Source organism: Gymnoscopelus microlampas (assembly GCF_963454915.1).
Source record: "Gymnoscopelus microlampas genome assembly, chromosome: 5".
NCBI classification, from domain to species: Eukaryota; Metazoa; Chordata; class Actinopteri; order Myctophiformes; family Myctophidae; genus Gymnoscopelus; species Gymnoscopelus microlampas.
In genome coordinates, this window is record NC_139942.1 from 27,512,985 (window position 1) to 27,585,073 (window position 72,089).

Genomic DNA, 72,089 nt, shown 5'->3' on the forward strand with positions numbered 1-72,089 from the left:
ATGTACCATTATGGCAAAATGTAAAGTTCTCATGTTGTACAATTGATTTATGGACTGTCTCAGTTGTCAACTGCTCTGCTGTAGCTGTCTTGTTGCAAGACAACCTTCCCAGTAGCCCTCTTCTCTCCCTGGACATCTTGGTTGTCTACCTGTATATGTCAAACCTAGGTTATATACTGTATATGTATTTGAAATGCATTCACTTGCTTCTCATGCACAGATAAATCCTCAGTATTAACCACCTAAACCTGATTTAAACAGTGAGAGTGTAAAAATGCACCCAAATAGACCCATTTTATGCACTCAGAGTTAAATTAACAGTAATGGTTTTACTGTGTGGGACTGACTGATTCGTGCCAGGGAATGGGACTATTTTGGTGGCCAGGAAAGTGCCAACTCAACAGCCATTTTGCAATGTTAAGCAGAGAAACAAAACAAGTCAGTAAGTAATTGAAGGGATTTGAATGACTAATTGACCCATGTCCTCTGTGTATTGCTGTCCGGGATCTGTTTGAGTTACATTGTTCTGTTGTAGATGTGATTGTAATGACCCCCCCCCCCTCTCCCTCAATGTCTCCAGTGGTAGATAGATTAATAATGGTGGAAAACAGAGTGCTCCAGACAACCATCAACAATGTTACTACTTTTACTCCTGCTTAATGGTGTAGATTTCATCTAGCGTTGTTGTACTGTAAATAATCACTAAATAAAAAACATTGCTTGGAGATCTTTATAATCCAGCTTTCAGTCTCTGTGTTAGCTATAATAATATTATATTATGTCTCTGTATTGAATCAAGAATTAATTGGGTATATGTTCTTCTAATTGGTGTACTGGGACATAATCAACACAATATGCCTCTGCTGAAGTCATGCTGTGTTTGTGACCCTATCATAAACACCTCAACAGTTGCTCAGCAATGCTCAGGGGGGTTGAGTGTTTGCTTGCACTGCTGAAAATTAGAGGGAACATTGATCTCAATACCTGCTTTTTGGGTTGCAGCTCAAAGTGTCCTTGATCAAGACACTGAACCCCTAACTCCTCTTGAGCAGGTTTGTGTCTTGCATGGCTGCCTCTGCCTCTCCCGTGTGTAAATGGGTAAATATAAGATAAATTAAACCTTTATTGAGCCCAGAAGGGAAACTCAGGAAATGTAATGTACATTGTAAAGTGCTTTGGCTAGTAGGTTGAGTGGCTTATTGTCGATATTGGCGGAGAACGAGGGTATCTATCTCTGTTTCAAAGCGCTGGACCCCTGGGAGATGGATTGTTGAGGTGGAGCGTAAAACCTACCATCAGCTCCCGTACTTACTCAAGCCGTGCTACTGTGACCGGGATCGAACCCAGAACCGTGTTTCTCGAAACAAAGGCGAGTGCTCCACCAACTGAGATCCCCGGATAAAAATTAAGCCCAATTAACTCAGGAGAGCAATCTTTTTGCCCTGGAAGTTCAACAATCGTAACAGGCCCTGTGATTAAACATGAATTATTTAGAAACATTACAAATGGACATTGTCATAATTATACTTGTAATAGGCAAAATTGTTATCTGTTCTTCATAGAGGTAAAATATAAAAATAAAAATAAAATATTGCAGGTCCAGTTAGTGGTATTTCTTTTAAATATATTTCTGTAAACTAGCACCAACTTGGCCATAGGGACGTTTTTTGCGCAAGAACAAAATAATGTTTTAAATGTTACGGGTAATATAAGATCAGCATCACTCAAACTACACTATGAAAAAGATAGAAAGAAGGGAATTGGGTTCATCACAAGGTAAAGACAAATCTAAGCACATCGCGGTTGCGGATAGGAGACGACCCTCGACAAGGATATCCAGGACAAGGACAAATACAATATGTTTAAAAAAACATGTTTAAGAGAGCTGGCAGTGCGAGAGAAAGTGTGTGTGAGCAAAAGAGACAAAAATAAAGAACCAGGTAATCTGGAAAAATCAAAAAGGCGCGTGGAGGCATAAGCCATCCCCAATGAATAAGCAGGCCATTATCCTGAAGAATGACGGCCCGGGGCAGTGATTATGCTGCTATTATATCTTTAACAGCGTGGTTTGTCAAAATGCATAAGACCCCTCCAGACTCTGCAACTCTCCTCCTCCTACACACATACATGCACGCACACATACGCACACACACACACACACACACACAAACACACACACACACAAACAGCAACACACGTGTGCGCACACACATGCAGAGGGTTGTCGCATATCAGTCTCTTTCAGTGCGTTCTGTTATTCTTTCCAAACTATAAGCGTATCAACCTAGCTATGTGACATTGCTCCGCTGTTAATTGAATCGGCCTTGAAAATAAAGACACCCCCCCCATCCCGCCCACTCAGCCCTACAGTGTGTAAATACTGAGTGCACCTGAGGTTTCTCAATGAGCAATTTCTCCACTTGTTATGGATGAGCGCTTCCCGAAAGGCGGGCTAATAGGGGGTAATGCTATCCCCAGATTAGCAGTGTTAATGTGCATGTTAACACCTCACCCTCACCTTGTTGTGTTTTATTACACCGGACGTGTGTGTGTGTGTGTGTGTAACATGTCCTCTGCCAAGGGCATCCTTGTTGTATCATTGATAGGATTCTGGCAGGGATATGCAGCGGAGTCGAATGTCCTTGTTATCCAGGGTGGTCGTCTATAGAGGAACATAGCCACATTTCCTCCCCAGGGACATGGAACCACAGAACACAATGCTCCTGTTCCAAATGCTCTCTCTTTTACACCCATCCCCCGAAAATGATTCTTATTACACACTTACACACACACACACACACACACACAACTGATTCTTATCACACACACACACACACACACACACACACACACACACACACACACACACACACACACACACACACACACACACACACACACACACACACACACACACACACACACACACACACACACACACACACACACACACACACACACGCGCACACACACACACACACACACACACACAGAGGCATGCCTGAGGGCACAGCAGGGAATGCTAGATTGTAATGCCGTGGGGTCAAGTGTGTTGAGACCTTGATGCAGGATCATGTGATTCCATCTCTAACACTAAAAGCTGTATATTTACCTCTGTCCTCTTCCAACAAACTACTTATCTATATACACATCTTCCCATCTACTTCCGTTTAATTGAGTATTGGCATGTGAAAGTGTACATATAGTATGAAAGTGATCATATACTGTCTGCAAAGACATGGTTGATGTACTTGATGTTTTCAAAGTTTATTGTCCAACTTTAAACACATTCAGTTATGAAATCACACACACACAGCCTAGTCCACGACACATTTTACCAGTACAATCTATTCAGGTTCAACCCGGCAAAAGAAAATAACTTAACAGATTTCAAAACAAGATTATATCCCAGTCCGTTTTCTCTCTCTCTTCCTCTCATCCCTCTCTCTCACACACACACGCACACATGCACGCACACACACACAAACCCAGACACACACACAATGTGCATTTACATAAATGCACATACAGTACAAGCACCACTCAAACATACACCCACTTGGAGCAAGTAACACTAAAAATCACAGTATATCGTTCAATCTGTGTTTTCTCTCTGCTAACTGTGGTTCTCCTAAAGGTCTTTACTGCAGCAGGAGTGAAAAGTGCCAGCGTTAGAAACCACCAAACCCATTGAGGAGGTGTCAAGGTCTGCCACAAAATGGTCCTAATCCTGTTTCCGGCATTCTTTTAGCCCGCTGGCACCGCCATTTCGCTGCATATTCTCTAAGCTGTCAGGCCCTGGGAAATCCCTCTAAAGTGCATTGTCCAGATACACATCAAAGTCCTAAATGCGGACTTTTCATTCAACACCTAAAAGTGTAAAAGAAATTAACTCTGCACTGTGTAGCATAGCTTAGAGAGGCAAGGGAAAAAACAACACACACACAAACACACACACACACACACACACACACACACACACGCCTGGGTATAGTGCCTAAAACCCGGGGAAACGATTTAGCATTTTTGCACTTCTGGTTTCCTCGTCTCAAGATCTATTGGTTTTTGATTAGATGCTTGAAATAAGGCCTGTGTTTCACACAAGCTTAAGAGATGTTCATGTTTTGTTCTTTGACATAAAATACGTCGGTAAATACCCCACTCGTGGTCTTTTTAGTTTTGACCTCTCTTAAAGGACCTACAGGTAACTAGTGGCTAAATGAGACTTCAGATGCTGTCGGGGACAGAGGTTATCATGCCAAACACAGAGCGGTGTAGCTTGTTTATAGATTAATGTTAGCTTTTTTTACTTCTGCATTCATGCGCAAAATCATACACGTGGTGTTCATTTGTTAAGATTATCTGGCTAAAGTGTATCACAAGCTTTTATTTGACAGAGCTTATTTTGCGCAACAATAAGAAAATCCAATGCAAAAACCCCATAGGCCTTTAGTCGAAGGATACTACTCCACCTACAAAAACATATATAATCCCTGGAACACTGTTGTCACTTATGGGCAGCAATAATATGATTTATTTTCCTGTGCCTAATTATTTACTAATTGGACCAAAGAGACCAGGAAGGTGTCAACACATCAATATAGAGGTTTGTTTTTACGGCATGGTTCTGTAGTCTAGCCGTCTAGAGGGGGTCGGTCTGTCTGTGTGTGTGTGTGTGCCGCTGGAGCTAATCTTGCAGCTGGAGGGATAAGCACCGGATGTCTGGTACACACTTCCGGTCGGCTACAGAAGTACCTCCACTATCTTATTTCCACACATGATTTATACTTTTTGTATGTAAGTATATAACATTTCACAATGGAAGTCAATGGGGATCTGTTCAGGCTGAAACCTTATCCAACTTTAGAGTCATAATGTCATAGATAGACAACAGAGTTGTGACGTCATAGCTGATGTCGCCACAGGCTGGCCACTTAAAGTCTGAGAGACACACAACTGATTTATTTGCGTTAGTTATTGTTTTGAGATAAACAAACAACATTATTAACATCATTTGTTGCGAAATTACCTTTTGCCTTTCAGGCATTCAGTAAAGCAAATCAGAAATAATCCTAAAGTCTTGAAGCATAATTAATGTGTTCTCTTGGAGCTATAATCAAAATTCAACCTTAAGACAAGTTCAGAACAGGACTCTGGTAAGATGGCTGTCACTACAGTACCATTATGGGATTGGGAAGACTTGTCGCCGAGGGGTTTATGAACACACTCACAGTAAAAACAAAACAATAGAAGGACATTTCAGTCCATAGTTACATTTTGTCCAAGTGGAGCATGGTATCATTCAGGGTAAATATTCATTAACACACTGATGTACTGTATGTAGCCTAGGGATAACCTCCACCCCTGAACACTTTGTGATCCTGGGCATTGTACTACAATGTTGCTTATTAAAGAAATTAAAAAGGGGATGTAAACAATCATCCACCATTTCCACAAGTAGAAGGATATACAAATGTTTATTTATTTGATCAGAGATAACAATCTCTTTCTACCTCACATGTTTTCGGGAGCGCTTATCAAACATGCGAGAGCGAGAAACAGAGAGAGACAACAGGTGGTTGAACTGTGCACATCTCTCCTTTAGTTCCACTTCATCTTTCATTTTCTTATTCTCCTCTTTTCTTAAACACTGCCTGCCATCTCACCCCTCCCTGGCTAATCTTCTTAGAGGGAAGAAAACTCCCATTCTCTCTCAGTTTAATCCAGGTCCAGCCTAAACCAATGCTTGCATTTCCAATGTGGGGCCCTGCCTAAACCAGTGGGTAGGCTCCTTGCCAGTTCAAGGAGTTATGGTGTCAAGCCAGTATAACGACACATCACACAAAGTCATGCATGAAATCATTTGGAGCACGATCCGTTCTCATAAAGGCCAACAGAAAAAAAAGGAAATATAAATCTACATGACTGCTGTAGTGAAACCTCCATACAATAATTGGACTACTTAATGAATACAGCGAGAATGTAAGAATAGAAGTAAGAATTAAGTGTAGGCTAAAAAGGCAACATTTGTATTACTAAAAAATGATGCACTCTACGTACTTTAGATGTTACTTCAAAATGAAGGATTCATTTCAGAACTGCATGCTTTTTTTCATCCTGCTAAATTCTGATCCCCCAATTGTCTTGCCTCCAAAACAAGTAATAAATATCTTAAGGCAACAAAAAAGAAAATGGGGGATGTTTGACTGGAAAAGGCCTTAAGTTGTAGGCTACAAGTGTTGTGAGAGAGAAGTCTGGCATAATGCGTCAGTGTGACTGTGACCCACTAATGTGGTGGACTGCTCGTGCAATTACCTGGGAAATTAACCATTTGTTGCCTTTTGGTCCAGCTGCTTCACTTTCACACTTCTCCCACTCCATTTTCAATTTGATGGAAAGACCCAGCTAGGTCAAGGAATGTGATCGGTCGATCAGGAAATCATCAAATAATAATGAAACCGGGTTTGACCTGTGAACACAGTTCATTAACCACTTTCATCCTGGCATCCCTGTTTTAGGCATGTCACTTTAAAGATCTTTGTGAAAAAAGGTCCTTTTGCACACCTAAGCACACCTATGGTCCTTTTGCACACCTATTACATCTTCAAAAAATGTCAAGTTTCAAAATAGAAATAGCAAAAACAGACGATCTAAAAAAATAAATCACTATTCGTCCTACGATGAAGTATAGGGCTTAAGTGGTTAAAAATGAACGAGAAAGCTGAAATACAGAGAAAAGGAATGTTACTAATGTACAATATTATAGTGTATATTATGCTGAGTTTGCTGTAGTGGTATGGGGACAGAGGAGAGAGTGAGTCCTGCTGGGACCACTCTTCACAGGGTGTCTGGGACAAAGACCACCACTGGTGAGATAATCTCTCTCTCCCACAGTCTATACGCATGTCTGATCCATGCCCCTGGGCTTAAAAAAACATGCACTACTAAACACACACACCAACAATGAATTTAGCTCATAATAGAGCCATTTAAAACACATAAGAGGAGACGGACAAGAACTAACCTTGCAATGCAACCATACAATAGTTTATGGCCACTTCTGATCTGAAGGGGACTATGGTCCAATACAAACACTTAGTAAATGGATTTACTGTTTTTGGAGCCATGGAAGAACTATTAAAAGTCAGCACTTAGCTTCAATCGGAAATGTTAAAAACCACAACATCTTCATGTACCTGTACTCTGACCTGAATTTTAACAGCCACAATAACACAATTACAAAGTCAGCCTACTATCACCTTAATGATATATTAAGAATTGAAGGATTTAGAAAAAACTTGCCTATGCATTCATCTTGATTTCTGTAATGGTGTTTTTATAGGGCTCCATAAAAATAGATCAGATTACTGCAGTTGATTCAGAACTCTGCTGCTTGAATCCTTACCAATACCACCAAGAAAGTGGATCGTATCACTCCATTTGTTAGATCTTTACACTGACTCCCTGTGTCAAATAAATGATTTCAAAATACAACTTTTAGTTAATAAAGCATTGAATGGTTTATGGCCAAAATGCATTTTTGATCTTCTATCATATCATGAACGAACCAGACATGTCAGGTTGTCTGGGACAGGTCTGCTTTCTGTCAACCAGAATCAAAACTAAACATGGAGAAGTAGCATTCAGTTTTTAAGGCGCTGCATGTCTGGAACAAACTCCCAGTAGAATGCAGTTCTGCTACAACTCTTAGTTATTTTAAATCAAAGCTAAAAAACGTTCTGTTCGCCTCTGCCTATCATTGAGATTTTTTAAATCACTCTCCTGCACTGCTCTTATTTGCTTTATTTCTTGATTTTATATTCAAATGTCCATTCATAATGTGTTTATTTTGACGTCTTGATGTCTTATTGCTAATGTCTTGTTGAAAAGTGAAATAAAAATAAACTTGCCTTGAAATATTTGAGAAATTGGCTGATCAAAATTGTTTTCACGTGACAAATAAAAAATTCAAATAAGAATCCACTCACCCGACGTGAAACCATCATTTTATAAAACATCATCCCAATTAACTTAAATAGAAATAGCTGGGAAATAAAGTTCAGGGACTTTTGGTACAAGTACTTTGACACCATAGCATGCACCAATATATAGATTTGCTATAGGTACTATAGACTATACAGACTCCTTAACATAAGTTTCAGGGCTATAAGATTTCAGGCCTTTCCTCTACCAACACTGCAATAAACTAAGGTGCTCTCCGTTGCACTTTCATTATTTAATTTTAATAGGTACAAGGCGCGAGAACATTACTGTTTTTTTTCCTTTCGTTGTTGGGGGGAGGAGGGGCATGTTTATTAACAAATATTTACACAATATTTGCATACATAGCAGAAGAACACAGTAGCAATAGTGTGGAGTTAAATCCACAATATTCATCTTTCTGATATACAGTGTTTCTTTGACGCAAGCTTACAGAGATGCAAAAATACAGCGCATCATTGGCTAATTCAATAATAAAGCAGCCAGCCAGTCAGTCCAGAGATACTAGAGACTAGAGAGTAACTCATCTCTAATAGTCTGCCATCTCCTAAGTGGTAAAACATGTAAATTTATGTAAGGGCCCATAAGAAACACATATTTACAATACGTTTAGGTAATCACAAGATGCGTGCATAGGCATCCAGGGCCCCCGGAGACGAAAGCAGTCAATACTAAAATAGTTTTTATGTCTCATTAATTCCCTCTGCATTCGCCGGTACATCCCCCTTTTACCGCGGTAATACAGTAATCACTCACAATCGCACTGAAAATTATCTGCACTCATCTGTGGAATAAAAAAAAAAGGCAGAGGGGGCAAAGTGAGGCGAGACGTTCCCATTTTAGCACTCTCTTGCCTCTTTAATGTTCATCTGGGAGCCGCGGAGCGCTCGGCTCCTCTCTCCTCCCCTCAAACGGCGATGGGACCCGGCTCCTGCACTCCCGAGCCGCTTAATGACAGTGGGATGTCGATGACACTCGTGTGTCCCGCTCGTTAGACACTTGCACGCACTCGCACGCACATATGCACGCACACACACACGCTTTTTCATGCTACATTGCCTAGTCGGTAGTACAACATAAAGGGTCATCGGTGGTGTGATGGAAAAAGAGGTACCTTTCCACTCACATTATGCTGTGATAAGAGGCAACGTTTCTCCTCTGGGTGATGTCGATGCAAAAATGGAATCACTCCAACCAGAATAATGAAAAGCTCCAGAGACCCGCATGTGAGACGCCAAATGGTCAAAGAAGTCATTACCTGTCTGCTCATTATGACCTTGTTTCGCATAACCCATTATTAGACAAGTATATGGAACCTGATAAATAGTAGTGGTTTACAGAATAGACCTAAAACAATCTATATGAAAATAGATTTTCCATATTCTGTAGAACTGTCTTTGTCATGTTAATGTATGACATCACTGTATCCGTACTTCAAAATGTAAATGTTAAAATCGTATGTGATAGGGAACACAGAAGCACCACGAAACAGCGGAGTTCTATTTACCTCAACCACGGTACCTAGAGGGACACATTATTAGCACCCTCTAGTGTCCATGGTATAGTAATCAGACTAAAGTTTTTTACATTTTTTCTCTAAATGAGATCCAGTCTACAGTCGTCCTCCTAGTCTAAATCAGCTTCTTCAGCTTGCACATGTAGATGGGTCCAAAGTTGGCTGCTAGGTGTGGAAGGACCATCTCACCCAGGGTCAAGTCAGGGGCGAAGTTAAAAGTGTTGCTGAACAGCTTTGTGAGGGGTCGGAGGTCGAGTACCTGAGATGGCATTGGATTAGGATGAAGGTGAAAAAAGAAAATAAAAAGTTACCATCTGGATTCAGATTGACAGTCATTATTTTCTGCACAGGGCCATACAGAAAAAAAATGGCAATGTAATGTAAGTTAATGTAGTGCTGATAAATATACTGATATATGATTGATATATTGTAATGAGATCTGTGAAAAGTTTAGAGCACTATCAAAAATACTAGTTATTTTCAAAGATGTACGGTCACATAGCAAAATCATCTTGCTGTTTAACTTTGACCCGCGTACATACACTGGTGCAAGTGCAGGCCCTTCAGAATATTATTGAACCTTTCTATTCACTTTGACTTAATTAGTGACTATTCATTCTCATTTCAGATTAACGTCATTCATAAATTATTTTGTTGCCGTTATTCACCTTAGTGTGCCCGGTACATATTTAAAATGTTTGATTATTTAAGGCATCTTCACTTAGATTATTCTTCACTATTAGACCGTATAGGGCAATGAGAGAATGACATGTGCTACCAGTCAAAATTATTATTATTATCATAGCACCTTTCATACAAAACATGCAGCTTAAAATGCTTTACATTAGAGACTTAAAATAAAACAGGAGGAAACAGATTAAAAGGAAGAAAACGATAAAAACGAAATGTTTAGCATAAAACAAAAGAAGATAAGCTAAAATGCTCAAGTAACGCCTACAGTATGTTTTTAAGTGGGTTTTTTCTTTTTCTTTTTCTAGATTTCAACCTGCCTCTTATGGGTAAGGTTTTGCATCTAGCAAGACTGCAGTAGTGGGTCTAAAGGCTTGTGAAGGAATAATATAAAATAACAGGGAGTTTGTGATGTAAGCCAGCCCATTGAGAGCTTTAGAAACAAGTAGAAGGACTTTCAAATCAACTCTGAAAAACACAGGGAGCCAATGTAGTTCAGCTAAGTCTGGAGTGACGTATTCTCTCTTTTTTGCTTATGTTAGAAGTCTAATAGAGTTATGTTTTTTTTAATGGACCTGTAAAAAGTGCATTCAACCTACTTAACACATTTACTGCCAGAATTATTTCAGATTCAATCAATGTGTTAAGATAAAAGCATGAATTCGTTTTTCAGCATTTTGCGGAGTTAGGAAGGGTCATACTTTGAAAATTCATATGAGATGAAAGAATACTGGTCACTTTGTTTATAAGGGACTTAAAGATGCAGGGTCACGATTTTGGTACTTTGCCCGTTTTTTTGTGCCTGCCTTTCACAAGGTTGCCTGCAGAGGTCACCAGCACTTGTAATAATTTCAACTCTGATGGTTGTGATTTTATTGTAAAAAGATTTAGCAAATTTAGGGAAGAGAGGCTTGGCTAAGAATGTCAGGTTTTTAACAATGTATCAATAATAATCTACCAACAATATTCTAGAATTGCTGCTACTTTCTGAGATTATGTTAGAGTGTGTGCACAGTGTTATTATAGGTAACCAACTATGTATTCTTTGTAAATACTACGGTGGACAGTTTTTATCCATCCTTTTTCAGTTGCTCTACAAGACCTCTTCATCGCATGGACAGTGCTATCTATCATGGTGATGTTTTATTTACATTCTTCTTCTTTTTGACCTTGAGTGGTGCCGCCTAATTTAGGCCATTTTCACCTTATCGAGCTGACAGACAGGCAACAGTAACTCAAATAATCACTTGTTACAACCGAGGTATACAGAAGAGCTTCTCTAAACAACAAATCGAACCTTGAGGCAGATGTGCTACAGCAGCAGAAGACCACACCAGTTGCTACTCTGGTCAGCTAAGAACAGTAGAGAGCAGTTTCTGGAATACTCAACAACCATGCCACGTTCAAAATCACTTAAATCCCCTTTCTACCCCATTCTGATGCTCGGTTTGAGCTGATGCAAATCGTCTTGACCACGACTACAGGCCTAAAAGCATTGAGTTGCTGCCAAATGATCGGTTGATTAGACATTTGCGTTACCATGCCGTTGGAGAGGTGTGTCTAATAAAGGTATAACTCAAAATATGTTTTGCTGCTTCTTTGCATATACTGTATATGCAAAGCAGAGAAAGTTCTTCCGGCAGCACAGTTAGTTTGCACCTCGTGTAGTGGATTTGAACCCATTGTGTGCTTCACACATTAGGTGGCTGAGCCACCACCATGGCTATTTAGCTGCGCGCGCGTGCGTGTGTGCGTGTGTGTGTGCGCGTGTGTGCGTGCACTGACCTGAAGGTGGATGCCAAGGTTCTCTCTGGCCAGGTGGATGGCCTGCTCCACCACATACTGGTTCTGAAGCTGGGAGAGGGTGCAGGTGGAGTAGACGATCTCTCCCCCAGGACGTGCTGCCTCGATACCAGCCCTGTAGAACAGACAGAAACAAAGGGAAGCTTTTGAAATCGTCATGACATTATATGCTCATAATGTAGAGGCTTGGTACAATATACTATAGCATAAATTTCATTATAGCTAGCGTGCCATGATTAGTGAGATAGCAGGTTTCATTAGATCTCTATCCAAATTTGTGTCTTGGCCTAGATTGTAAAAGTCTGTGGTCTTAGATCTGAATATGGAGGTTCACTTTCGGCAGTTTCTCAGCTGGATGTACTGTGGGCACAAATTCGAATTTTTAAGTGAAGTCACCTGCCAGGTCCCAATACATTATCAGTTAAAGGGGCATGAAACTCTTTGTTTTCTAGTTCAGGTTAAAGACTACAGCAGATTAAAAACATGGCAGGCTAGTAAGCAATGCATCTGCATTAAATAAAACTAATTATGGCCTAAAGGCTTGCTGTGTTAGAAAGTGTGCATGGAGCCAAAGGTGTGCCAATGTGAGACAGTTTTGACATACCTAAACGTAACACACACCCATTATTAATTTACAGTCACACATCTGCGTCAGAAGCGTTGTAGCCAACGCATACCGAGGCATCAGACGCGTCAATTACTCATTTTCTGGTGTGTAGTCCGTTTTACTTATGTTGTAGTAGTTGACTGACTCACTGAAAGAAAACTACAAGCGAAATGGCTGCCAAGTGGGGTTAACATGGCATTTCTTTCCTATTGGTAGACACCCGGTCACATTTTTACCCTGGTGTAGATTTTAACCTGAAACATTCCACTTTAATAGAATTACATGACACGATGCTCCCCTCCAGTTTGTATGTTCTTCTTAATCCGTCTCTCTCAAACACACACACACACAAACACACACACACACAGTGTCCTGTTGTCCTTGTCACTTACAGCAACAATTCCATCTGCAGCTGGGGCAGCATGCGTCTCTCCTTGGTTCTGCTCCTGTTGAATATATTGTTGTCGTCCTCCATGACTGAGTGTCTATCTGTGGTGCAGGGGACATCAACGAGGACCTGAGCACAGAACAGAAGGTAAAAGCCTGTAGTAATACTACATACTCTTAAAAAGATGAGGTCAATAACAGCACTTGCGTTTTTTCCAAAGCGTATCTGTTTGTAATGCAAATGTAGTACACTTACACTTTCAAGGCAACTGATTCAATTTCGTACAAATTCCAAGTTGGCTTGGTACTCAAAAATACATTTACAACAGGGTAGTGTACACTTTTTATGTCAAATTGATCAATCACAATTAATTCCATGTCATTTTAGTCCAGCTACCATTCCGTTTGTTTTGTTTACCCTGTCAAAGACGTCCTTCTCCATTTCACCCCATTTTCTGCCATCGTGTGAGGTGATACGCAGTCTCCCTTTCAAAAGCTCCTTCGGAATGTAGCTGTCGATGACCTTTCTGAGACGTGAGGTCCGAGACACTGATTTATCATTCACACATAGAAACCCTTTCAAATCAATCAAACAACATGATGCCAAACATGCAAGCACACACACACACACACACACACACACACACACACACACACACACACACACACACACACACACACACACACACACACACACACACACACACACACACACACACACACACACACACACACACACACACAGTGAGTTACAACAAGTAAGACGCGCAAACGCGGGAAGCGAACGCAGCTTGAAAATAACAATAAGAAGAATAGAAAGGAATGAGCAATTGTAGAGAAGTGGGTGGTACAGTTAACACACCATTGGAGTAGTTATTGCCCCCCCCCCCCAAAAAAAATCATATTTATTTGACTGTATCTGGCTCTGTTTTTCTTAAAAGTGCAAATTAGTCATTTGGAATCCCATGTTACAGCATAGCTAGCTAGCAAGAAGAAATCTCAAACTGTCCTCAAACTAAGGCGTTTTCAACTTGCCATCCGGCCTGAAATATGCACAAATGACATGGAATTCTTAGATATCCCAATAGATGAACTTGTGTAGATGCTTTTAGATGTGTTTCTTTTGACTGTAGCTGCTATATTTCTCTCAGAGGAGTGTAATTAGTCACCCAAGGGCAGGCGGATTTCAGCCACACTGTAGTGACACAGGCAGTGCACACAGTACTGCACACAGACAGACAGACAGACACACAACCCGAGCACGGTTTCATAGTAAGCTCCACTTGCTCCTTCCGCTGCGTTCGCAACAAATGACAGATGAGGCAACAATAATAATAAGAATATCACTTAAGAAATTTAACATATACTGTGCATCCAGATGTGAATCTCCCCCTCGGCTAAAGGAGACCTTAGGCTTTAGGGCTACAGGCATGGCTACTCTGCTACAGGAATTAAATAGCAAAAGAAATATGAAACCAGGCAGAGACAAAAGATGAGATCCATGCTCTTACGTATGGCCTGGGTCTGAAGCAGAGCCAGGGTCTTTCCACCTGGGGCAGCACACAGGTCCAACACGCTGTGACCGTCCTGGACATCCAGGGCCAGGCAAGGCAAGATGGAGGCGGCATCCATCAGGTAGTAAGACCACAAGCCATACACATCTGGTCTAAACAGGAAAGAGACACAGAAAACCAAGATTAGGCTTAGAATTAGATCACATTTTGGCCTGTGGATATTGCAGACATTTACAATCAAATGTGTCATAAATGCATCTAAACAACACATCAGTCTCCCAAATGCTACTGTACAGATCTCTAGACCAGATCTCTAGGAGTTCAGCGGAGGATAGCTGTTCACGCCTCAACTTTAATTGCAGAAAATGTTCACCTAGCAGGCTTGAATCTTGTGATATCTGCTCTTGGAAACACTAAACACTTGATGTTGGGGCTGAGCTGTGGCAGTTCTTGACCAATGCCAGTGTACTCCTCCTCGGTCCTGCCCTCTGACTTTGCTCCACCTATTGGGTACAAGAAGAACTACAGTAAGTCGTGAAAATTGCAATCCTCAGTGAAACCTCAGTTTTAAAGCATACCATGTCCAGCAAATTAAACTTGAAAAGGCACCGAATTCTTGATCTGCAAATTCCCTCTTGGTGACTGAATGTTGGAACAGCACCCCTACCATTCTGATCTGTGTTTATGATGAAGTCCCTGCAGCCCTGGGCCTGCAGCTCGGCAACGGCAGCTTCGTCGGCAGAGAAGCTGTTGAACAGGGCTCCGTACTTGCGCTCGGAGAGCAAGCTGACCCGAACTGAGGGCCACTGTTGTTTTCCCAACTGGAGACTGTAGGTGGCGTCAAAGTTCTGCAGGGCCAGATTGCTGGCAGGATACTTGGGTCGAGTTCCAGCCTGTTGGGGTTAGAACAGGGGATATGTATCAGATAGATAGATGCCTTTATTGATCCCGCGGGGGAATTTCAGTCGCCCAGAGGCAGCAGAGCAGTTAAGAGTTACAGAATTACAGGTACAGAGAAGGAAAGTATTGTTGTATACAGCAATACAAAGGCAAGAAAAACAATAAGAAGCACCGTCGATACAGAACAACAGAATGCAATAGTATACACCACCTATTCAACTATCCTGCACTATGCACATACCCCCCTCCCCGTTTTTTTTCTTCTCTTGTACATATTTTTCACTCTTCATACCAGTAACCTGTAAGCTGATTGTATGACGTTCTGTATAGTAGTGTGTATATCTGTCTGTCTCTTATATGTCATCATGATTTGTGTGCATGGGGATCTCATCTTAAACAAGCTCAGTGCTTAATGAGTCTTCTAGTTTAGTAGACCTTGTATTGTGAATTTGTACTTCTCATGTCTTACTAAATAAAGTACATCAATCAATCAATCAATCAATCATGCAGAAAAAACAACCACAAGGTCCTCACCATATCCCGCCCCAAAACAAATAAAGTGTCCATTACAGTCAGTGCAATGCGAAAGACAAGTGACAAGTGTTCACAGTGCCATCAGTACAATAGCCATACCCTAAAAGTGTCATTAGAAGTCCTTGATACATCTATTATTCCAGGTTATGTTACAGCTGACCTGGTAGAGCGACCATTGTGTGTCTCATTGTAAATCCTCATAGCTACTGGTCTGGCACAAAGGACATGCCAAATCTCATACAGCTCCACCTAGGGTAGCACTGGTGAATCCTCTCCTCCTCTCCTGCTCAAAATGATGACATTGTATCTAGGTGTTTCAATGGTGTGTTTGAAGTGCCCCCCTTGCATGCATGACTGATGCCACAGTGATTCACAAACAGTGATAGGTCATGCGCATAAGTTTTTCCGTATCATACCCATTTGGCTTTTACACGGTTTCGTCTGGGAGTTAGACAACGTAAATCTTTGATTTTCCTCAGGAGAAATCTCGTGTCCATGAGTGCCGCCATCTTGCCGTGCAACCGTTTTAATATCCCGTCAGTAGTACTTTCCAATCCATCGGCCAAAACAAAGGTTCCGCATCAGTGTTGCCATATTCTGTGAGAGAAATAAGCAACCCAGTCTAGGAAAGCATTGATTGATTGATTGATTGATTGATTGATTGATTGATTGATTGATTGATTGATTGATGTACTTTATTTAGTAAGACATGAGAACAACAGTAAGTACAAATTCACAATACAAGGTCTACTAAACTGTCTACTAAACTGGAAGACTCATAAAGCACTAAGCTTAACAAGCCCAAAAGAAGCAACATAGACCACACTTCAACATGATTTGTGTGCATGGGGATCTCATCTTAAACAAGCTAAGTGCTTAATGAGCTATCCAGTTTAGTAGACCTTGTATTGCGAATTTGTACTTCCATGTACTGTTATGTACTGTCATGTACTGTTCTCATGTCTTACTAAATAAAGTACATCAATCAATCAAACATGAGCTTGCTTGTAGATCTGCTATTTGGATTCATTCACATTCTTACTTTCTACCAAATGTAACTGTCTGTCACATGACAAAACATTTTCATACAAATATTTGAGAACCACAGGTTTAAGTAATAATGATAACATTTGGAAGCAAGCCTAAATATGAATAAGTACAGAAACAAGCCCATAAAACGCAACCCACAACTACCAATATTTACAAGCAACTTTACAGAAAAAGAAGCTCACAGACGCTTATAATAATCCGACATGGCAACACTATTCCGCATCCTAGCATCACGTAGGCTCCTGGGCGGGCCTGAAACCAAAACTAGGCCAATGATTGGAGCAAAACAACTAAGCAAAGTGTCGCTCTCTCTCTCAGCCAATAAGACGATACATCCGGCGACCGTTCCAGCGACTTCCTGCGTGTGACCTAACACGTCCTACAGAGTTACGACATCTCTCTCCTGACACAGACTTATCGGCGAAGTATTTTATTACACTGTAAATATGGTTTTTGAGAACAAAATGATCGCCTTCGGCGACCCCGACGATGAGGTATGACATTATGCTGAATGTATGCTTTGAAAATGTGTTCACATGTGTCATAGTTGTTAGCCATAGTTAACTAACAACTGTGTGCCGCACTGCCATGATGTTGCTGCTCACTGTGACTTCTAGCCCTGGAATGGCTGTGATATTACATTGTGATGTGATATATTATAACTCTAGACTATGGATATCATATTACAGACATTTCATGTATTACACAGCCATAGATCACCCCTTATAGCCCCGTTTGGAACCTCACTTTACGCTAATAGTGATCTCCGAGATGAGGTTTCGCTGCGCTAGACCCCGGTGGAGGTCGGGTCCTGCGGGGTCCATTTACAGCAGTGGTTCCCAAACCTTTTAGCTTGAGATGAGAAATTTGATGTCTTCCCAGGCCGCAAGCTAGTGAAAATAGCAGATCTACAAGCTCACAACACGCTGCGATTGAGCTTGTAGATCAGCTATATCCATTATATATATATTTTCTAATTTATGGAATTTCTTATGTATTTTCTTTTTACTTATCTGTGAACGTCTTTAGAAAAAAAAAATGAATTTGTTTATAATCCATGAAAAATGTGTTTTATGTTTTGAAATAATAATAAAAAACATAATGGACACATTATTTACATTATATTAGGAACCAAAACTTTACTTGTGACCCATGAGTCGGGACAAATGGGTCCCGACCCACTGTTTGGGAAACACTGATTTACAGTATAATAACGCTATGGTCGGGTCCGATGAAAGTCACCGATGATGATTACCTTTTCCAGCACATGGTATCCAAACAGTTAAGGTAGTCCAGTAAGCAAACAGTTGCAATACAGTCGGAAAGAAAAATGTAAGCGACGGATTGAAACAACTGTTTAAATGGCTTATTTTAGTCAGCCTGTGCCATGCGGCTGCTGCAATGAGTGATTTAATTATTATTATTTAAATAGTTTTGAGAACAATGCTGCTAATTGTCCCAAAGGTGACCACAAATATTGCTGCTATATGTTTCAAAAAGCCCGTATAACGTATAACAACGCAATGTGACCTTTTCAAGAAACACCTTCAGGAGGCTGCAATTCCAAACTGGCCCCTGTCAAAGTCTTAACCTTGGCAATGTACTGTAAACCTATGTTTTCTCATGCCAAATAAGCTTCTTTGAATTGAATTGAGTGAGGTTCCAAACGGGTCTATTCCATCGAGTTATAATATATCGGCCTAATCACCCCTATGCCCTCCTGTGTCGGCGACGGTGACTCATTGCGGGCGACTGCGTGTGTACTCGGCACTACTCACCCACTAATTAATTGCTGTTGATTGCTGTGACTTGGGGTTAGCTATTGTCATCTAGTTTCATATCCATTACCTGTCAATTGTGTTGACTCCTATGCCCGCATAGGCACGGCTAGGCAGTTTTATTTTCATATGAGGGCATAGGAGTGATTTATGGCTGTGTATATGGAATACATGAAATGTTTAAAATATCACAGCCTTTCTAGGGCTAAGTTAATCCTCATTGCTTGTACAGCTGCAAATTGTTGTTATGTTAATTATAATATGGGTTAATACATTAATATTACATGAATATTATAATATTGCGTTGCATTTACAATAATAACAACATAGTAATTGTGAATGTGAAGATTGTCTGTTTTGACAATGTCTGACAATGTGAAATTTTGTATAGTCTGTACTATTGTTGAGTTATTCAATTTTCTCAAACTTTCAATGTCTCAGGAGGAAGAGGAGGCTGCGGAGGAAGAGGAGGCAGCAGAGGAAGAGGAGGCAGCGGAAGAAGAGGCAGCAGAGGAAGAAGAGGAGGAAGAGGAGGAAGAGGAGGAAGACATGGTGGTAAGTCAGTATTGCTTCGCCAAATAATGGAAGTTATTTAGGCTCTTTTGGAACCCAGAACTAATTTATTTTTAAGTTGGAACATGGAAAAGCTTTTGAAAATGATTGAAAACAATAATGGCTGATGTGAAAGTCTGTGTAGCTGAGCCCACAGTCTAATCGGGGTCATGGATATGTTCCCTCAGTTTAGGATTAGTCTTGGGGTTAGGGTTCGTGCTCATTTTGAGGGAACATAGGTACGCCCCTGTCTAATCGACAAACACCTACTCTGTGTGCTGTTGGTTTCATTTTGAGACAGTCAAGCATCCATTCTTTAATCTTAATCTTAACGTTTTGAGGTTCTTGCAAGGTTGTCAAGTTCTTTGATTCTTTCCTGTTCTGGCTCAAGGTATTTTGAACTAAGTAGCACTGGTTGGTGCATTCAAGGCAACCACTGTGATTATCTTACATTACGAATGGCACATCATTCTTGGCCTATATATAGGGTACAGTGACAGTCATATAGCCATCGCTCGTATTTCACTGCACGTTATCAGGTGTTGAAAAGAGTCATGCTTTTTCTTAGACTGAGTGCATGCTGTACCATTGTGCCACATGGAATTTGAACAGCATAATTGTCTTGTGCAGACAGAAAAGGCCACCTTTACTAAAAGTAATGGCAATTGTACAGTATGTTGTATAATATTTAAGAGTCCTAGACATCTAAAATGAAGAGAATTGTATTTTGTTACCACTTCTGTAGTTGACATTGATAACAAAACTCTGATCTGAAAGAAATCTGTAATTTGTTTAACCCATTTAGACCTAAGGCCGATTCTAAAAACGCCTTCTAAATCCTGACCAAAGTTTTCTGAAAAACTTCAAATATTTATTCAAAAATTACCTCTTGAAAGGTATAGTCTCAAATAGGGGTTCCCTAAATGTGTTAAAATCCATGTGTAGCCAAATATTGGAATGTATTTTGACTAACTTCTATTGTATTTATGTCCTGATGAATAAACATTTTGTTTTAGAAGTTTATTCGCCCCTTCACTGGCATATGCTCTTTTGGTCCCCAATAGGACCCCTTAGAAACACTACGAAACAAGTGTGAGGAGACGGACCACTGTGTACACCTCAAGGAGCGTCTGGAGACGTGTACAGGCCGTGTGGGATCCAGGTCCCGTACAGTCGAGGACTGCACAGAAGAACTGTTTGACTTTCTGCATGCACGGGACCATTGTGTAAGTTTGTGCACAGGAGTGGGACAGACAAGAGGTTAGACAAAGGAGATGTGGAGAACTAGGAGATAGGAGATACAGAGACTATCTGCAGCAAGTCATCCTCAGGGTCCAATCATTGTTTATGAGAGAGAAACTAGAAGTGATCAATTTTGAAATGATAGCATCTTTTTGGGATTTAGTGCTTCCAATATAATTATTAACTGAGAATTATTGGCCGATACCCATAGGCCAGTGATGGACAACCACCTCCAATTTGATCCCCATAAGATTTCTCCGTTTGTTAACTAGTTCATGCCATTTACTCTGATTTTGCAATTGTAATTTTAACCCCTAGCACTGGTTAGTGCAAGCATTGTGATTATCTTACATTTAAATGTCATTCTTGGCTTATACATAAGGCACAGTGAATATTAATTCTGTTTTTGACTGCAGAAATGCTGCTAATCATACTTGTTATACTTTTTCTCATTACAGGTATCACACAAGCTCTTCCACAGGGTGAAATAAACTTCATACCCATCTCATCTAAATTCCAGTAATGTGTTGCAGCTGTAGTATCTATTTAAGTACAAGAATTGTACAATCACAATATCGGGGAACACAAGAAACCGGGGAACACAAGAAACCTCAAGTTATTTTTTTGTGTATTATGTGTATAAACTACAACTCTTGTTAATATATGTTTAGGGACCTAGATTACATACATGTGCTTTAGTTGCACAGTGCGTATAATTGAGAAGATCCCAGGAATTGTGTAAATTGAGTGTTGCTTGTCTAGGCAGTTGATACATGTTTTAAAGGCAGTGCGCAATGAGACTAGACTCTTCACAATTATGCAAAAAACAATATGACCAATCCACCCACCCTCAGAGAAATGGAGTGTCAGTTTTAACAATCACTGTGACTGGGCAATAAAGATGGCTTTTTTGTAACCAGTATTTCTACTAGCATCCACCCTGGGGCATTGATTTTTGTCCGTGGTACAAACCATTGTACACCTGGCTAATGGTACACTCAGGATTCACTGTATTAAACTTGCCAAGCACTGAAGACCATCAATTACGTCTTGTTTTTTGTGTCAGTGTGAATCCAAACATTACGTGCTTGGTTTTCAAATCGAAGCACCTTTTTGTATACTGTACCATAACAATTAGACATTTTGTAAGAGCATATCTAAAGAAATGGAAGTTACCTACATCAAAAGCACTTCTGGATCTAAAGTATTCAAAAGAGTGGTTCCTAGATATAAACCAAATTCAGGCATCACCCCACCCCCCTTTCCTTCCATGAAAACACTGCCACTTCACCGCCATTGAACCCCATGCTCTAGAAACAGGTTTCGCAATTGATGGAGAAATTAGGGTTGAGGTTAAAACAACAAATTCAAGGTGCTACAAAGAGGTGTATGCATGTCTGAGATTGCCTCATGCTTTTGGATCCTTATTGGGCTCAGTTTCATTTCAAGCAAGTCAATGAATCTTTCTAGGAACATGGCATCAAGAGCCATTATAAGATTGTAGCATAGCATATTAACAATGTTGACTCTTTGAACAAGCTCCAAGTTCATTTCCTTTTAGTTTACGGCCATGTGATAATACACCGAAATGATATTTGATAAAGCACTGATGGGATGGGGTGAATGGGACTGGATTACTTAAGATAAATAACCACACATATAACCTCACAATGCAAGTTGACTAAAACTTTATTTGTGTAAAATAAAAAATCCAAAAGATCATGATAATAAATAAAACAGGTATAAAAACATACTGAGAACTGCATTGGTTTACACATTGTGGCAGTGCAGTTCCAGGAATATCTGTCAGAACAGTGATGAGGTTCATACTGTTGAGTACAGAGACTGACTACAGTGATTTTAGAGACCAGACCGTCTCAAGGGAGTTTGAAATGAAAAAAAAAAGACAGACAATCATTACAGAAGGGATGGAAAAAACACCTCTGGGCGCTAAACGACTTAGTCACCGGTAGTTTTCTTTGTTCATCCCAACAAAATCTTCCATGGATGCCTACAGAGAGTGATTCAGAAAAAGAGTCTTTTACAAAAATGAAAGTACCAATATCATGAATTGTTTATAAGGCAGCAAATGACAAAATACCAAAAAAGAAAACCACAGTTTTCAATGCTTAACTGCAGGATTCTGCTGCCAAATTGAATCTATATATAAAGCATGCATTAGCGTAGTCTTCCAACAAGAGGAATTGATATGCAATGGGACAGTAAAGAACAATTCATGCATTTGAGGTGAAATGTTAATACTATAGTGTGCCGACCCCCCCAAAAAAAATACTGTTCATTACAACTGCCGTTTTTCAAACAAAATTTAACATCACTGCAACTTGTTGTAAATATCATAGACGCTTAAGTTAAATTGGTGAGCAATTGAACATGCCGTAAGTCAGTGGATATTAAGCTGGCATAACCAAAAGGCACAAAACAAGGAGGTTCAGGTTTTATTGAGTGTGTCTAAAGATGTACATTCACCTGCATGAGCAGCCGCTCCTTCCTGAGTTTCTTGTAGAAAAGGAGAACGTCTGGATTTGCCCGGACCACGCCTGGATCAAAGTCCATGACCCTCAGGCCCTCCAGACTCCTGGCCCGAGACAAAGCCACGTATGCCTGGCCACACTCAAACACACGGGCCAGAGAGATCTCCACACAGTCCAGAGTCATTCCCTTTACAAAGAGACATTAGTTACAGGATATGACGACAACTCAGGAGCACATCAATTAATTCCAACAAGTGCTGCCATCTTCTTGAGATGACATGCTTTTTTTATATATAGCTTGATGTAGAATATTTATATTCGTTACAATACATCTACCATACCGGAAAACTTGATGCATCTTACAGCACTGGTGTGATAATGTATTGAGAATTTGTTTGTTTTTACGCTGCCTGTGTGGTCTATGAACTGTTCTGATAGAGAAAAATACTGCACACTCAACATAGCACCATTTAAAATATTTTAATTACCAATGTTTTGACAGGCTGTCTCCACATCAAGTTCTTCTAATTTAATAATTGTTACTTGCAGTACCAGTGAATGGCCATAAGATGGCAAGATTGTACAAGAGGGGTTTGGCCAGTTAAAAGTACACATTTCCCTGTTCATCTGCTTAGTGTTTGCCAGTTACAAACAGCACAACTGTTTAAAATCATGAGTAATTTTTTGACTGTACATTTCTACCAAAGCATTTGGTAAAAATGTACTGTTCCATTGACCCAAAGAAACTAGTTCACTAGCTTGGCTACATCAGATTTAACACACTAAAGTCAATGGGTGAGTGGTATTGTTGGCCAAACCATTACAGGAACAGTAAATCAAGATTAGTATCCACCATCACCTTAGATAAAATTCATTCAAAAGACACATTTTTAAATGATGCAAATAGATGTCTGTTGTCTGCCTCTTCCTTTGTTCCTGTGCTGCAGATTAAACCAGAGTGACATTTTAGTCTTGACCAATAAACTCAATTACCCAGAAGGCCCACTTTCTCAGTCTAAACCAATCTGGGAACCAATTCTAATAAGACCGACCGCAGATTTGCAGGTTGCTGGTGTGACAGCAGAGCAAGGGCACGGCATGGGTCAGGCTCTGCTGATTTAGAACTACCAGAGCCTTCATTTATCAAACTGCTCATGTAGGACTGCTGATCTGAGGTCATCGACCACTTTCCCCTTAGCCGCCTCCATTACCGTTTGAAGACAGTGATCCTGCATCAGTATTCCACAGGGCTTGATGAATATCAGCAAAGAGTAATTAGTGTTTGATGTGAACCCAAGTTCAAATCTCTTATATTAATTTACACAGTGGGGTGGGAATTTCTAATGATCATCCATCATGGTCAACCTTGACTAATAAAAATAGCCCACGTCCTTTAAAAAAAAAAAAAGTAAAGAAAGGGGGGTTAAGACATACCAGGCTAGTTGAGACATGCCTCATCTTTCAAATAACACATCTGCTAATGTCCCAGTCAATAGCACATCACTGCCATATTGGTACGGGAAATGTGCCACAACTCCACTGACCACTGCAAGAAATATTCCTGAGTCGTTTGAATTGTTTCTGTTTTAAAACTATTACTATGTACATAAGATAATGTGTTATTGTGTCGATATGAAAACCCAAATTTCTTGCATTGCGTCGCTCCAACGAACAGCAGCAATCAATGTGCCATCCAAGTTTCTAAATGTATTATACCTATGACGGAGACCACCTCCAACCACTGCAGATGAGATAGTTATATTATTGTATTAACATACAATCAACATTTTATTCATTCAAGTTAAGCTCCGGATTGCAGCTTTAAAGAAACCTTTGCCACCTCCATCCCATTTTATTGTTCTCTTCCGTTCCCTTGTTGATTCTAAGCTTTCATAAATTTATGATGTGCATCTGTAGCCTACAGTGACGGAGTTAAAAGGTAGCAAGCAGTTTTATAGCTTTATAGGGATAAATCACCATGAGGTACAGCCAGCGTGTGTGTGTAGTTGTGTGTGTGTGATTTTATACGTTGAAATATCTTAATGCATTGGAATCCCTGAAATAGAAAACCTAAGAGGATAAAACAGGTTCACCCCATGTTTAACATACCCAATAACCCAACATGTACCTCAAAAGTACTATGCACTTACATCCATAATGTTCCTTTAAATTAGGATAAGTTTCAGGTATTTCTCAGACTATTAGGTACAGTGATGCATGGGCATAGAGAAAGTAGATTAGATGCGTTAGCTGGATTCAAACCCATGATCTGTCAATAATTCTAATGGGTGATACAACATCTGGGCTCACCTGGCTCTTGTGAATGGATATGGCCCAGGCCAGTTTGAGTGGCAGCTGATGGCGGCTCAAATAGAGCCCACCCCCGGCCTTAAACATCCAGCGCTCTTGCTTCAACACCTCAGTGACACCGCACACAAATCGGACCCGCGGGAGACCTGGGTGAGGACAAAGGAGAATGTGTTGTCATGTACAAAATACAATTACAGTGGCTCAGGAGGTAGAGCGGCCGACACAACACAGCATCTAGTGTCCTAAGAGGTTGATTAGCTTGCTAGAATGATTATAAAAAAGGCAGTACTCTGGGAGAGTCTGGGTTCCCAGGACCTTGGTCTTGAAAACCACTTGTTTGCATTACCATCACATTACAGCCCATCATATTTTATGTATGAAAGTGTAAGTAAATATTGACCTTTACTGCCAGGCTCAAAGTCCACCACCACTCCCCGTGCTCCATTGACCAGACCTCTTTGGACATCCAGGTTCTTGGTAAGCATGACCTTGTGAGAACAAGAACAACTGAATTTATTCACCCTCATGTCTCTACACACTTAACCTCAAATCCAAGGCTTGCTTTGTGGATAAGTGGATAGAAGGGGGCAGGGCCACTGACAGTATGGGCAGGAGCTTGCCCAGGTGTGCACATCAATAATGTCCACATTAAACTACCACTCAGTGAAAGAAACATTGGTAACTGCAACAAGTAATGTTACGCCAACAAAAGCTGTTGATACGTTTAAAATGTTTCTATATTTTGTGCAGTGCCCATACCTGACAGATAATAATTGTTAGATCTAATTTTGATTTGCACCCCGGTCAGAAAGACAGAGACGGACTCTGGTCCTGTCACCACTCAATCACAGTTTAGCCACGCACCAGCAAGTGACCGGCTCGCTCATTCTATCCACCTTTTCAATTAGTTTCTCCAGACCTCCATTTGGATTGGAGTGTGATTGTAGGGCTGGCCACATCAAACTACTACTACACACTAGACCAGTTGTTTTCAAACTTTTTGTACCCAAGGCACACAAAAGGGCAAGTCAAAATATCAAGGCACACAACCAATATTCAATTTCACATCTGTGCAAAATAGCCTCTATACAGCATGCGTTATCACTCTGTAAACAGTTTTATTTACTAATGCCAAATAAAAAGTGTAACGACTTACGCCCCATTTCATACTTGAACAAATTTCCCAAAAATGGCTAAGACCTGGCATTCCTATTTTGGGTATGTCTACTCTAGAGGCTCAGGAGGTAAAGCGGTCGCTTGGGGAAACGGAAGTTTACCGGTTTGATGCCCGGCTCCCCCTGAGTAAGTGTCGAAGTCTCCTTGAGCAAGACACTGACTGAACCCCTAACTGCTCCTGATGTGCAGGTTGGTGCCTTGCATGGTTTGTGAATGTGTGCATGATGGCTGAAAGTAATGCACACAGTAAAACGCTTTAGATAAAAGGTGCTATATATAAATGCAGCATTTAGCATGAATAAGATAGCCGATCTACAAGCTCATAACGCATTGCAAGCTTGTAGATCTGCCATTTTTGAAAATTACATTTAAAATAATGACATGTCCAAAATAGCAACGCAAGATTTAAAGTGGTCAAATGTATTTCTTAGGATACTGAATTTGCCTCTTTATGGGAAATGAGTGTGCACAAAGTACTGATTAAGTAAATCCCAAGGCACACCTGGACTTGTCTCACAGTACACCGGTTGGGAACCACTGCACTACACTACTAGAATATTCTTTTGACACACAGTACTTAATTGTCACATCAACCTATATAATGCATTGGCAGTGGTGTTACTTTCCACTGTAACCAAAATAGCTAATTTCCACAGACACACACACACACCTGAGCTCCCACTTTGAGTTGCAGCAGTCTGCTGACAGGACTCTGAGCATCAATAGTCTTCACCAAGGCTGGGTCGCTGTCAGCTGCCTCAAACACACGCACCGAACCTGAAGGACAGGAAATAGACAGCGGTAGCGTGATATAGTGTCTACAAAACCTTCAACGGAAGCCACATCTTGCTGGGCATTCTCTAGTCATAATCTATGAAAAAGAAGCATAACAATGAGGATAGTTGTGACTGTGGAGAAGCAGCTATATTTAGAGGCATCTGTAAAGAGGAATCACCATTACATATATGCGTGAACAGAGTGTAGGGCTACACAGCAACTTTTGAGGAAAGCTTTCTTCGCCGCACAACAGTGTTGCACGACGAAAACGTGTCGCATCTGCGGTGCGTTGTGAGCTTGTAGGTCTGCCATTTTCGGCGCATTTCGGCCCCTTTTCAGTTGAAAATGCATCATTTTTGTTGAGTGAAAGGGTCATGTGATGAAGTACAAGTACTGTATGAGTAGAAGAAGTACAAGTACTGTGGTTTTGTAAACTGTCTTGACACAATCTCAGCTGCACAAACGTTCCTACTGGATTTGAGTCCCTGCCCTTCTTCCATATCACATACAATGTGTCCTTGAACTTGCCCATAGGTTTTGCTGTAAAAAAAAACCTTCACTGTCATATTGACATAACACAGGTTACTGTGTGCCTCACAAAATAATCTTGTGTGCCCTTTGAAAATGAGAATATGTCCCCTCATAATGTTTGTGTGGTCTAACTCATAGGTCAAGAGCCTAAACCCAGGCTAATAGAGATAGCTCAGCAGGAAAAAGTCACTTGTGAGTCACAAGAAAAATGTATTTGAGCATGCAGCGAAGATTAAAAAACGTAATGTCACGGTGAGTAACACACCGCTCAGATGATCAGCTGATGACGCTGTTGTGAGCCTGGGTGAGAAGAAATAACTCCATGCCAGGATGTAGCCGTAGTCTGCAGAAATCTGCAGTATAACTGGAAGGCTGCCAGTCAGAGGCATTGAGCAAAGGTCTGTCTACTGTTAGACGGGCTACGCTGAATGTACTTTAGAGGCAGGTGAACGACCCACACAGACGCCTCACTACCACCGACGGTCATGTACACACCGAACATACTACAACCGATTTTCGGCCAAAGGAACTTAAGAGCAGCACAATGTTGGCTTGGTGTAGAGACTGAACAAAAGGAAAGACAAGGGACATAATGCCAACAGTTCCAGGTGGGCACGGTGAGCACTTCCAAAAACAAACACCACCTTCTCTATTGACTATATTCACACAGCCTTTTTGCCTCTAATGTCAATCTTGGGGGTGAGAATGATGCCATGTGAATGGTCTATACAGCAAAAGTCTTCTACAAGTGTGTCTAATATGAACACCAGTGTTGAGGATGCTACCACTTCTCCCATCGCCACTTAACTAAATTGCACATTTACACGTTGTCATGGAGCACACTTACACCTGCTGAAAAGGGCTCAGAGGGTGATAACAACAAAAAGGGAAGAATTCAAACCTGATAACTGTTGGAGTTTGTTCTCATTTGTGAGCTCAACGTCATCTTTGTGCGTACACAGCCTGGTTGCTAGGATACCGTCCCTCTCGATCTTATGGTAGGCACTGGCCATTAGCTTGGCAGTAACTTCCTCTGTGACTCTGAATTGGGTCAAATGAGGAAGAATTTTATATTATACATTCCTTTTTATGCTTTAAACAGCTCTGGAGGACAAATAAAAATATGGTTTGTCAAAGTCATGTTATCTAGAGTTTCAATGCATTTTAAAGTGAAGACTGATTTGCCGAGCCCGTAAACAATCTCTGGATAAAAGGTTGATTTAGTATTCATTTAAATTCTGACGTTCATGAATTACATATTAACCGTGCAATGATGTTTTAGCAAACATACTGTATGTCTAAAAATGTTTTTATGTCTAAAAATGTATCCAAATATGTGGCCAAAGCTGTGAATGTGAGGGACAGTAACTACTACTTTTCTCTGTGTGTGTGTGTGTGTGTGTGTGTGTGTGTGTGTGTGTGTGTGTGTGTGTGTGTGTGTGTGTGTGTGTGTGTGTGTGTGTGTGTGTGTGCGTGCACACACACGTGCACTGCTGAAGTGTGTGTGTGTTTCTGCTGAATACCTGCCCACCCTCACTGCCTGCAGGAGGGAGATGAAGGACTGGTCAGTCTGCCGCTTCACTTCCATCAGCTCCATGTTCACCTGGATGACCTTACGCCAGCTCCTGGCCTGCGCGGTTTAGAGACAGAACGATGCCATGGTCTTTTATAATGTGTGATGGATTTGATGTGGGGTAAAATGAGTGTTTGTGACAGAGTCCATCGATTAGTTTCTCTTGTTGATTTGAAGGTGGTAAATCAGAAAGGAGAAAGGGACATTGGCCATTATACTTATGTTTTCCATCTATCACATGATGTACAAGCCGCAAACAACTCTTAGATCCTATTTTTAATATCTGGACTCGTTGCAATACCAACCCTTGACAGCCAGAAAAGTCCTATCTGATTGTATTAAACAATGTTAAACTCACCAACATTGCAGCTGTACGGAAAGCTTGAATTATTCTCTGCAAAGTTTGTTTCATAAACATGTTATGAGCTACTTTCTGACAATAAATTCTGTGTGTTAGAGTTTGGAAGCGCTCATTGGAAATCACTCAACGGTCCTGTACCACCCGTTTCGAAATTGCACATAATGCAGGAGGCAACAGCACGTTGCGTTATTGAAAACGAGCGCTTTCAAACTCCAACACGTCGAAAAATAATCTCTTGCACAGAATTTATTGACAGAAAGTAGCTCATAACATGTCTATGGTGGATTTTTATGAAACAAAAACGTTGCAGATAGAAAGCCGATAATTCAAGCTTTCCGTACAGCTGCAATGTTGGTGAGTTTAACATCGTTTAATACAATCAGATAGGACTTTTCTGTTTGGATGTATGGGCTGTCAAGGGTTGGTATAATTGCAACTCTAGATTTCAGATATTAAAAATAGGATCTAAGAGTTGTTTGCGGCTAATGATGTACCGTATTTTCCGCACTATAAGGCGCACCGTCAGTGCACCGTCAGTGCGCCTTATAATCCGATGCGCCTTATATATGTATCAATATTGGTTCCCTTGGTTTCCGCACTATAAGCCGCACCGTCAGTGCGCCATATATATATATATATATATATGAAAATAATACATTTATTGAAGGTGCGCCTTATACTCAGACGCGCCTTATAGTGCGGAAAATACGGTACATGAGTGTGGAATGCGTGGGGGTTAAAATGGTCATGTGAGTGTGTAAAAGCAAAAATATAAAACAGAGGTATGCTTGTCAGATGTGAATGCCAATTTATGACGTTTAGTGGGGAAAACATGAGACCTATCAAATCATTATGATTCATTGATACTGCCTGTGATACTTAAACTACTGTAAAAACATTGTTACTGCTAGATCCTTCCCAGGATAGGCTGACCTGGAAACAAAAGCTGGCCTTTTCCTTTCCCTTGGAGACGGGAGGTAGCTGAAGAAAGTCCCCACACATTATCAACTGTATACCTCCAAATGGCTCAGTAGATCTCCTCACGGACCTACAGCATGATGGAATGACAAAAAAGAAAATCTCAATATAGTACTAGGTCCAGGTGCAGACAGTAGTAACTTCTTATGCTGGGTCGGTAACCATTTAATTTTTCTTAACTTAATTATTTTAGCTTGTTTGCTATTATAATATATTGTTAGCAGAGACTGCAGAGCATTAGCCTGGTAAACCCCTCCTCCGGAAATCTCATAAGATTTGCGGAAGGGGGGGGGGGGGGGTTTACCAGGCTAGCCGAGCATGTCACACCAACATTTTACTGCACATATTTGTATGAGTGAGTGACAAATGAAACCTCTTTGAATCTTGAAAAGGTGAACTTCAGTATTGTTCATCTTGGTTTCAGTCAAGCGGTTTACAAAAATAAGGTCCAAGGTGTGTCGTGTGTGTGTGTCAGCCATAAATACCAGCTGTTTGAATCATGCACTAGAACACCTGATGAGGATCCCATCTCACCTGGCTACGGACTCCAACTTGTCAAAGAACTGGGCCTCTACCATGGAGACCTCATCAATGATGAGGTGGCGACAGCTGATCCAGTGCTGCCGTACCCCAGGTCTCTGTGCTAGCTCTATACACTGTTCTAGTGGCGCTGACCCTGAGCCCATACCTGGACACACGAGGGAAAGAAGGGCAGGAGGTGGGGATGATGGGAGGGATAAACCATAGTAAACATCACACACACACACACGTGCAGATACATTCACACACAAACACTGTTGTTGCTGCTCTAGAGGCCAACTGATCATTATTCATGCATGTGACTATGATCTATGGGCTGGTTCACTCTACTGCTCCAGAGGTACAGAACACACAACTACAATCAGATGGAAGTATGTCTAAAAGGCAGCACACATCAAGCACCATAGAAGCAATCACTCATGTATTGTAAGGCTTTCGGCAGGACAAAGACTGACCAGCAAAGTTGTGTAATGTTGTTCCACCAATATGACAGGCTGCCACCCCTGTGCTGGCCGTGGCATAGGTGCTCTTCGGAGGCAATGATCCCACAATCCTTTTCAACAGGAATGACTTCCCTGTGCCTAAGCAGAAAACAAACGGTTTAACTTTAGACCTTGTGCTTCTGGTTGATAATTTCAGGGAAATTGGTGAATGTGCATCTATAAATTATTGTTGCTGATTGTATGACTATAAATACACTGTACAAGAAGGGACATGAGCTTTCGTCAATTATTGCAAGTTGACTGTATCATATGCTAGCTAATTGAGTTGCATGTATCTGTAATTACAATAAAGACATTTATTCAATGTTTTTCCTAAGCTTCCTCAATTAGAGACTAAAACAATGTACCATTTATACTTTTGGTAATTAAGACCATTGTCACTCCCTGCCAAGACCACACCACACTTTGCCCATCAGTATAGCTTCCAGTGGTGACAGTTTGGATATACCTGCACTTCCTGTGAAGAAGACATTCTTGCCACTCAGGACAGCACTTAGGACAGCAGCCTGATCTTTGTTCAGCTTACGTGCTGCTGGAAGTGACAGTGTGGGCCTCTTATTTGGATTAGACTTCACCTAAATTAAGGAGATAAAACAGTCAATCATGCACCATATCTGAATTCAAGACTAACAAGAATGTGTCATGTTGTATAAAAATACCATAATAAATGGGAATATTCAGATGCTGTCATGAAGTTAGCCCCATTACGAACCTCTCACTCTGCTATACAGCTCCGAGATGAGGTTCCACTAGGATGTCTACCGGAATCGGTGGAACACTGGCAAAGGGTCCGTGGATTACCTTTTTCGCCACATCGTATCCAAAAACTAATGGTAGTCCCCAAATTCTACAGTTGTTTGAGGATGTTCCGGAACCCTAACTTTTTAGACCGGGGCAAAACAACCGTTTAAATCGCTTATTTAGTCAGCCTGTGGCCATGTTTTCCCATTGTAGCCAAACCGGGAGCAGTACTGGCACCTGACGTAAGGTTGTTTTCCGGTTTTAATGGGAAACTTGACCACAGGCTGAATAAATAAGTGATTTAAACGGTTGTTTCACCCCAGTCTAAAAGGTTAGGGTTCCGGAACATCCTCAAACATCTGTAGAATTTGGGGACTACCATTAGTATTTGGATACGATGTGGCAAAAAAGGTAATCCACAGACCCTTTGCCGGCGTTCCACCGATTCCGGTAGACATCCTTGTGGAACCTCATCTCGGAGCTGTATAGTGGAGTGAGAGGTTCGTAATGGGGCTATCATAAAGTGTGTGTGTGTGTGTGTGTGTGTAACTCACTGGACTAAAATCACAGTCAGCCCTTGACCTTTTAACCTGTTGTCCTGCCCTAGTTGCACCCATCATCTTATTGTTCCTGTCTGCCAAACCTCTGGAAGGCAGAGGAGCGTTGACTTTATTCCTCAGCTCATTGGCTTTTTGAACATCCTTCTGTTGCAAGGGGCTGATCGTCTCAAAGCTACGGGGGAGAGAGGCTTTAAGCTTGTCTCGGTCACTCAGGGGCTTGGCCGTCTGCCAGGCCTGATGTTTGATGGTCAGGGTTTTAAGGAAAACGTTCAGCCGGTCAGGGGGACAGTCCGACACGAGGACCTGGATGTTTTCAGGGAGCAGTTTGATGGTGCATTTCCCGTCTTTGGCGAACTTGGTGAAAAGTTTAAACTCTTTTAGTGCGAGACTTTGTTGCGGTCCTTTCCCATCGTGGATGCGAAGAATCAGCTCCTGGAACTCGTTGCGTCCCAGAAGCACAGAGGCCTTTCTGATGAGCTGCCGTTTGATGGCCTGTCCAGAGGCGTTCAGGCGCTCCACCGCTACACAGCACTGCAGGCTCGCATCGTCGTCCCCGTGCAACATTGCAATCCAGTGTGCTAAACAATACAGTTTGAAATCAAGAGTTAAATACCAGTGGTGTAAAGTAACTAAGTACATGTACTCAAGTACTGTACTTAAATACAATTTTGAGCTATTTTTACTTTACTGGAGTATTTCCAATTTTCAGTACTTTTACTTCTACTCCACTACATCTCAGAGGCAAATATTGTACTTTTACTCCACTACAATTATTTGACAACTTTAATTACTTTGTAGATTTTGATTATTACAGAACATATATTAACCACTTCAGCCCTATATACATTTCAGCCATTTGAAGATCCAACGCATTGTGAGCTTGTAGATCTGCTTTTCTTATATTTAATGATCTGTATTTTTATACATTTATACAATTGAAAACTTGTGAAATGGGACAGTCTGCATAATGAGTACTTTCTACTTTTGGTACATTTTGATACCTATACTTCTGTACTTTTACATAAGTAAATATTTACATTTTCAGACTTTTCCTTGTAACAGTGTTGATACTTTGACTTCATAAGTAAAAAAAAAAAAAAAAAAAAACACCACTGTTATATACAACGATTCAAATCAACTTTGAAATCATTCCGGCACCAATGAACAATGAAAACTAAACTAACAATGGTGGTTGTGTACGAGGAAGAAAACATCCGAACTGAACTCAATGAATATAAGACAAAAGACCTACAACCACCACCTCTAGGACAGCATAAGGTTTTAAATGGACCCTGACTGTTGTATAAAAACTAAAGGTCGGGTAACGTTCGATCCTTACCTTTTGATGCGGCTTTAAAGTTATTTGTTGTCCTGTGCTGTGGCCGAGGATCCTACAGCTGCTGAAAGTGCTGCTGATTTCAAATGGCTGTCTCACAATTCTGACCAATAAGATGCAGGATATTTAATATTATTGGCCAATAAGATAAGAGACTACGCCCACATATCCCAAGTGACCAATCGCTAAGGCCGTGGAGTGTGACGTCACCAAAACACATGGCTTGTAGCGTTGCCATGTTGGCTTATTATAAGCGACTCTGGGCTTCTTTTTCTGTAAAGTTGCTTGTAAAAATTGGTTGTTGCGGGTTGCGTTTTTTTTGGGCTTGTGTACTTGACTTTAAAAAAAAACATTATTATTTAAACCAGGGGTTTTCAAATATTTTCATGAAAATGTTTTGTGCCCAGGGAGAGTTTGTGTTGTTAGAATGTAAAAAAAAAAGAAATCCAAATATTCCACATTTTATTGCAAGTTTTCTGAAGTGAAACTACAAGCTCAAGTTGTGAGCTTGTAGATCACCTATTTTAAGATAGCCGATGCATGTAGGTTTAAAGTGCTCATGTGGCCTTAAGTTGCTTCTTTTGGGCTTGTTTTCCTAGACCTGGATGCATATTTCTCTCGTAAAATATGGCAACACTGACGGCTTGCTTTCTGATCTTTGCTTCTGTTTTGAGATGAGGCGATAAACATACGGAGTGCATTGATGATTGTGTTATGTGTTCCTAGGATGATAACAGTTATTAACAATAACAGTAAACGGAGTAGCGAGCGATGTATGCTTAACAAGCAGTGGAAAAATGTTTCACGATTTCCATTTGGAAGCTGGACAGAATTTTCCAATTTTTCACTTCAGTGCGCCAGTTTACGCCCCAAAGACCACCGCTGTCCTAAACATGTAGTGTTGTTGTGTTTTGGAAATGCCTACTAGGAATAAACAACAAAGCCTCTGAAGCCCTCAGAAGGAAGTGGACTAAGAAAAGGGAGGAGCCATGTTTCGCAAAAAAAAGGAGGTGGTGCCCCCAGAGGCGAAAAAATAACTTTTTTTTTTACCCAATGGGTTCCCAAATTGGCCTATAAGAAACTGTATTTGTGTTGACCTGTGTGTATAAAAGAGTCCACTGTAAGCTGAATCACTAAAAGAGAACAAGTTCATTGTTTCAGCATTACATTTAAAGCAGGAACCTGCTCACTGGGTCCAGGGGGACCCTGAGGGGGCTCATGGTTTTCATCATGTACTGTGCAGAAAAAAGCAGATCTACAAACCCACCACGTGTGGCCCTTAATTAATGAGTATATTAACTTTGACTAAGTCATAATGACTTCACCATTACACCCGACCTTCAGTTACTCCAACTCCATAATATTAATATTATAACAAAGGCTTGTGTTTTGGAAAAACATATATGCACAATATCATCAAGTCATCAGTGATGACGGCTGGCTCAGGTCAGGTCAAGAAGGTGTCTGATGGCAGGGCTTAGTGTCTGGTGTCACCTGGGGGAAACAGATCAGGAAAGTTGTAAACAAACTATAACATTGGAAGCATGGGTACAATACAGATTCACATATTTCTCTCTCCCACTCCCCCTCTCCCTTTTTTGCTTCCCATCACCGAACTTACTGGATACAGCAGGCATCAAGGTGGGCTATTCCCAAAGCTATACAGTATATGAGTCATATAGCTGATGACTCACTTTCATCCTGACATATTTAATGGAGACAGACAGCCTGTCCCCCTGTAGTGTGCTGCTGTGCGCACCACCACACACGCACACAGGTCATTCATCATGTAGGCCTACAGAATATGTTAATGCAATGCAGTGCTTCTCTATGCAGCAACTACGCTGGGCTATATGGACAAAATCAAATAGCACGATATTTTTGACAAAATACTATAGCTATCCATATTGTGACAATAATATTGTATGGTGATGATAACATTTTTTTTAAAGGTTTGAAAGTATAAAATAGGGCTTATGTGATTAAAACCAGGAAAAGGAAACACTTTTTACAATATCACATAGATATCACATCACAATATGGATTTAATATCGATATATTGCCCAGCCCTAGTGTGAATACAGAGTGAATGGGTTATTCATTTACCTGCAACCTGTGCGCTGGACAGTAGACTGGAAGCTTTGGCAGCTCGGTTAGAAAGATTGTTCGTTTTTGAGTCTGAGAAATCACTACATGTGACCAACCCATGCACACAATAACATATTTACTCATTATTGACACACACACGCACACGCACACACACACACACACGCGCACACACACACGCACGCACGCACGCACGCACGCACGCACGCACGCACGCACACACACACACACTCACATGTACGCACGGATGCGCCCACACAGAGAGTAAGGTGTCTTAGGAATGCCTTAAAGAACAGGTAATGAGAAGGAATTAATGAAAAGGTCATGTGGGAATCAAGCTGACACATACCATTGGTAATTTAAGGCAATGTGTTTTGCTAGCTGCCATGGCTTTTGTAAAGTAAAAAGCATATAATCAATGACTACTAGGCCTTTGTTTAAATGTATTTCTGTAACACAACAACCTGCAGACAAACTACTCGGCCTGACAACCACATGTGAATGTGATAATGCCAAGCTGGTTACCTGAGTTATTAGCTCATTAGACCTCTAATTCCCTTGCTCCTGTCACGTGTACTAGTGAGGGAGGTTAACAAAAAAATGTGGACACGGCTGACAAAAGCGCCAAATTTTTTCTACATGCTCTCCATCACCATAAGTTTCATTTTGGAAGGGGAGCCACGTCATCAAGATGGCAGAAGGCGGCCATCTTGGGTTTCAAAGATGTCCACCATGTAATATCTATAAGTGCCAATATCTCGGCTTCAAAGCCACTTAGAAGGTCAATCTTGGTGTCAAAATATACATTTTCTGGGTCAAGGAATGCAATAAAGCGATTGAGAATACCACTAGATGTTTATTTGTGCCAAGATCAAATAAATATGGTAATTCTAGCAACATATTTACATAATTTTCAACTCGGTTAGCAGTCAGACACATGGAGCCTGAAGTGAATTGACATTCAAATTATCTGTCACATTGACAACTGCAAAGATCTGTGCAATTCCAGTGTGCCTTCTTGCATGAGCACCGTGCACCACAACCACGTTTACAACCGCACTTGACCAGTTCATTGCAGGCTTTTGACGCCATCGGTAGAATGCTCCACACAGGAAGCCAGACCTGGTTGTTGTCATCCAATGTCCATCCCCATCCTTCTGGACTGGGTGTCGGCTGCTGGGCCAGTTCAGACGTGGCCCAGATCCCAGACTGGTAGGCAACTCGCTTCACGTGTTGCAACAGTGAATCTTGCGTTGGTGGAATGTGTTCCATCGTTTTGTTCTTCTGGCAGAACAACTCTCGCCGTGCTTCATTGACAGATTCCAAATCACTTGTCTTATCATACATGATGACTGTGAAACGCTCAAGAAGCTGAAAGTGTTGGGCATCTATGGTCACTGAAGTGTATGGATTTTCTGCCATGTAGTTGAAGGCCTGGGTGACCTCAGGGTAGGACTTCCACGCCACCCATGCTGACTTCTTCCCTTTCCCGCAGAATGCTGATGTTGTGTCACAGCCTGTGTAACAGTGGAAGATGGGAAGTGCTGTGGACTTGTCTTTGCCCAGAGCATGGCAGATGGTGTTTATATGAACATAGGTGTAGTTCTTGCCAGTGCCAAAAGCAACCCAGATGTCTGCAGCTGGATACTTGGTGAGCAGGGCATGGAACTTGCCGATGAGGATAACGACAACATCTGTATCCACAGTGCGTATCAAGCAGGTAGAACAGCCATGTTCCAGGGCATCAAGCAGGTGAATCACTATCCTGGTGTCGGCCTCTTCGTGGTTACATGGCAGCATGGAGTGGCTGGTGTCTGTGCCGACCACTGTGATGCCAGATGTAATGAAGACCAGCTTGCCCTCTGGCCAGGCGGTGGATCTTCCCAGAGAGAAAGGTAAAGAGTTCCTGCTTGTTTATAGGATCACGCAGGAAATCTGGCCAATTCCCTGGCAGCTTGTTCTGACCAGCCACCTTCCGTCGTATCCCTTTGCCTCGCTTCTCCCTTGTTGACTCTCTTATGCTGCTGGTGATGTAAGTATCCCAGACCACATCAACTCTTTTGGAGATCTCCAGGTGTTTCATGATGTGGGGAACAAAGACACAACTGGCATATTCGTCAAATGTGGTAATGTTGGTAGTGGACAGGAAGTGCACCACAGCAGCTCCATCGAGTACTTTGACATCAAACGTAGCTGGAGGTTCTTCTTGTGTCTTCTGTGTCAGAATATTTAGCAGATCTGACTTCTTTCCCAGCCGTAGTTTCCCTCTGTCAGATAGAGAGGGAGGGTATGGGTGGTTTTCATGTTTAAAGAAGGTGCTCATGTTCCCCTCTCTGTGTTGCATGGCTATACACACACACACACACACACACACACACACACACACACACACACACACACACACACACACACACACACACACACACACACACACACACACACACACACACACACACACACACACACACACACACACACACACACACACACACACTGAGATGTTGTGCATAATCTAGCCGAAGCATGCATAATTGTGTACATATATTGCCAGAATTGACCAAATTATCTAATATTGGCTGAATTAGTCACTTATTGATATTCCCTATAGTTTTATTGCATTCCTTGTCCCAGAAAATGTATATTTTGACACTAAGATTGACCTTCCAAGTGGCTTGGAAGCTGAGATATTGGCTTTTATAGATATTGCATGATGGCCATCTTTGTAATCCAAGATGGCCGCCTTCTGCCATCTTGATGGTGTGGCTCCCCTTCCAAAATGAAACGTATGGTGATGGAGAACATGTAAAAAAAAAATGGCGCTTTTGTCAGCCGTGTCCACATTTTTCAAAAAACTGGCCTTAAGCTACCTAGCTATACTATATAGGTTTGTGAGAGAATGCGGAACTCAGAGAGGGAGAGAGAGAGAGAGAGGGAGAGAATGTGGAAGTTGTGGGTTTGGAACATAAAGTACACATTTATATAGCATGCAAAGTCTACTTGCTAAGAACTTATGGACAAAAAAAAAATCAACGACCCCTTGCCACGATACTGTCAAAACATAGAAGATGTATTTTCCAATGAGTTACAAGGCAGAATTATAACACATTTGGGCAAAAATATTGTTAGTTTATTATTCCTTCACTGCAACCTAATCAATATACAAGCTATATAAATATTTGTTTCATTAACTTCAATTAAGATACTGTGTGTAAAGGTGTATGATAGTATTTCACTATTAGTCAACCAAAGTAATTTAATGCAGTTTCATTTCTAAAAGTCCTCTTGGCCCTTGAGTTGTTAAGAAATATGAAATTGTTCTGAGTACTGGAGCTGGACCAATCAATTTCCCCTGCCGTATAAATAAAGGTATCTATCTAATGACCAGATTATACATTCTATCCCTGAATATGTTGCTTCAGTGACCTTTCATGTGGGTGCAATGTTAATCAGATGCCATTAGTGGAATTCCAGAAAAAAGGCAGAATAATCCTTACTCAAAACATTTCTTGACTTTCCAAAAAAAAAAGATCTTGATGAAGAGGGCCTTAGAATTCTGAGCCCCATGAAAACACATCTCACTGGATCCCCAATAATAAGAATGATTTATGGTAGCTTTAAGCGCCCCTGCCAGCACCCTTAAGGGTGGCTGCATTAAATCAAGAAGTAAAATGTTCCACCCATTAAAAGATTCATTGATATAAAACATTGCTGCTATGGAATCCAGGAAATCTTCCACTGTTTAAGTAGAGGAGAAGGTAAGATGCTTATAGGCCTAGGGCTATGAAGGCTGACATACTACCCCTATGTGAGAGACTAGAGTCGAATGACCTGTGATGATGGTACATTTACATGTCAACAGATTGTCAAGTGCATAGTTTCACCTTTAAGCCTGATTTATACTTAGTTGCTCATTGGTGTCATGCACCAAGAACAGCAGATCTACAAGCTCTCAACGCATAGCAATGCGACACGTGAGCTTGTAGATCAGCTATTTTCAGTGCACAATCAAGTATAAATCAGGAAATATGTTGGTAAAGTGCAAGTACCTGATGAACTGGCTCGATTTAACCCATAACGGCTTTCTGTTCAAGGACAGTCCTGTTTATTTTACATAAACAAGAAATGAGAACACGAAGAGCAGCTTTAGAGCATTAATGCAACAATTTACCTCTAATGTGAATGATGTACGATCAGAAAGCTTTCATACATAATGCCCTTCGTAATAGGTTTCTTGCTAATGGGTTTTTAAGGCAATTCGAACAACACGTTTTAATGTTTGAGCTGCAAAATGGCAAACCTCGAAAGTTTCAATGCAGGAAAGTGAAATGGCTTGAGTCAAGTTCTCAAATACAATCAGTCTCACCCTTATACCATGAATAGTAGTCTACCATCATGAATAGTAGAGGTAGAGGTTATATAATGCACAAGAATGTGCTAATCAATAATTGACCGTCTAGACTACCCTCAACCACCAAATTGCACTATACTGTATGTCATAATTTTGAGTTAGACATCTGAAGTTTCATGGCCTTGCATGTATTGTGAATTGATGATGACACAGTGCAGACAGAGTGACATGCAGCACATATAGTACATGTACAAATACAGACAGACAGTATAAGTTATGCAATTGCTTTGTGGCTGAATCAGAGTGGGTCAATTTGTTCAATGGCAAGATTTAGACTTAGAGTGTGTTTCCATTGTTGTGAATGTTTACGATGGTTTTTACGTTACTTGGTTCTCACATTGGATAAGATTTTTCCAATCAATAAACAGACAAAGGAATGGCAAAGTGCTGACACCATCCCACCTTTTAGAATGCTGCAATACACCATCATTCGATTATTTCAGACCCCATCCATGTCCTCCAACCTTCGCTCCAGATTCCCTCTGTGCAAGAAGCTAAACCACTATAGGTACTCCTTTGTCCCCCTGTCCATCAACGTCCTACAGTATTTGGCAAGCTATAGCCAGAGCCTAATCCTGTAACACTGCATTCTAATTTATTTTAACTGTACACATTTACATGTTATAATTCTATGTTGATCTTAATAGACTTATGTTGACTACAGGTGTGTAGTTGAATGGGCAGAGGGCAATTTGTTGGCAGTCTGTCTATTTACTGTATGTTATGTGTATGTAGGGTATATGCACTATGTCATTATAGTATTATTACAGAATATAATAATTACAATGATCTTATCTTAGATATAATCAAATAATCATCCTCATGTTTATCTCAAAATTCTCAAAATAACCTCCATTATTCCATTAGGCATCACAGCACAATGTACAGCCCATCCATTTTATGCTATTTGTCCATATAACATGATAATCAAGCTTTTGTTCTCCATGCCTGACTGCAGGAACACAGAAAATGGAGGCTGGAATAGTTTTATGTTTAATCAACTTCTACGTATAAATGATATATTTGTCATTTGTGTGTGCACCAGTGTTGTTGGATTTGTCTTTCTTTCTTTCTTTGTTTCTTTCTTTCTTTCTTTCTTTCTTTCTTTCTTTCTCCTCTTCACCTTCAAGGTATCTTGTTATCTGTCTCCATTGTGGCATGATCCACAGCAATAAAGCAGTTATAGAGAGATGGAGACAAAGACAGAGCCCAGACCTGTACACTGTCAGAGTAAAGGGCCTTTACTCTGACAGTGTACAGGTAAAGGGCACCGACGTACAAGCACACGCACGTGTGTGCAAACGTGTGCGCACGAGCGCGCCCCCACACACACGCACGCACGCACGCGCACACACACACACACACACACACACACACACACACACACACACACACACACACACACACACACACACACACACACACACACACACACACACACACACACACACACACACACACACACACACACACACACAGCAGAACTGCTAGGAGTGCAGTGAGATTCTGCACCAGTATGGCAGTTAATTAAATGCCTGTCTTCAATTCAGATCCTTGGAATCCTGTGAAATCCAACCAATCAAGGAAACACAACAATGCAGACATGTAACTTGTACAACAGTTGATGTGCACTAAGCCATTTAAGACAGGTTCAAGAATTCCAATGTGAGAGGAGAAACTACATATTTTTTAGACCTATTAGTGGAGCTCAAAGAAAAGCCCTATTTTGGGGCTGGCACACTGGCATGAGAAACACAATGGACAGGTGAACTGATAATTTCCTGCGGCACAGTGGCAAGTTCTTCCCCACCTACGTCTGGTATTTTGGGGGCTTGCAGTGTGTGTACGTGCACGGGAAGCGAGGCGCATTAGGGGGTGTGTGATTGCAAATCAGCAGCACACAGCAATTCTGATGAGGTCCACGATTCTTGCTGTCCGCCTGCTTTGACCAGGTCAACTAACATATAATTAAGGCTCACACTCATCTATTGTGCTATTTCAACCCACACATGTTGCAATGGTCATATCCGACAAAACTGTTGTAGAGCATATTGAAGGCATACGTACTGTACATCCCTTTTATCCCATGTTTCTAAATACATCTAATAAAAAACGTACTGATTGCTAATTGTAAACATTTTTACATTGAGAAATGCTTCTGCTAAGACCAGCACCAGACATAGATATGAACTGCATTTGTTATTTCCCCACAACCTCTGACAACACAACCTCTGTCCACATCTGCTCTTGGTGGTCTATTTGAGGTGCCGTAGATTTGTTGTTGATGGCTGTATTTCCCAGATAAGTACATCAGTTTGCTCTTGGGAGACATTATATTTCTTTACCACGTTAACATAGTCTAGAGTAGATTAATATGAATCTTGGGTTTGCCCTCTGGTAATTATAACAGTTAATTGTCAGTCATATTGTTGTTAAAAACTTGGATAACCCACTCGTAGCTGCCAGCACAGCTTCCTCAGGGTATACTCCATACTTAACATTCGAGACAGACCTTATCCTCACAATTCAACTTGTTAGAGCACAAACCACTTTCACCTTTAATCACTATTGAGGAATTGTTATCCAGAGAGGGCATAGTGGAGTTAAAGCACAATGCCCTTATCTTGTCTGCGTTTGCTTTACTTAAGGCATTTCTAGATGAACATAGCTCAGTAGGACTCCTCAGCAGACACAATCTTGCATTGCACGCGCACACGCATGCACGCACACACATGCACACACACACGCACGCACGCGCGCACACACACACACACACACACACACACACACACACACACACACACACACACACACACACACACACACACACACACACACACACACACACACACACACACACACACACACACACACACACACACACACACACACACACACACAATTCATGTATTCCATGGAGATGCAGTCCAACGTATGTATCGGTAGCCACCAGGTAAATGACAGGTCTACATAGTCTCTGTCGGGTGGAAACCTATTATGTCCAAAACTGTAACTTTTCAGGATTCAAATTCAAAACTGGCAAAGGTAGCATATCTACAGGCTCAAAACGCGTTGCTTCGCGGCACGTTTTGAGCTTGTGGATCTACTACTTTTGCTACTTTTGTATGACGCTGTAGTATGGTCAAGTAGGGCATTCATTTACAAAAAATAAATTAAACAATATGGAGATAGGAGGTTTCTGCCCGACAGCAACTATATGTACTACTGTGCATTGATTTATACTACAGCTTACTTCCGTTTCCCCTATGCGCTGAAGTCAACTGCTCTGTTTTATTGTACTGTAGCACAAAGTAGATCCACACCACATCCATCTCACAGGAAATAAGTGGCCCTTTATGAACAATATGACTCACTCTACTGTGTCTGGATCTCAATAAGATTGAACAGTGCCGCCAGGATTGTGACATTGAGATGTACGTATGTGTAAAGATGCACTTGATTATGAACTGTGGACCCAAAGGGGCTTAGTGGAGCGTCTGAATTTCCTGTGTGCTGAAAAGCACAGCCAAGCAGACTGCTATTCTAATAACCTGTCCTTATCTCCCAATAGAAGTCAGCAGGCACTTTAACTTTGTGTTACTAGTAACAACAGTGTTTGAAGGGAACGTGGCATTCACTGAAAGTTCAGGTTCAGGGACAACAACAACATTACACGCCCACTAAACTTACCCCTCCTCGGCACTCCACAAAAGTGACCTGGCAGATATCTAGTGCCAGAATCTAATCTCATTATTTTATTCTATGTAAAGGTAAAGGATGTTTTTAGCATTTGTTTTTGTTTTTGCTAAAAGTACTATATTCTGATAGTAATCATTGCTACAGAGTGTTTGTTCGGTCACAGGGGTCTCTCCAGCTCTTTAGTAAACAGAATATACGTACATTTTCAGGTAAGTGACTAAATGTAAGCCAATCAGCAGAGAGTACTGAAAATGCATTTTCTGTTTTAATAAAGAGCTGGAGAGACATGGGAGACTCCTTTTACTGAACAAACACTCTATAGCAATGAGTACTATCAGAATATAGAGCTATTTAACACTTATTTTAACCAAACTAAATCACCCTACCTTTAATTTAATTTAATAATGTATTAGTAGTTTTTTTTTATTAATTTTCCTTATTAATATTCTATTATTATTGAAATTATCTTGATTTGGTTATTGGCTTTTACCTCTCTCCGCTGTTGCTGCTATGACACCTTAATTTTGCTCCAGGGGTCAATAACTTTTCTTAAACGATCTGATCTGATCTTCTTGATGTGTTAAACACTGTACACTGATTCTTAGTTGCTTTGATCCTGCAAATGAATTTAATGGGTTATCAGAGAGTATAACAAGAGATGTGACATGTACTTGAATGAACATGCACACAGCCACAGAAGGTTGTGAACAGCTTTTAAAACATAAAACGGTGGGTTACTGTCTGCTGAGGTTCCAAGGTTATTTTTTGATGTTCTTTTTTTTATTATAGCGGTCTCCTCAATTCTCCAATTCCAAACAAGCCATTGTCCTGATGCCATGGCAACACAAGAAGAGCTTTGCATGGCTTCTGTTAGACAAGCTACAGTATTGCAGTCTAAATTAATTTAGTCTAATTAGCTTCACTGCCTTATATTAAAACACAGAATGACATTAGAACAGTAACCAAGTGTGGTTAGCAAAATGTTCTGACAAGGCAAATACAAAAATGGTTGAGAACTAGAGGTTCTTGAATTGGTTCCTTCTTGGTTCCTTCTTGGTTCCTTCTTAAAGCCATTCATTCAAATGTATAAAAGTCTGTACATACTGTATATAGGTGCTAAGGTGCTGATATGATGAGTATGAGCACACTGTCAGGGATTCCCAGAAGGAATGAAAAATAAATTAAGATTCAGATTTGGAAGAAGGAAGTTGATAATAATAATCAAATTCCCTCGGTGCAGTGTAATGCTTAATAATGTGATGTTATAATACTTTTATTCTTCTTATTTTGTTCGCCTGGGTACATGAAACTGGCAATTTGCTCTGTTGTGAGTTTCATTAAAGTGCCAGTTCTCTATTGGGAATAGGCTCTATGCACAGCAGCCATATTGGAAAGAAATTGGGCCTCTTCTTACTTCCTTCACAGGTGTTACCAATGATTCTAATGAAGGCTCTGTTCCATTCTGGTCAGGGTGCTGATATCGTGGCATGTTGGCTCACTAGAAAAATGGCCCCTTATGGTGGGTGTGTAACTCTGAGAGTGTACAAACGGAACCAAATAGACCCGTACGGGTCCATTTGGTTCCATTTGTACACTCTCAGAGTTATGGGGGTCAGAGTTATGGGGGTCCTTGAAAATGAGACAACCACTATGCCACACTAAATGGAACAGAGCCTTAATTAGTATTATTGGTAACACCTGTGAAGGAAGTAAGGAAGGGGCCCAATTCATTCCCAATATGGCTGCTGTGCATAGAGCCTATTGGGTTTCACAGTCAGCATTGATTAGTGAAATGGCTTTGAGGGCACATGCATGATCACAAACACAGCATTCTGTATGTATGTACATAAATGAGAACATTGAGGCAAAGAAAGGCAACCCACAAAAACTGTGGGAGGCACTAAAGCAATTAGGCTGCAACAACAAAATTCAAACCAAATCTACAAACATCTGCATTATTTCAAGTGGCTCGCTGATTACCAACAAACTTGTTGTGGCAAACTGTTCAAACAGTTTTTTCACCACCATTGCAACCTTGTTGGTAAGCAAACCCCCCCAGCCAGTGGTGTGTTCTACCGTCAGATGCTGTGTACGGCGTATACCTTGAGATTTTTTTTCGTCGCTACCGTATACCTTCAAAAACTGTTTCATCCATTGAAAACGCGAGAGCGTATACCACGACCATGCGCATCGTATCGTAGTGTATACCTTCCGAAAAAAACTAGAACACAACACTGCCCCCAGCATTCAAGTCTGTATGGCTCTGACCACATCCAAGCTCACCATGAGAAACTAGGGCTTTCAAACCAGTAAAAACTGAACATGTGCAAAACAAACTCTTCGCCCTCCAGCCAAACAAGGCCACCGGCTTAGACAACATTCCCACCAGATTCCTCAGAGACGCAGTGGTCTCTATTGCTCCCATAGTAGCCCACATTACAAACTTATCCATCAGTCAGTGTCACGTCCCACAAGAATTCAAGTTGGCGAGAGTAATCCCTCTATATAAAAAAGGAAGCAAACTAGATCCTGGCAACTACAGGCCTGTTTCCATCCTTTGTTCCATCTCAAAGGTCGTGGAGTGATTAATTCAAGAACAAATCAACAGCTACCTCAGCGAGCGTAAACTGTTGTTTGAATTCCAATCGGGCTTCAAAACATCCCACTCCACTGACACATGCCTACTGTATTTGACCGACTACATCAAACGTGAGGTAGACTCGGGCAAATACTGCGGCATGGTCATGCCGGACCTCGGTGTTTGACAATGTAAACCACTCAATTATACTTGATAAGCTGAGGGCAATTGTTTTTGATAGCACTTCACTAAACTGGATGAGATCTTACCTGGAGGGAAGAGAACAAGTAGTTGATATCAATGGAACCACCTTCCCGGTGAGCTGCGGGGTTCCTCAAGGTAGCATTCTAGGGCCGTTACTGTTCCTTTTATACATTAACGACATGAATGCTGCCTGTAACTGCAAATTGCTCCTGTTTGCTGATGACTCAGCACTCCTGACCTCGGGTGAGGACAAGTTGCAAGTTGAGGAAGCTCTCAACTCTGAACCCAAAATCCGTACTTGGCTTACCGATAACAAACTGTCACTACATCTTGGTAAAACAGAATATCTTTCTCTTTGGGTTTGGGACCAAACATTCCCTCAGTAAGATGAATGTAAATGATTTCAAGGTCAAAGTCGATGACACAGTAATCTCTAGCAATGAAGAGATGACCTATTTGGGCTGTATTCTTGACAAATACCTGTACCCGGACCTACCTGACAGGTGAAAGCATGGCAACAAAGGTTATCAAAAGAGTAAATCAGAGAACCAGATTTCTTGGCAGAATTTCCTCTTTTGTCAACTAAAGTGCTCTCAGGACCCTTTCAGGACCTTGATTCAGCCCCTTTTTGAATATGCTTGCACCTCCTGGTACTCCAACATCTCAATGTCACTAAAGACTGAGCTTCAAACCTCCCAAAACAAACTGATTCGACTACTTCTCGGCCTGGGGCCCTTGACCCACCTTTTTGCCACACATTTTCCGCGTCTAGGATGGCTCAGGGTAGAAGACAGGGTTAAACAACAAAAAATGGGATTGGTCTTCAAAATTGTCAATGCAAATTTGCCCTCAATGCCCTCAATACCTGCATATCTGACTAAATACCTTCAACACACCCACAGTACTAGAGGGAGCGTAATAAACAATCTGGTATACCACTCACCCATAAAACAAACATGGGTAAATTCTCCTTCTACAGCACTTCCAATAGTCTGACCCCATCCCTCAAAAAAAGTAGATTGTCTCTCTCTCTCTCTCTCTCTCTCTCTCTCTCTCTCTCTCTCTCTCTCTCTCTCTCTCTCTCTCTCTCTCTCTCAGAGAGAGGTATTGCATAGCTACTGAGCTGGATCTATAATTTTCTGTCTTTTGCTGATTTGAATAGCTTGGCTGTGGCTGAACTCACCTTGTTTATTATGCCAATTAAGAAGTTGTATAATTGAATATAACTGGATGAATGAGACCTATAAAGTAAAGAGTCAACACAGCCCAGTAAAGTCCCTGCATGCCATATGTTGCTTGTTTAAAACGTTCTGAATATTTTTGAATGTTCTAATTTTCAGTGCAGGTATGTGGGCAGTTCACTCAGTTGAGCCAAAGGCATTTAGAAAAAGTGAATTAGAAAACAGACAGCTGGCAATGCCTGTGTTACTGAGGACATACATAGCACACAACACTGAAATACAGAGAGCAGACCGGGCTGGAGCATCATTTGGCAGATGACTCAATACACCTGTCTGAACTCATCTGTTCTAGCGCTTTTATTATTCTAAATAAATGTGCTGGAACAACAATACTGAAAGTTTGAGTAATACTTCTAGTAAACATCTGGCTAGCACAGAGAGCCAAAACAACAAATAACTATACATTAATCAAATTAATTTAACCTGGTTAAAAATGAATTTACCAGTACATTTATGCTACTGTATAACATTGTCAAGGACACTTGTACAGGACATCACAACCACTGAGCCATCCTACCATCAGTGTTGCTATAGGTGAACTCATAATAATAATTGTTTAATTAATAATAATAATAATAATAATAATAATAATAATAATAGTAAAATAAAATAATTTATAACGTTTTTTACATATAATCCCTATCTGTAACAATATTTGTAGCCTCAACTCTTTAATGATATACATCTATTTCAGAATTCCACACAGTAATTCATTTGGAAATCTAGGATTGAGTGGACATGGTCTGCATCTGAATATATTGATATGAACATTAACATTCATCGTATCTTGTGATTTGCAGAATCAATGTGCCAATGTTTTCTCTGAAACTTTGGCACTGCTTTCACCGAACATGATGGAGTAAAAGAGAAAGTGAGTGATTCTAGGTGAAAATATGAAAGACTAGTTAGGGTGAAATCTAGATGCAAAAAAATAACTTTATTTTCCATACCATCCCAGATAAAACTGCACTTTTTACATTTTGAATTATATTTGGAGGTGAAGATGTCACAATGAAGTGGGAATAAAAATGATTAAAACGTTAGATATACAGTAGAGCTAACTTTAATGATATCGACCATATGACAAGAAAAAACACATAGGACAAAGACACACTTTCATTTGCTATATGGCTTATATTACACAATAAGGTTACGATAAGAAAACATAATAACAAATGTTATGTGCTGGCATCCTACTACTCTAATTGACAAGACCTACAAAGTACGTCCGGGATTGGTCAGCACACGATCACTCAGGGCTTCGCATAACGTTCATGCCGGACTTCGGAGAGGAGAGGAGAGGAGAGGAGAGGAGAGGAGAGGAGAGGAGAGGAGAAACTATTATTTATTTTTTAACATCTAGATGTGAGGGCCCAAACCTCTAGTCTGTATAATTTGCAACATCATCAGCATTCATCTGATGGTGAAAGCCTATGGAACACCCCATTGTCTGACTTCATATCAATTTTAATGGTCTTGCTCTCCCCTGGGTACCACATCCCTGTGTAATACCCTCTGATATCTGAACTGTGACTGTCATAATACTGTCATTATCCCTCCCTTTTAGAGGAACTATGCTCATTTAAATTTAGTTACACTTGTGCTGTCATTCCCCACTCCTCTCTCTCTCTCTCTCTCTCTCTCTTCCATCTCCCGCTCTCTCTCTATCTCATTGTACTGTCTTAATAATGTCTTTATTTTACTCGACTGTGACCTTGTATCATTATTTCCTGAATTGCTTTCACAACGCTCGCTGAAATCCTAATTCAGGAATTTAATCCCATTTTCTTTCCGCCAGATGAAGAGTGACTTTAACAGTTGGCATTGATCCTGTTAGTGGGATGAGAAACCCAATATCCACCCCTCTCCAGTCACTGTCTTAAATCACTTTTATTAAGTTGTGTGATATGATATTCAGCTTGTTAAAATTGTGGCCATAACTTGATTGTTTTGTATAGTGTTCCTCTTGCTACAGCAGTATTAAACAAAGAACCTTTCAGATTAGCTGAAATTGAATACATTCAGCCACACTAATGCAATGAATATTGACTATGCCTTCTTTCCAGACAGCAAGACTGTAGAGAATCAGCTTAATATTGTTGGGGGAATGGCCATTCTTTGAGTTATCTTTATGGGTCATAAACTTCTTTAGGCATTATTATCACAATTAGTCAAATGCCCTTAACAGATATCCTTGAATGCAGGGCGATTGAATAGGAAATTAAGTATACATGGCATTCATTTCTCAATGGAAAGAAGGAAGACCACCTCCAACCACTGCACATATGCTAGTTATATTGTATTAACACATACTGATTGGTTAAAACAACATTTTATTAATTCAAATAGATTCCGGAGTGCATATTTAATGTATCAATCCTTAAGCCAACAAAACATGTCAGTTTCATTATGTTGTGGCCACCAGGCATCATAGTTTTGTGAGGAGAAGCAGCATGAAGCACTGTTATCACATGACAGGACCCATGTCTCTCTATGCGATGCGATGTGACACATTGTGATCTTGTAGATCGGTTATTTTCACTATTTCTGTATGCCACCATTGTACAACTACAGTACGTATAATACAAGGTTAAGTGATTAATCAGACTAATCAGTTTAGTCGATTATAGAAATTCTACAACAATTTTATGTGTCAATTTTTATGAGGAGAAGAAAAAATATAGCCTATAAAAAACCCGCTTCTCGATTATTATAGTTTAAGTCGGATATTGAATCTAAATATCAATTTTATTTTTGGTTAATTGCCCAGCCCTAACATATAACATGTTGGAAGCATGTTGGACTCTAACAGAAAGAGTGAGGAAAGATAAACCAGGTGCAAACTGGAGAAAGAAAGGGAGAGAGAGAGAAAGAGAGGGAACCGAGGTATGGAAGAGCAAGAGAGTGTTCCAAAATGAGTTTTTCTAAATGAGAAGAGGAGGACGATAATGGCAGTGTTTGTCACAGTTGAGAGAACAGAGTTGTACACAAGGCTGTCTGTGGAGTGGCACCCGAGGGAGAGCAAGAACATTCAAATTTATATGAACTCAGAGAATGGGATGTCCCCCCAGACTTCTACCATCAGATTAACACTGATGATTTTCCAAATACAAACATGCCAAAGGAAGTTATTGCTGCGAGGCTGGTTCCAAAACCATTGCTCTGCCTTTTACCAGCTGTGATTCTTTGAATTATCAACGCCTCTATGACCCATTAAGAGGAGAATAGAGGAAGATGGCCAATGAGGTCTGAAAAGTCTCAAAGCAATAACCACTGACTTTATTCCTTTTAACTGACACTCGAAGGTGGTTGATCTGATCCCGCAGCAGTCAGTGACATCAGCTGTTGTTGCCAATTGTGGCTTTAAGTTTAATGAAGTCATTCCCTTCCATTCAAATTATTTCATCTATCATTATCGCGTCAAATGGAATAATCCACTATAATAGCCTACGTTTTGGAACATTGGTGTTGCTGTAAATGCACACATGCTGAGACAATGTTGCGAATCATAAATTGTGTTTATTATTATTGTTCCTTCAATATTGCTCTCCCTGTACCCATTAGAAGAGTATAAGAGGGAATGATTTCCTCTTAACCTGGACAGACTTTAATATCTGTAATACTAAGGTCTGATGAAGGAAATACACCATTTATAAAACAAGAAAAATAAAAATGCCAGACAGCCAGAAGCACGAAAGTAAACACACTCATCATCTGAAAACAGGTCTGTGTACGAAGCTGGAAGAATCAATGAAGACATAGAGAAAATTGGCTTATTTTGTCAAGAAAACGACTTTATTCACAACACTGTGTCTATATGGAACACATTAACTACAGCACGACATCATCTCTGGCTGACGACTCGTTGCTCAGGCAATACTTGGTGTGGACCATATAATATATGGTCTGGTCCACACCAAGTCTCTATAAGCAACTTTTCTTTTCACAAAATTGAGCATATTATGCTCAATTTTGTGAAAAGAGAACATACACATTTTTCAGCTTGCTTTAATTGCTGCTGGCTTTGTATATGGATGATGGAAGAAGCAGACCTGTTTTCACATGGTTATAGTGTGCTTATAATCGTGCTGCTGGCTGTTTTTAGTGTTTAGGAAGTCGTTTTGCCTGCATCCTGACTAGAGTATCAAGCGAGATTGCAGATACTAAAGTCTTTCTGGGCCACGGTCTTCCTTGTTGCATCCATCCATCAACACCACCACCACCACCCATCAACCACCAACCCCACAAACACCATTCGTTGAGGTTAACTCAGTTTGAGTGGTGGCACTGTCATTGAACTTAAGTGATTGTGACTTGTAACTGGTCTGAGCCAAAGTGGTGGCACGCACGCACACGCGCAGTCGCGCACGCACACGCGCACGCACACGCACACGCACACGCACACACACACACACACACACACACACACACACACACACACACACACACGCACACACACAGGCACACACTAGTGATTCGCGGGTCAACCCATAACCCGTGGGTCCAGGGTCAAATTATTCATAAATGCGTTTTGGTCTTTTTCTTCCAAGATTATCATCACTAACATACACATATACAGAATGAATAAAGTTGATGTGGGCAGCAGGGTGAAGATGTGTGGGATTGAATGTTACGTGATATACAGCAAGACTAAAGGGTTTCAGGCCATAACAAATCTCAAACATGCAACAATGTCCAGCAATTAGTGTGTGTAGCCCTGAGGCATAAGTAAGATGCACGCAAAATGCTCAGTAGTTAGAGATAACTATTTGACCTCAAAACCGAGCGTCGTCCTCCCACAATGCACCTGCAGGTACCACACTGTACAGTACGATTTACATGACTAACACGGACCCAACCATCTACCCACAGTACACAGTAAAACCCTTGGTGTTCATTTAACCCTCGGTGTGTAGAAATGATCTGTTAGGGCAGTGGTTCCAGGCGGATTTCCATTGGCATGGTACCACACCACACCACACCACACCGACCACCACAGCAGCGGTTTCCACTACAATGAAGTGGGTAGAGTGGTGTGTAAGTGGTACTAAACTGGTGCCTAAAAAGTACCCAGTCCTGGGTAGGTCTGAGCTAGGCCAAGCTGGGCCACATGCACAGGTGATTTGCATTTGTATACAGGACAGTTGGCCACTCACCTACATTCCATTGTTAGGCAAAAATGTACATTACAAATGAGTGTGAATGACCGGAGTCTGCTACTCATACCTGTGGATTTGAGCAGGGGTACTTTTGTGTAATGGAAACAGTAGATAATTTGAAGCGGTGCGGTTCTGGTCTGGTATATGCTGGACTGGACTGGTCTATAAGCCGTAATGGAAAAAGGGCTAAAGTGGGGTCCTGCAGGGGGGGGGGGGGTTCCAGGAGGTCCCCAGCAAAATGGTTAATACAGCATCACAATCATTTTTAACCGCTTTATCCATGCTTTATACGTTGGCTATTCAAAAATAGCAGATGTAGAAGCTCACAGCTCGTCTCTTCGTCACATATTTTGAGCATTTTTTTAAATCTTGAAAGCATTTGGAAAATTGGGATTTTTTTTTTTTACACAAATCTTCTCTTCTCTTCTCTCTTCTTTTCAGATGGGGGTCTGTGGTATATCCAGGCTTGGGAACTCAGACTACTGCAGGTTTTCCTACTGGCCGTCAAACAAGAGATCTCATTTAAACCTCGCTGGGACACCAGGTGAATGAAATCAAGTTTGAAGAGGAAACTGACTGTAATTTGGTTCCTTGGGACCAGAGAACAGAATTACAAAAATAACAAACGTGGGAAGCGAGACAATATTAAATACTCAGTCTTGCGGCAACGCTGGTAGCTGAGTGGATAGTGCGTCAACCATCACTGCAAGATCCCCGGTTCGATTCTGTCCGGAAACCTGTACGGCATTACATTGCTAGCCTCAGTTTCCTGTCTCTATGTTCTCTCTTAACCACATACCCTCCGTCCCAATTCTGAACATTAAGTGAAAATAGCAGATCTATAAGCTCACAATGCATCACAACACGACGCATTGTTATTTCCGGCAAAGACATTTTTAGGGCCCTATCTTGCCTTACCCAAAAAATCCGTCCCGGACCGCTAGGCCTACGGTCCGGGACGGATTTTCTTTTTTGTATATATAAAAAAGTTTAAAAAATAGCTAAAATGGCAGATCTACTGGCTTACAACATGTAATGTGACGCATTGTGAGCTTGTTGATCAGCTATTTCTACTATTTGTCGTATTATGAAGTATATAGGGCTTTAGTGGTTGATCTAGAAGGCTCATGCCCTAGAAGCGACGCCATAAAATGAAGTCAGAATTCAAGTGTTGCACTGAGTTCAGCATCACCAGCTCATCTATCAACCTCCTGCAGAAAGAGAAGCGACAGAGTGCAGAGGCAGAGTGCAGGGGCCAATTGTCACAGATAGACAGGCCGGGTGCATTTCTCCTTTCCGACATGTCGCCTTTCCGACGTTGACGAACCCTATACCTAACCCTAACCCTAACCCTAACCGCACGCGGAAGCCACTAGTCGGAGTGGTGAGATGTCGGAATGGAGAGTGAACACCAGACAGGCCAAAGTGAGGGAGGGGGTGGACCCCATGGCTAGCAACCACTTTGAGCCCTAGCTTCCCTAATCTGGGGTGAACATTCATCCAAAACAAATCTACAAGCTCACAACATGTCGCAACATGACGTGTTGTGCGCTTGTAGATTATCTATTTTCAGTAAAGAGGACAGGACTTATGGTGACTAATAGGGTGGTTAAAATCCCATGAAATCCCATGAAATAGAGAGAGCGAAAGAAGGAAAAAGGAGAAAGGGTTGGAAAGAGAACGAAGGGAGCAAAGATCGAAGGAAGGAACATAAGAATCAAAGGAGGAGAGGGAGAAGAGAGCAAGAGGGAAGGGAAGAGAGAGAAAACAAATGAGCCACAGGGCCTGTAATGTAATGAGCTTGGTGGGCTGTAGAGGAGGCAGCTGTATAAGCAGGTCTGTGGGGGAGAGAGGTTTTCCCTTCAGCCGCAGGAGGGCAAGAAGGAGGAGGAGGAGGAGGAGGAGGAGGAGGAGGAGGAGGAGAATGAGCTGGCTGCTTCTAATGCCTTCACACGGCTGCTGCAGCATCCTCCACAAACACACTTGCATATACGTGTGTGTGCACATGCATGCACACAAACATCCCAGGCTTGTGTGACGCATTGCCATAGTTTCATCACGTCGCTGGTGATGTCACCGATACGGGACCAGAGTTGGCCGTCCTGGTTAGAGAGCGATTGTGACGTTGCTCCCAACTGGTAATAGCTGCAAGCCAGCCAGGTATGAAGCAGCTGCTACAAGGGAGTGAGTACGGAACGAAAGATTGATCGAATGTTTCAGAGTGAAAGATGAGAAGAGAGTGTGCTATGTCTAAGTGGATCCTGTATTTGTTTCTCCCCAGCTCTCCTCTACATTGTCCCCCCCCATCGTCTCAATAGCATCCATCTCTCCTTTAACAGAGGTAAGGCAAAGCCTTGTATCCCTCAATGTCCTCTAGTTTAGTCTTTATTTGGTACATTTGCAACCAACAAACACGCACAGCAATTGAACACATTTCACTTTCACACCATAGGGTATCCATTACCAAGTGAACTGTAAGTGAACATAACTTGCTTGTGAGGAATATATTTTTGAGAGAGAGAGAGAGAGAGAGAGAGAGAGAGAGAGAGAGAGAGAGAGAGAGAGAGAGAGAGAGAGAGTAAGTGAGTGAGTGAGTGAGTGAGTGAGTGAGTGAGTGAGTGAGTGAGTGAGTGAGTGAGTGAGTGAGTGAGTGTGTGTGAGAGAGAGAGAGAGAGAGAGAGAGAGAGAGAGAGAGAGAGAGAGAGAGAGAGAGAGAGAGAGAAAGAGAAAGAGAGAGGGGGGAGAAAATAAAGAGGGGAATATAAAGACAAGAGGGGGGGGGGGGTTCTTGAGATGCTTGTACATGGTTTTAATTTCACTTTGAAAGTTAAGGGTCAGTTTTTACACTTCCACAAATTAAACTATAACACTCAGGATTTTACTGTGTAGTGTGTACAAAGAGATGACAAATGAGGATGTTGATTAACAAGTCTACCAAGACTAATGAGAGGCTTCATCCATTGTTAGCCAGGTGCATTAACTTGGTAAAATATTTGCTGCAGAAGGCCCAGACAATTACATACTTTACATACCTTTATATTACATACTTTTAAATCCAGGATCTACCATTATGAATTAATACACCCTATAGGTTGGAAGAAAAAGCAGAATCTAATTGTTGCAATTCTTTCATTTTATTTATTTCACTGTTCAGCCTTTCGAAGAGAAGTTAAAATATCTGTAAAGTAGGTTAAATCTCCCAAACAAATGTATTTAAAATGCAACCTTTCGACCATGTCAGTCTTCATCAGGCAAATAGTTTTGTCATTGATTATCTAATAATCTATTTTCTGCCCAGGCATTGAACTTTGATTTGTGTGATTGGATTGTTTTCTAGGTTGCTTCTTCTGGCTTCTTCTTCTAGTGTCATACATTGTCATTAGCAAATGGCTTTGGTACAAATATGTTCCTTTGTTTGTCGAAGAAACATTTGGCTGATGAACAACAGACAAAATAATTTCTTTGGAAGCTTTAAGTAAGTCTGCAGATATTTTAACTTCTCTTTGATTCCTGCCATGTTATCCAGCACCTGGTCTAGCCTTTTCTTACATTCCTTATTGTATAAAACACTTTCGCAATGTGGGGGTCCGTGGCCTAATGCATATCAAACCGGGGGTCCTTGAAATGAAAGAGATTGAGAATCACTGGTAAACATTTGATGTAAACTGTATGGGTAGGTTGAGTGTTTCTCTGATATCAAGCAAACCCCACCTGTTATTTTGCTGTTTGCTTTGGATTTCATGGCTGGACGGTCTTTCCCTCATTACTGTATGTTTGCTATTTGCACCAAACCATAGAGTGCAGCTGTTCACGTCATTGTTGATTTTCATCAAGTTGTCTCTCACCATAATTGCAGTCTTTGAATTTTTAACTAGAAATACGTGCCATTCGGATCAGCGAGCCAACTTCGGACCACTATAATGAAACCAGATATTTGTGAAATAAAATAAATCTAAGAATGTTCTACAGGGGGTTGAATTGCTGGTTCTTCACTCACACACCCACTCAAGCCAATAACAACCAGTGAAGATGATATCCAACGTGTGTATAATCACACCACTCCCAGTGCAGCCAACCAAATGAATGTATACATCACTGCATGTCACCATACGGTACCTCCATGCACTCAGGATATCCCCACAAGGATTCATTCAATCCATACTTAATTTGGAGCTCCAAGGTGACAGACAGGAAATGAAAGACTGATTTCTCAACAAGTGATTATGTGGTGTGTGGGAGAATTTTGACACACATACTGAAGCCAATTTAGTCATTATGCCAATTAATTCCTCACTACACACTACTGTGTTATCACTGCTGTTGTACCCTACTTGCTCACCTGCCAGTAAAGAGCCCCCAAGGGTGGACGTAGCACCTCCTCCCGCCCACGTGCGTGCGTGCGTGCGCGTGTGTGTGTGTGTGCGTGTGTATGTGTGTGCGGGGGTAAGAGAGCCACTGACGTCTGAGGGCCTAAGGTGATTGCAGTGTCTACGACAGCCTGCGCACACAACCAACAAAAACACATACCCAGGGGCCATCCGTCCAATCATGAGCCACAACAAGTGGAGAGGAATCCACTTACACAGGCAGAGACAGACAACCCCAGCCATCTCCACCACAGTTTGCCATGAGATAGACCTCTCCATTGTATACAGTAAGATGAATTCTTTCATTTCTGTCCATTAGATTACACAGCCCTGTGTGTGTGTGTGTGTGTGTGTGTGTGTGTGTGTGTGTGTGTGTGTGTGTGTGTGTGTGTGTGTGTGTGTGTGTGTGTGTGTGTGTGTGTGTGTGTGTGTGTGTGTGTGTGTGTGTGTGTGTGTGTGTGTGTGTGCTCCTGTGCTCGCGTGTGTGCTCCTGTGCTCGCACGTGCGCGCATGCGTTCGTGCCGAGGCTTATACAATAGACCTCCTTTCAACTTAGGGAGAAAAACTAATAATTTGCAAAAATATAACAACGCTAACATAATTTAGGAATACAAATATAACAAGTACCAGTAAAATAAAACAGTAAAACACAGTAAAAGACTATAGTAGAAAACAATCCAATTAAAAACTAAGAAATACAAAGCAATAAGAGGAAAAATTATATACAGTAGATAGTAGTACAGTAATAGGAAAGTGAAGATGATCAGCCTGTCTTATATGAATGAATTTGTGAATTCAACTTTTAAGCTAAAAGACGGTAGAGAAACTAGACTAGATGATCCCCAGTGACTTCAGTTTTGTTCTAAATAACATTTATGTGTTTTCCAATTTAATGTCTCATCTACTAAATTGCCTAATAAATGAGAGTGAGTGAGAGACATGAAATTCGCCAATACAATTCCTCCTTTGTATTATTTGTGTGTAAGTCAGTATATATACTGACTATAATGTGTAATGTGTAAGTCAGTATATATATTGACTTACACACATACTACTGTATATGGTAACATCATATTGGTATTATCAGCAAAGAAAATAAAATGTATAAAGTTGATCAAATGTATAAATGTAATTCATGTCAAATGGATACATAGTGATAGTTTGTAAAGGTACTTGGATCATCACTTTTAAACTATAGTGGAGTTTAAGAGTTGCAGGATTGGACAACTGGTTGGTCTAGCCACATCACACAGCATTCGTCCCTTCGGGTGAGCAAGAGAGAGCGCGGGCAGGTGTGAGCAATGCATTCTCATAGCAGCAGCCCCTGGATTTTAAGCCAGGGTTGGATTGTGAGATAAAATAATATTGTTAAGGTCAAAGTTCTATGCTGTGCCAGACAAAACGAGTAACAGTGAAGAAAGGAATGAAGTCTGCACACAGCTCTACCTGATTGCAAAGTAAAACATTATTCTGAGCTACAGCTTATTCCTTTCTTCACAGTTAACTTTATTCCTTTCTTCACTGTTAACTGAGAGTGAACTCTTGATGGAAATATGAGTCACACAACAGTCTGACAGTGTTCTATTGTTAATTATAACAGAGATAGGATGGACTGGAGCAGGTCCAGGCTCAGCCAGAGAAATGATACAGTGGATTATGTTACTGGTTACAGTTTACACAGGTATGTATAAATGTATAAAGCAATCAATACAGGATTGCATTCTGAGAGTACATTTTCCAAATGAGTATATATATGACTTCAAACCAGCTCTGATAGAACACTTGCTTCTTCAGTTTAGGACATTGATTTCAAGCCACTATATTTGAAGCTGTAACTGTTTTAATGTAATATATTATTGTTCTGTGATTGATAAGTTTGTTCTTTTTCTTGTTTTAAAATGCCTGTAATCTTGACAACTTTAGAAATGAGAGACAACACCTCAAATATTGTAGTACTACTACTACTACTACTACTACTACTACTACAGGTTGGTTGAATGAATGAATACATTCTTTAGAAATAGCCTTTGGTGCCTTTGATGGAGATTGAGGATCGTCTATTTTCGGTGAATAGATTTGGTGTAGAGGGAAAAAACGATGGACTAAGTACAGAGCCGACTAAGTATTAGTTTACTATAGGAGACTAAAGTGGTTAATGTAAATCTGTTTTGGGTACTGTCCTCGGCAAAGTAGTGTTGGATTATGGGTCTGCTCTGTGTTACTATGTAATCTCTCAAGACAGCGCCACTGCAGGGGGCACGGTGGTGCAGTCGGTAGCGTTCTCGCCTCACAGCTAGAAGGTCCTGGGTTCGATTTCCGCAGGGGACGCGGTGGGCCCATACCCTATAGGTGGGGTTGGCCTTTCTGTGTGGAGTTTGCATGTTCTCCCCATGTCCCCTAGGGTAGGTACCCTCACAAACAAACATGCAGTAATCCTGATTAAAAGCCTGATGGGGGGGAAAGGAACTGTTTGGAATAACGTGTTCTTTCCACGCGCAACGTCCTGACTCCCCACTGTCAGGTGATAAGAAGCGGCCTGCTCACTCCTCATGCATTAAAGAAAGCATGCGCTCGGTTTGGGGCTTTCCCCAGGCTGGCAGAGGGAGAGTAGCGCCCAGGATTACAGTTTAGGCAATTGGCATTGGGTGAAAAAACTGGGTTACAAAAATTGTGGGATTAAAAAAAAGAAAAAAAGACAGCGCTACTGCCTTAAACATGTAATGTTGTTGTTAGTAGGAATAAACACAGAAGCGCCTGGAAGGAAGTGGACTAGAAAAGGAGAGTCAAACTAGAGTTCCTGTTTAAAACTAAAAAGGAGGGAAAATCTCATGGGTTTCCAGATTGCTATCCATGGTGCTGATATTTGTCGTCCATGTACTTACAAAAAGAATCGTCATTTGCTTAGTGGAATAGATAGCCTAGATGTGTTCATATTATACAGTTACAGCTGCTTACAGTCATCTGATTATCAGACCTATGAATACTTTTGAAAAATAGGTTTATAACTTCTGGATTACCACACATCTGAAGTGGCAAAGGTTTTACATTTTGGGTAAAATACATAATTTTACAACATTGAAGTAAAGTAAAATAAAGTAAAAAAAAAAAAGAAAAAACAGAAATAAAGTATCAGATGGTGATGATATCATTCAGACAAGCTATAATTGAGAAATATTATTATGATTATTAATACTACTACTACTACTAACAATAGTAATAATAATATTATTTACTTCACATTCCATGGATCAATTCATATGGATGTAGTAATACCATCACCATCAGTGTAATTTAGACTATAAAGCAATAAATCAAGGACTGCATTCTAAATCAATTCCACAAATGTGCATAGCTTAAAACCAGCGGTAATCAAGTTCTTAGGCAGTGATCTAGCCTGCGCTGTCCTTGGTGCTATTTAATTGAAACTAGGATTTGGGAGCAGTCCTGTTCTGTGACTGTCCATGGTGCTGATATTTCTGGGAAACGTAAATGCTTACAGAAACAAAATGCATTAGTGAAATAAAATAGGCTACCAGAGACAACTGAGCTCAGCTCTATAGTAGTAAGCTATAGCCAACCTTCTGTTTGACACTTAATTCGTCTGATGAAGCAGATGAACAATGCAATGCGGTCAATAAAAGTGCTCAATATTCCTTCACTTCCCAAAAGAAATAAGTCACATTTGAAAAGAAACTTGCGATCTTGGCTACCGGCCACGGAATCCATGGCACGGATCGCGTTGATCTTGACGTCACTCTCCTCTTGACATCAGCAGCTGTAGGCTACTCTGGTGGGCAGCTCGCCGCTTAAATATCAGCACAGCCACGGTATAAACACACAGAGACACACCTTCATATGGGCGCAACAGATCACACAGAACACCCTGTTCGGAAACAAAGCAGAGGGAAGTGTAGTGGGAAGTGGGAACTTTAGGCTACATCACAGTGATATATCAAGACTTTTACTTGTTGCTCATTACTTTTTAGGAGGGCTAGAAGGGTTTATAAGTTAGTTATTGTTAGTAAACCCTATCTGGAAATTGGAAGTTGCCTTAATTTTGCGACGTTGTCGAACGAAGTTGCCTTCTCTTGACACTGCGTGGAATTTATTTTTCTTCCAATGATGATCAACGACACTGTTTTGGTTGGCGAATTTGACATTAACGTTTCAGAGCCTCTTTCTCTCATCCACAACCAAAGTGCTCCCCCTCCTCTGCGGCTGGAGTCCAAATCTCTGGTAACTTCTGCCACCATGTTCGCCGTGGGGGTCCTGGGAAACCTCATAGCCATAGTTGTGTTGTGCATATCTAAGAAAGAACAGAAAGAAACCACTTTCTATACACTGGTCTGCGGAATGGCCATCACGGATCTACTAGGCACTTGTTTCACTAGCCCAGTGGTGATTGCTACCTATGTTTTGAAAGGTTTCCCCGGTGGGGATCTGCTCTGCCATTTCTTCTCCTTCTCCATGCTTTTTTTCGGCTCAGCAGGGATGTCCATCTTGTGCGCAATGGCAGTTGAGCGTTACCTGGCGATCAATCACGCGTACTTCTATTCCCAGTACATAGACCGGACCATGGCCCGCTTTGCGCTCCTCGGCGCATACCTGGCTAACATAGTGTTGTGCATCATGCCCAGTTTTGGCTTCGGGCAGCACGTTAAACAAGGACGTGGGACGTGGTGTTTCCTGGACTGGAGGGCGAAGGACCCCGTCGGCGCCTCGTACTCTTTTCTGTACGGCGGCGTGATGGTGGTGCTGATCGCAGTGACTGTCATGTGTAACGTGGCCGTGTGTCGCTCTCTGCTGGGGATGAACCAGAGGACCAAGACGGTGAGGGCGGAGGTGTGCGTCCACGGTGGGCATCGGCGCCGTTTCCCGCGGTTGCCAACCGTCACATCTGCAGCTGAGATCCAGATGTTCTGGCTACTGATCTTCATGACCATTGTTTTCCTGGTCTGCTCCATTCCGTTAGTGGTAAGACAAATGTGCACTTGCGTATAAGATGCACCTGCTATTCTATCATGTTACTTTGGCAGAAACTGTAGCCTAATATACCAATGGTTCTCACACTTTTACATTGCAAGGTCTCCCCTTAACTCTGACAGTGTACAAATGGAACTATTTGAAAAAGAAATTACACTCAGTGTCAAGAACTTCGTTCCACAACGTCACAAATGTACACTGTCAGAGTTACAGACTTGTAGGCTAAGGGTCAATTTAGAACCCCATAAAGGTCAAGGAACCCTGAGAGTCCCTGGGCTAGAATCCACTTTGAGAACCACTGGCCTAGCCTATAGCCTATACCATGTCTATGTTTTATGACAGACTAAAGGGCGTTGAAACAATCTTGGTGTTAACCTGTATCCTATATGCATGTAAGAGTCTGACAGCTATTTATTCATTCTCCTTTCGATAGGTCCGCATCTTCGTTAACCAGCTGTATGATCCTGCTTATATTTCTGCTGGAGGGACGCCTGACTACCGCAGTGATCTGTTGGCCATCCGCTTCGCCTCATTCAACCCGATCTTAGACCCGTGGGTGTACATTCTGTGTCGGAAGAACCTGCTGGTGAAGGGCTGCGAGAGGCTGAAGAGAGCCGCTGGCCGTGTCAGTGAAGGTCACGGTCACACCATAGGCTGGGTCGAAGGTCGACATTCAACCCCGTCGTTCGAGCACAGCAACGAGACCAGCTACGCGTCATTACGCACGACGACCAACGACGTGGAGAACCACGGTTCCGCCAGGACTAAATCCTTCGCCGACTTCGCCATGAGGCAAGCCTGGGACTACGACACCGCACGGGTCAACTTCCACCCGTTCAGCATCAACCATACCGCGATCCTAGATACGGACATCGCGGCTGCTTCCAACCCCGCCGTGGTGGGGCTGTTGGCGGGGCACAGCGACGCGCAGCAGCCCACAACGGCGCTGTATACTTCACGTGTCACAAAGATGGACAGTGTCACATGCAACTTCAGCACACCGAGCTCCCATCTGTCAGAGAAGTGCCTCTGATGGATCATGGACATGAACAAAAAAGTGTGACGAATATACAGTATACCATAACTGGGAGCGTATTTGTACAGGTCTGAAGAAAGACCAAACTTCCTGTGACAATTTCGCGAGATAAGAAAACCAGGTAACAGGAAGAGTGGGGCACCTAGATGTAAAATTGGCTATTTTTCCCAAAATGTTAAAAAATAAAATATTTTGAAAATGGCCTTAAGTAATGTAAAGTATACATGATTAGAACATGCTTGAACATTCGCCAATTAAGGCCTAATATTTCTACAATTGCAACAAATTGCTCCAAACCTGAATATCCAATCATTTTTGGCATACATTTGAAATTGAAGGATACATTTGGGTCTGATAATGATGTACCGTTCATGTTCAAATGATGCATACTTACTGATGCATGACTTTTTTTTTGTTTTTACATTTGGACAAAATAGCCAATTTCAGATCAAGGTGCTCACTCTTCCTTAGTGCCCACTCTTCGTGTATCCGAAAACCATGTTTGCACTTCTTATGTTGGGCCTAACAACAGTTTGCCTAACAATCTTTGTTTATACCCAATGGGTAGCCTGCCAAACATATCCACCAAGTGGATCCCTATAAACATCTCATAGTCATGTTTAGGCAATTTTGTTATTTCATGCATAACTCGATATATTGCACTGGATTCACCGTGGTGATATTTGTCTACATGCTGCTATAATAGTTCACTCAGTGCCATTTGCCAGTGTTGCATGATACAGGGAAAACTCAAAGTACCATTAATGGATGCTGTATATTTTGTACCTCTTACATTTTCTAAGTAATCGTGCCAAAGTGAACAAATCACTTCATGAAAAAATAAAACAATGGGGTTGTTCTTTGTATTAAGCTGTTATCTGTGATTTGCGGTTGTGTTGGTGAGTCTGTGAGTAACAGTAGCCTAATAAAGATGACACTGGAGACAGTAACACCATGTTCCCTCCATGACGTTCTTAGGTAAACAGTGAAATTACACTAGTTAAAGGACCACTTCACCTATTTTCAACCCATCTTCATATAATTATGCTACTAATGTTCTTTATAAGATGGGACCATTTCAATGTCTACTCTGTGTCTCAGAGGAGGCATGTGGACAGTTCAGAAACCTGCCTACCAATGACATCATTGGTCATTAAAAACAAGATTTCAAACTTTTGCTTTCATTAATGCAAAAACATTGAGCTATTATTTCAGTGTGCTATCTTTAATTGGAAGAGAAAGTCTGAAGTTTCTATTAGCTTGGAGTCCCCATCAACAGGTTTCTGAACTGTTAATAGCCACCAATGAGATGCAAGTGAATAGACAGAAATCGCACCATCTTATAGCCTAATGAGAATTAGTGAGGAGTTGGACTACTTATGTTATGTGAAGATAAGGTTGAAAATGGGTGACGAGCTCCTTTAAGCAAAGTGTGTGTGTCTATTGGAGCAAATTCATTCACTTCTGTGTGTCAACAACAACAACTGAGTCCATCCACTCACTCAAACGTACACGAGCTGTATTATAAGCGATTGAGTAGGAGACCGGCGCCCTCTTCAGCATGTTAATAAGGGTGCAGGGCAGGCAGCAGCTTGTTGTTTTTGGTTACGCCCAACAGGTGGCACTACAACACTGTATAACGCAGCCTATTACTATTTCATTGTTTTAGTAATAGCCTTGGTAAAGAAAACTATAATGACTATCACCTGTTAACACTGCTGTTTTTGTGTGGATATGCTGTTGAATGCATAAGTTATTCTAAGCGTAAAAATCCCTCTCAATATTGTAGCCTACCTGCTGGGGATCACCTCTGCTTGATGTGAGCCTACCCGACACCTCCCCACCACAGGTGTTGTCAATCATGTCTGAGTGTTAATCACATTGCACTTTTTGTGCAGCTGTCAGTGGTGAAAAATGTTACTCAAATTCTTTACTTAAGTAAAAGTATCAATACTGCCACGCAGAAGTACTCTGTTACAAGTAAAAGTCTGGTATTCAAAATGAACAGAGTAAAAGTACAAAAGTATTGGCATCAAAATGTACTTAAAGTACCAAAAGTAAAAGTATTCACTATGCAGAACAAGTGTTCAAAATGTATTAAAATCTTTTGAAAACAGCAGATACAAGCTCACGCTTGTGGATCGGCTATTTTCAAATAGCCGAAGTATATGCACACAAAATGTGATTTTGTTGATGTGTTGTTTTCAATGAAGCCTGGCTTCCTTTCCGTTTTAGTATTCCGTCCATTAAACACACACAGAAGAAAGACCAAATTGAATCAGTCCATAATCCAAAATAAATTATAGGTTACACTATGGCCTGTACAAAAATAACACTCAAAATTGAACAATTGGGTTATTGGCCAAAGGCCATATCAACATACTTTCTTCTTGTTAATATTTACAGAGGATATCATCTATTTTCCTTTATAAAGAGAATTGAAAATGGGCATGAAAAAGTTTCCATTTGAAATAAAACAAAACGTCCCGTATTTTTTGAAAACTTTATTCCCCTAAAGGATATACAAAAATAAAGGAAATTCTGCATAATAATATTGATAATAACAGCAATAATAATAATAATAATAATAATAATAATAATAGATATTGTCCTGGAATACTGAATATGAGACCCTGGCAATACAAACCATGTTTGATTTTTCAACCTGAACGGGAGATCCATAAGCTCTGTCTGCTTTGCATACAATTTAGGGTTGTGCAACCGATTCTCTACTTTATATCAAGCTTCAGGTCAGCTGATATTAAGCATCATCTACATCAACAGTGTGTGTGATTCTCAAACTTTTAATTTCAAGGACCCCCATAAGTCTCAGAGTTACAGACCTGTAACTCACACAATCCTACCAGCAGCATGAGGCAGTGTCATGCAATCCTTCTAATGAGTTTAAACAATTTGTTTGGTGTACAGTAAGAGCACCAGTTGGAGCCTTCATAATAGGTTCCATTGTGACAGGCATGTTCAATCAATCACAAAAAAGTAATTGGCTGTAACTGAAATATAAATGATACCCAAGTCTGCCCCAAAACAGCTGCACATCCTTTGTACATCTCAGGTTATTCTACTAAAGCATAAGAGCAAACAATCAATGACATGAAGACTGAAAACAGGTGTGGTCTGGACAATAAATAGATATCCATCTACAATATAGTTCATGAAAACAGCTCTCATATGAAGCAATAATAAATAAATAATTTATCAGAAATAAATATATTCTTATCATACAGCAATACATGAGGATACATGGCATCCACTTGGGTAAAGTTCACCTGAACATGGAAATGGAACAATGATATATTATTATTATCCCTGTTTTATATCCCTGTTTTGTTTTTTTCGTGTGACGTGAAAAGAACAAAAATTAAACATACAGAAAGAGTCTGTTTCCCATTAATCGTACAAAACCAATCACAGTTTTATTTTACAGAAATTAAACAATCCTCTTTTTTTTGAGTCGTCTGAGTCATACCCACCCACACACACACACACACACACACACACACACACACACACACACACACACACACACACACACACACACACACACACACACACACACACACACACACACACACACACACACACACACACACAAACACACACGCACACACACACACAGGCAGGCAAGTCCTTAAACAGTTGCATCCTCAGGTGTTTATAGAGCAAGAACACAAACCATTTTAGACAGGGGTTTTGCCCATTCAGTGTAGTCCGATTCCCTGTTTCTTTTATGAGTAATACCTCTAGCTGGTGTATGCTCGTCACCATAGATTCAGCTGAAAACAATTCATCTCTGAAGAAGCAAAAACACATCCAAACCACGACTCCCTGGCGACCTCCCTCGCAGTCTGTCATCTTTGACCTTTGCCCTTAATCAGCCAGTGCAACCCATCCCACTTCCCTCTCAACAACAGGAAGTGAGTAAGCGGTCCTCCATCACCCTTCCTCTACGGATTCTTCCTTAAAGGCTCTCCGTTCCCTGTCTCGTTCTCTCTGAGGGGCCTGCCCTGTGTTTTGGGCGTCCCCGGACCTCTGACCTTCCCATGCAGGAGTTTTTGAACACGGCTTCAGCACTGAGCCTCCTGCCTCACTCTTCTCTGCGTGGGGATGAGTGACAGCCAGCCTAGCCCCCGTCATCCTCCCCCCTCTCTCCTTCGTTGACCTGTTCAGCCCTTACACATGCAGCTGGCAGCAGACAGGGACTGGATGGTCCTCCAGGTGGTCTGGGCGTCCATAAAGGAGACGGGTTCATAGCGGTCGGGCCGGCAGCAGGGGTGGCCGCTGACCTTCCGGGCGGTGCGCCGGGGCAGCGAGCCGTTCTCCAGCAGGGCCTTGAGGGCCAGGTCGTAATTGGTCCTGGAGGACTGACAGGAGCCCACGCAGAACTTAAAGAGGACAATCTCGTCCGAGTCGAAGCCCAGTCCCAGGTCGCGGACCCTCATCTCCTTCTTCTCCACGCGGCAGTCTTTGCTGCTCTGCTTGGGCAGGCCTCTGCTGCCATTACCCCTGCCCCTCCTGCCTTCTCCTCCTCTCTCTTTCTCCCCCTCCTTTTCTTTTTTCTTCCTCTTCTTCTTCTTCTTTGGCAAGCCCTCAAGTTGGGGTTCGGACGGGTCAGAGGAGCGTGGGGAGCGCCCCGCCCACCGCCCACCCGGGTGATCGTCTGCCTCGTCCATCACATACGGCTCTGGAGGGCAGAGGACGGAGGGAACAAGGACGGAAATCAGAAGAAGAAAATGATGGGAGTAAAGACTGATGGAGATAAATTATGTTGTTTCTTTTGCTGAAGCCCTGGTGCTTTTCCTTCATACTTATATATAAAAAAAATGATATCTACAGTATGAAGTCTGTCTACATACAGTATTACTCGGTCAGCCATCCATGCAACATTCATTGTTAAAAGGTTGTGAGGTTTGTGACTCATTGTGTGTGTGTGTGTGTGTGTGTGTGTGTGTGTGTGTGTGTGTGTGTGTGTGTGTGTGTGTGTGTGTGTGTGTGTGTGTGTGTGACTGTGTGTGTGTGTGTGTGTGTGTGTGTGTGTGTGTGTGTGTGTGTGTGTGTGTGTGTGTGTGTGTGTGTGTGTGTGTGTGTGTGTGTGTGTGTGTGTGTGTGTGTGTGTGTGTGTGTGTGTGTGTGTGTACTGCTATCTTTGTGAGAACCAAATGTCCTTAGATAGTCGGATAAGGAAGATTACAGAAAGTGAGGACATTTTCTCTTTCTTAACACAGGGCTGTTTTGGGGATGGGAGTGGGACATGAGTTTTGGGTTCAGAGTTGGAGTCACATGTTAAGCTTAGGGCTAAAGCCCTGTATATATGTTGTCATATGACAAATAGTGGAACTTGCTCATTTACAAGCTCATAACTCATCGTATCATGTCACATTGTGAGTGTGACAAAAAAAGATTATTTGGACAACTTTTGTAATTTTTTGAAAATCGTTGCCAATGACATGCCCAAAACAGAGACGCCAGGTTGAAAATGGTTTTGGGAAAGGTCAGGCATGTAGAGGTGATGGATAAGGTTAGGATTAGATGTTGGGGATGGGTTAGTGTAACAGTGCAAGGATGTATGTCCCACAACAATTCCCCTCCAATAGTATTTACCATAAACAGCATGCCACGGGGAGTAAGGGTCATTATCTTCCTCTTGCTCCTCTTCATCTTGTTCCTCCTCCACCTCTGGCAGTGTGTCAGGGAGCTGCCTCTCCCCTGCCTGGCCTCCCAGCAGACCCACAGCATGGCCTGAAGCCGGTCCTAAGCCCATGCTGCTGATACTACTGCTGCTGCTGCTTCCCATACGAGCTCCTTCCACCAGGGGCAGCAGAGAGACAACCACCCACAGCAGCACCTGTAGGATATGGCATTTGTACATGTGAGCCAACTGAATGCTTGTCAAAAACAACAGTCAAGAGAAGATGGAGGTTTATAGGGTCGCTCAGGGGGGTATGTGAAGACAAGTCCATCTTTTACACTCTCAGAGTTAAAGTAATACTCAGGATTTGAATGTGTAGTGATGATTCCAGCGGCCTGCTCACCTTCCAGTTTCTGATGTGGCGCAGAGCCCTTGCTGACATCACAGCGGTGGCTCCCTGTCTATACCGCCTTCTGACCCTCCTCCTGGGCCCACCTGGAGAGAGAGAGACACACACGTCACACACACACAGTCAGAGACAGAGAGAGAGCGGATTAAGAATAAAGTGAACAAGGCCTCACTGTGTCAATTGTCCCCTTCCCAGAACTGACTCTGAAAAGGATAACATAAACTAAAAAGCACAAAATGCGGGTGATATGATATCTATACATTCACAATAGTCCATATAATGTAAAAAAAAAACAGCCCTCCGGGGCCCCTAAACAAGCCGTCACATAAATCACGTCCTCCATGCCCGAGGACGGCGTGTTTGTTGCTTCAGTAAAAAAGGCCAGTGTTTGCTGCCAGTTAGTGTGGCCAGTGTCAGCTTGTCGGTTTCATACATCCGAACAACAGCCGTGGCGCGGTTACAAAAGGCAGCCTCTGGGATATACCTGTCAAAGGCATTCTTTTGGGCTATTTCTGTGGCGGAGGTGGAGGGAAGGGCAACCAGGCATTGCGAGAGCACTTCATGGAGGTCCAAGGGACAAAAACCACAGAGATGCAGGAGCGCTGATAAGACGTGTTATGGATGGAGATGTTTATATACGTGCAGTGTGCCACACGTCCCCGTAGCCTGAGGTCAAAAAGTTCTTTCCCAGGCACCCAAGACGTGAAGGTTGCTGCAGGTCATAACATCAGGTACTATCAGGTCAATTATGTGCATGTATGTATATTACAGCAATAACCATCGCTGATGTTCCCCAGCAGCCATCCTGCTGATGGCTGCATGGCTGATAGCACAGAACTTCTTCAAACGATTTCAAACTGGTGTGAAACTATGCAATGTTCAAAGAGTGACTTGTGCAATGTCTATACATTTGTCCGGCCCTAGAATATGAATGATCATATACTATAATCAATACATCAAGATATGTCTTGCACAGGTTGACACATGTTGAAACGCATGCCCCACTATAAAGAATGAGTCTCCCGGCACAAAATGTCACAAAAACCTATTCCAGTTCAGCTGCCATGAAAACACAACATAGTTTCGCAAAACATCGACGAAGCGAAGCATTGCATTACAGATACCAAGAAATCTCTGGAACATGACATGCAACACAGTATAGAATAAAGGTAGTGCCAATGGGAAAACAAACATAACAGTTACATAAACAGTCATCTGTCATCTCGTTAAGATACTGGAGATAGTCTTGATGCAGAGTCTGAATGTCCACAGTGAGGTATGTAAACTTAAACATGGACATATTCATTTGCCTGATAGGTATGCCAGGTACAGTACCACAATCATATAACCCAGTGGTTCTCAATGTGGGGTCTGGGGACCCCTAGGGGTCATTGAGAGGGTTCCAGGGGGTCCCCAGTGAAATTATTGAAGCCCTTATGGGTCTGTAACCCCGACAGTGTAATAATGGAATCAAACTGTGTGCGTGTGTGTAATTGAGAGAGAGAGAGAGAAAATGAGAAATCAGGAAGAACTATATAATCTAGATTGACAGTATTATTCACTGCCGCTGCACTGCGTCTTTAACCTGATTTAAAACCAAATCCCAGCGTGAGCTACAGCAGAAGGGTGTTTTTGCAGTGATCTAGAAAGGTGGTGGGCCTGCAGCAGGCGGGCAGGCCTTCCTCCAACACAGATCCCCTCTCTGGGTCCCAGGAGGGATGTTGTTGCGAGCCCCATAATGCCACAGCTGGGAATGTTTAGCCCTTCTTTAGCCCTGTCCGCTGGGTGTCTACAACGGCT

General features: G+C 41.5%; 5 protein-coding genes across 5 annotated transcripts in view; 2 read left to right on the plus strand and 3 right to left on the minus strand.

The window, feature by feature from the left end:
• Nucleotides 1–8,177: 8,177 nt before the first annotated feature.
• On the minus strand, nucleotides 8,178–16,464 carry nsun4 (NOP2/Sun RNA methyltransferase 4). The gene is made up of 8 exons (XM_084057353.1): nucleotides 16,369–16,464; nucleotides 15,186–15,411; nucleotides 14,892–15,021; nucleotides 14,516–14,670; nucleotides 13,423–13,580; nucleotides 13,010–13,134; nucleotides 11,993–12,125; nucleotides 8,178–9,776 (listed from the first exon to the last, which is right to left on the minus strand). Exons 1-8 carry the CDS (start codon nucleotides 16,459–16,461, stop codon nucleotides 9,633–9,635), a joined length of 1,164 nt encoding a protein of 387 aa, XP_083913479.1. The 5' UTR covers nucleotides 16,462–16,464; the 3' UTR covers nucleotides 8,178–9,632.
• A 902-nt stretch (nucleotides 16,465–17,366) lies between these two features.
• Nucleotides 17,367–21,617, plus strand: LOC311045849 (cytochrome b-c1 complex subunit 6, mitochondrial-like). The gene is made up of 4 exons (XM_084057907.1): nucleotides 17,367–17,496; nucleotides 19,222–19,335; nucleotides 20,397–20,558; nucleotides 21,033–21,617. The coding sequence occupies exons 1-4, from the start codon at nucleotides 17,449–17,451 to the stop codon at nucleotides 21,063–21,065; spliced, it is 357 nt and encodes a 118-aa protein (XP_083914033.1). The 5' UTR covers nucleotides 17,367–17,448; the 3' UTR covers nucleotides 21,066–21,617.
• A 700-nt stretch (nucleotides 21,618–22,317) lies between these two features.
• pif1 (PIF1 5'-to-3' DNA helicase homolog) lies at nucleotides 22,318–34,524 on the minus strand. The gene is made up of 13 exons (XM_084057180.1): nucleotides 34,456–34,524; nucleotides 33,111–33,694; nucleotides 32,264–32,390; nucleotides 31,768–31,893; nucleotides 31,307–31,460; nucleotides 30,728–30,842; nucleotides 29,384–29,490; nucleotides 28,762–28,901; nucleotides 27,223–27,329; nucleotides 25,777–25,864; nucleotides 25,377–25,522; nucleotides 23,062–23,253; nucleotides 22,318–22,585 (listed from the first exon to the last, which is right to left on the minus strand). Exons 2-13 carry the CDS (start codon nucleotides 33,678–33,680, stop codon nucleotides 22,538–22,540), a joined length of 1,920 nt encoding a protein of 639 aa, XP_083913306.1. The 5' UTR covers nucleotides 33,681–33,694; nucleotides 34,456–34,524; the 3' UTR covers nucleotides 22,318–22,537.
• A 27,809-nt stretch (nucleotides 34,525–62,333) lies between these two features.
• On the plus strand, nucleotides 62,334–64,230 carry ptger4c (prostaglandin E receptor 4 (subtype EP4) c; the record flags this gene model as incomplete). Its single annotated transcript, XM_084058839.1, has 2 exons — nucleotides 62,334–63,188; nucleotides 63,631–64,230. 2 exons carry the CDS (start codon nucleotides 62,334–62,336, stop codon nucleotides 64,228–64,230), a joined length of 1,455 nt encoding a protein of 484 aa, XP_083914965.1.
• Nucleotides 64,231–68,078: 3,848 nt separating this feature from the next.
• LOC311045013 (uncharacterized protein) overlaps nucleotides 68,079–72,089 on the minus strand; it is a gene marked incomplete at its 5' end in the record, with an annotated part of 21,340 nt that continues 17,329 nt past the window's right edge. Inside the window, 3 exons of the mRNA XM_084056824.1 lie at nucleotides 68,079–68,935; nucleotides 69,853–70,096; nucleotides 70,284–70,375. Coding sequence (XP_083912950.1) covers nucleotides 68,418–68,935; nucleotides 69,853–70,096; nucleotides 70,284–70,375 — 854 coding nt within the window. The 3' untranslated portion in view covers nucleotides 68,079–68,417. The remainder of the gene's footprint in view (nucleotides 68,936–69,852; nucleotides 70,097–70,283; nucleotides 70,376–72,089) is intronic.

Excerpts from the sequence above, each read along its gene's own strand:
- nsun4 (XM_084057353.1), bottom strand. The coding sequence starts at position 16,461 with ATGGCGGCACTCATGGACACGAGATTTCTCCTGAGGAAAATCAAAGAT. Across the intron at positions 15,412-16,368 it reads ACCGTGTAAAAGCCAAATGG|GCTGGAACTCGACCCAAGTA; the intron begins GTATGATACGGA and ends TAACCCCAACAG. Across the intron at positions 9,777-11,992 it reads ACCTTGGCATCCACCTTCAG|GTACTCGACCTCCGACCCCT; the intron begins GTCAGTGCACGC and ends ATGCCATCTCAG.
- pif1 (XM_084057180.1), bottom strand. The coding sequence starts at position 33,680 with ATGTTGCACGGGGACGACGATGCGAGCCTGCAGTGCTGTGTAGCGGTG. Across the intron at positions 31,894-32,263 it reads CTTCTTCACAGGAAGTGCAG|GCACAGGGAAGTCATTCCTG; the intron begins GTATATCCAAAC and ends TTTTCTGCTTAG. Across the intron at positions 28,902-29,383 it reads CAGGCAGTGAGGGTGGGCAG|AGTCACAGAGGAAGTTACTG; the intron begins GTATTCAGCAGA and ends GACCCAATTCAG.
- LOC311045849 (XM_084057907.1), top strand. The coding sequence starts at position 17,449 with ATGGTTTTTGAGAACAAAATGATCGCCTTCGGCGACCCCGACGATGAG. Across the intron at positions 17,497-19,221 it reads TCGGCGACCCCGACGATGAG|GAGGAAGAGGAGGCTGCGGA; the intron begins GTATGACATTAT and ends TCAATGTCTCAG. Across the intron at positions 19,336-20,396 it reads AAGAGGAGGAAGACATGGTG|GACCCCTTAGAAACACTACG; the intron begins GTAAGTCAGTAT and ends GGTCCCCAATAG.